A 72,089-nucleotide genomic window follows, 5' to 3' on the forward strand; every position below is an offset into this window, starting at 1 on the left:
TAGGCTTGGAGGGTCTATTGCTGTCCATGTATCCCAACTGGATTTTCTAGTGGATTGTTTACCGCTTGGAGGGCGGCGGAGAGGTTTTACGCCGAGGACTTCGGTTTCCTCTTCGATAGCACATCGCGTGTTGTCTTTGTGTTTGCATCTTCCTTCCTCTCTATCTTTGCCTTTTTATTATCTACTGTGGATTATATTTTGTTTTGGCTTAGATAGTTTTTACCAATTCCATATTATAGCATATGTTAAGTTTCCGCACACTAGTTGTTTGACATATTGCTTGAATTGGTTAAGTTGTATTTTGGGGGTCTAAACGTTCAAAGGTGTTTATACACGTTTTTGAACTTACAAGTAGCAAAGGAAATTGGTGAACTAGTCACAGTGGACATTCCTCGAAATGGTTTGGCATAGGACCTTTCCTTCGCATTCATGTGAATATGGATATAACAAAACCACTAATGCATGGAAAGATAATGTGGATCGAAGGATTGGAGGCTGGATGGATTTATTTCCAATATGAGAGGCTTCCAATATTCTGTTATAGGTGTGGTATTCTCGGTCACAATGATCGTGAGTGCCCCCAAAGATGAGTTACAATACGGTCATTGGTTGAGAGTGGTGGCTCTAGGAAAACAAAGTAAAGGCAATACTCAACACAACCATCAATCTCACTCATATGCACTGATTCCTGATGAACAAGCCCCTGAACCAGATGTGGATGACACTATCTACAATTTGGAACCTACTTCCCCTGCACCGGAGCTGAGTCTGTTGGAACCTAATGGGAATTCCTCTACAGCTGAACTCTTAATGGATTCCCAACGTTCGTAGAATAGGGGTGATAGTTGTGGACCAAGCAGAGAAACCGCTTTTTCAGTGGATAACACAATACTCAATTCAAATGTGGGGGAACCCAATTTGAACTCAAAATGAAAGCTCGAAATGTGTGAGAACACAAAAGCTTGTTTAGACCCCCAATTCAAATTACGGCTTGATTGATTTTACACTAACTTAATACTAAGTGCGAAATAGTGTAAACGCAAGCAAACAAGCAAGAGAGCTACTCTAATTCATATTTAAAGCAACACAGCAGTAAAATGAAATGAACAAGAGTAGGGAAGAGAGATGCAAAAACAGATAACACCGAGACGTGTTATTGAAGAGGAAACCGAAGAACTCGGCGAAAAACCTCTCCGCCACCCTCCAAGTGGTAATCGATCCACTAGACAATCAGTTGGGATACATGGGTAAGCAAGAAACCTTCCAAGCCTAATCTACCCTCTATACCTAAGCCCTGCAAGCTCCTACTCCAACAAGGCTTCTCGGAACCGTGTCTTGTCTAGCTCTCCGGATCCCGTAGCAAGCTCCATGTTGCATCTACCATCCTTGGCTTCTTCCAATGTTTCGCAGTAGCACCAAAACCTCACTGGACACTCTCAAATGGTGTAGTAAGTGTTTGGATTATTGACCTCTCAATGGTATGGAAATGGAGAGGTAGGAGATGAGGAAATTCCACAAACAAAATGTGTAGAGACCTGTTGGTATAACAATTTCTAACTCTCAAGTGTTTTTGCTAGGGTTTTCTCTCAGAAGCTCTCTATCACATTTGTGGGTAATATGGGTATATATAATGAGGGTACAGAAAGTATATATCAGACAGTACAGACTGGCAGAACAGAATGTCTCGCGGGTGTCTCGCGGGAAGGCCTTACCCGCGAGATACTCGCAAGACACAACTGTCTCCATCTGTACATACTCTTCGCATTCCAGTCATGTGCAGGGCAAATGCATCTTTTCGCGGGATGGTTAGTCGCGAGATACCCGCGAAAACCTTCCTTGCTTCAATAGTTCGAGTCTTCACACTCTCTCTCACTATCACACAACCCTTACAATAAATTCCCACAACAGATACAGGATACAAAAGATTGAATAAAATTACAATCAAATTTGGCACGGAATAAAAACCAACAAAATACATATTTGTAAATCACAACTTTACACAAAAAATGAAACAGCGCCAAAAGGATCTGTGAAGTTGAATTGGATACAAGAGAATAAGGATGAGGTTGTGCAACAACGTGATATGGGAAAGAAGCAGTTGGACGAAATTTTAAATTTGAATGATGATGGGGTTCGGGCTCTGACCAGTAACAAGATAAGTATTGGGATGGAAAAGGCTACTCTAGTTTCTTGTTAGTGTTGCACAAGAGAAAGAGAAGGCTATTGTTTGAATTGAGCAATGCCCCTTTTTTCTCTTCCCAATTCTATACCTTGATTATGAATAAAGTCTACTATCATTTCCTCTCAAAAAAAAAAAAAAAAAACAATCCACTACTACAATTATACACACTTTTTTCCCCTTTGTTCTTCATCCTACATGTCTCTCCATCTTTAATTACCATTTTCTCTTTCTTCTTCGAATTCTAAAAAAAAAAAAAAAAAATCCTACACATTTATTCCCATAATCCCACTAATTTCAAAAGAAGGCAATTACTCAAAACTCAACTAGGAAGGTATGAACATACCATTTGTTTATAATAAAATTCATTATATTGCTTTCTCTTTCTCTTTATCTCCCTTTCTCTAATTGTTCTACAAAAAGAGAGCCTGATTGCATGCGCAAAATGCATGTGATGTGGCTAGTGTGTACACACACACATATATATCTTTTCAAGTTACTCTACTAAATATATATTTTTATTGGGTGCGAGTTTTAATAAATTCACGGTTAAATTAGATTTTTTTTTCCTTATCCTTTACATGCTTAAAATATTTCAAAATAATTTGAAATCAATAATTATGTTATAGATCAAATGTCTAAATTTTAAGTTTTTTAAATTAAAATTCCGTTTAAAAGATGGATTTTTAAATCGAATAATAAATAATATTCGATTGACACAAAACTTAGCATGCAAATTAAGAACATGAAGAACATATAATCTAACAATGATAATTCTAAAATATTAATTTATTAAAAAATTATTAGATCATATAATTTTGCTTAAAGTTATACCAAATCGCGGAATGTAACAGCCCAACCAATATTTATGAATTCAATACTTAAATTTCAGCTTCTATTTGATACAATAAAAGGAAAAAAGAAAAAGAAAAAAAAATCAGTGTATAATTTCAACATTTATTGATTCATTTCAAGAACCAAAATTACACCTGGACTAAACTTTTCAGCCCAAAACATTGATGCAGGGGTTGATTGATACAAAATCGGGCTAGCTATTGTTTTGAGACCCACTCCAATTCAAACCGGGCCCATAACCCCGCCCTCGCCCCTTTTTTCCTTTCCAAACGAACTCGCTCAGAGCAGAATTCAAAAAGAGAGTAGTAGCAGCAGCAGCAGCAGCAAGCAGTAAGCAAGAACCGAAACGATGGCGTAGTAGCAAGAAAACACAGAAAACGACAATGTCGCATTTCTGGAAGCCCGGCACCGAGAAGCCTCGCATGGTCGACGACGAAGAAGGCGGAGTTCTGTTCTTGTCCACTGTTGCCTCTTCCTCCTCTTCTTCGGGATTCGGCTATGGAAGCATGGAAAAGCAGAGGCAGAGGCTTCCAGTGTATCAAGATTACAAAAAATTACAAGAATCCAAAAAATCTAGTAAACTAGAGAAGGGATGACCATTCTGTTAGAAATACAGAATAATTGTATTGTATTTCATGAGTAAAAGAATATACATCAGTGCCTTTATATAGGAGGCATATGTGTGCGGTACAAGTAAAGTGTACTATACAAGTAACCTAACTGGGCCTAAAGCCCATAACATAATATACATTAACTGCCTCCCTCAAACTCAAGGTGGATGTGAGACCAACTTGAGGTTGTGAACTAAATCACGAGTGCGTCTCTTAGGAAGTGACTTGGTGAAGATATCTGCAGGTTGATCTTTGGAGGAGACGGAGAAAAGCTTAAGAGCACCATGGACAAGATGATAACGGATAAAATGACAATCAATCTCAATGTGTTTAGTCTGTTCATGAAAGACATCATTGTGAGCAATATGAATGGCACTCTGGTTGTCACAATAAAGGGGAGTAGCAGAGGAGGTGGACACACCCAAATCCTTAAGAAGCCATCGTAGCCAAAGGAGCTCAGATGTGGTATCAGCAAGGGCACGATATTCTGCTTCAGTACCGGAGCGGGCCACAAAAGTTTGTTTCTTACTTCTCCAAGAAATCAATGAAGAACCAAGGAGGAAGCAATAACCTGTAGTGGACCTGCAATCAGTAGGATCTCCTGCCTAATCAGCATCAGAGAATGCACGGAGTACAAGAGGAGACTGAGCTGAGTAGAAAAGGCCATGAAAAAGGGTACCCTTCAGGTATCGAAGAATGCGCAGAACAGCAGCATAGTGAGTTGATCGTGGAGCAGACAAATACTGGCTCACCTGATGAACAGCATAGGAGATGTCTGGACAAGTAACTGTGAGATAAACTAAGCTGCCAACCAATTGTCTGTAAAGAGAAGGATTAGACAATGGTTTCCCCTCCGAGGGTGTCAGATGCGCATTAAGTTCAACTGAAGTGTCAACAGTCTTGCTGTCAGTGAGTCCAGCTTGAGACAACATGTCAGAAGCATACTTGGCTTGAGTAATATAAAGACCATCTGTGGAATGAGTAATTTCAAGACCCAAGAAATAGCTGAGATGTCCAAGATCTTTCATCTCAAACTGCTGATTGAGAAAATCCTTGAGTTCTTGAATGTCACTGAGGTCATCACCAGTTATGATCATATCATCCACATATAGAAGAAGCAAAATAGTGCCTTTATCAGTACGACGAAGAAATAACGCAGAATCATACGGACTGGCAGTGTAACCCAAGCGAAAAATAGTGGAGCTGAACTTGGCAAACCAAGCTCGTGGGGCTTGTTTAAGACCATAAAGTACACGTCGAAGATGACAAACCTTGTTTGATTCAACAGAGAGACCAGGAGGAGGTTGCATATAGACTTCTTCACTCAGATCCCCATTAAGGAATGCATTTTTAACATCCATCTGAAAAAGATCCCATTTACGAGCAGCAACAACAGCTAAGAGAGCACGAACAGATGAGATACGAGCAACTGGAGCAAAAGTCTCTTCATAATCAATCCCATACTCCTATGTAAAACCTTTGGCAACAAGACGAGCCTTGTAGCGCTCAACGGATCCATCAGAGCGAGTCTTGATCTTATAGATCCACTTACAACCAACCACAGACTGTCCAGGAGGGAGAATAACCAGATCCCAAGTATGGTTTTTGGTTAATGCATCAAGTTCCTCTTTCATTGCAATCGGCCATAAAGGGTCAGTAGAGGCCTCACGATAGGTTTGAGGCTCGTGAAGTGTAGCAAGGGCAGTGTAACAATGATAGTCAAGTAAGTGTGGAGGAATGGATCTTACCCAGGTTGAGTGGCGAGGTGGAATGTCTTGTGGAGGATCTTCAAGCAGAGCAGGAGCAGGGGACCCAGGCTCAAGGTGGGGTAGCTCGTCATCAATCTGTTCATCTGCAACCTGTCTAGGAGAAGCATCAAAAATATCTGGAGAGAAGTCCAAAGGAGGATCAAAAGTATTTGTAGAGGGAACAAGAGACTCATCTGGAAAGATTTCTAAAACAGAGGAGTTAGTCAAGGAAGAACGAAAGTGAGAGAGTTCAACAAACAATCGGTGTTCCCAAAAGACAACATTACGAGAAACATGAAGACGATGAGAGACAGGATCATAACACCTATACCCCTTTTGAGTTTCGCCATAACCAAGGAAACAACAAAGTCTAGATCGAGGCTCAAGTTTGTTGTGCTCATGAGGTTGAAGAAGAACGAAACAAGCAGATCCAAATGAGCGAAGGTGATGATAGTCAGGGGGTGACCCAAATAGACGCTTATATGGAGTCTGATTATGGATGACAGCACTTGGAATGCGGTCAATTGCATGAACAGCATGAAGAGCAGCTTCACCCCAAAATGGGGCAGGAACTTTGGCAGAAAGAAGAAGAGCACGAACAGTGTCAAGAATATGACGAAGTTTTCTTTCGGCTCGACCATTTTGCTGAGAGGTACCTGGACAAGTTAGATGATGTACAGTGCCATAGGAATGTAACAGAGCTTGAAACGCATATTGAGTATATTCAAGAGCATTATCAGATCGAAAGGTTTTGATACGTTTGGAGAATTGTGTTTCAACCATTTTTGCAAAATTGCTATATATTGGTAAAATTTCGGAACGAGATTTCATAGGAAAAATCCAACTATAACGAGAATAATCATCAATAAAAACAACAAAATATCGAGATCCACCAATACTAGCAACAGGAGAAGGTCCCCAAACATCAGAATGAATTAACTCAAAAATACTATTGGAAATGGATTCACTGTTATTAAAAGGCAAAGCTGGCTGTTTTCCTAACTCACATGAAGTACAATCAAAATTTTCTTTAGACACAGAACCCAACAGACCCCTAGACGCTAACTGTTGTACCCGAGAAGATGGTGCATGACCAAGACGAGAATGCCAAAGTGCAAGAGAAGGTAAGGAAGAAACTGCAGCGGCAGCAGCAGCAACAGAAACAGGAGCAACAGGTGGAAAATGAAGATTGTTCACGGGAAACATACGCCCAACTCTAGGACCGGTCCCAAGCTCCTGCCCCGTCCTCGGATCCTGCACAATACACCCAGAATAGTCAAAAATAAGGCGATAACCTAGTTCAGCTAATTGTCCCACAGAGCACAAATTATAGGATAGGTCAGGTACATGGAAGACTCCAGGAACAGAAAGATTAGAGGTTGAAACAAAACCTAGACTATTCCCATGCATGGTGGAACCATCAGCTATATGAATATTTAGAGGATGTGGTGCAGGGTCAAGTTTGGAGAACAGGGATGAGTGAGGTGTCATGTGATTGCAGCAGGCAGAATCAAAAAGCCAAGTTTGAGACTTACCAGGTAGAACAGATAAGGCAGTGGAAAGAGATGCATTACCAGCCATACGAACAGCCTGAGCTATGATCTCCTGTATTTCAGTGGGGGAGAGGTTGATAGTAGATCCAGAAGACTAGGACTCAGCAGAGGTGGAAGCCGTTGGCGGAGTAGGCTCAGTATTAGCAACAGCAGCAGTAGATTTGTTACGACGGTAACAAGTCTCAATAGTGTGGCCAGGACGCTTGCAATAGTTGCAGAACTTTTTGTTGGTCTGCTTGCGACGATTGCTAGAGCTAGAAGAATCACCTGATTGCTGAGGTTGCTCTATGAGTGGAGTAGATGGAGTAATAGCCAAAACATTGAGCTTATTCTGGGCTTGAAGGGTTGCAAGACGAGCTTCTTCTCTAACCAACTCATTCACAGCAGTATCAAGAGAGGGAGCAGGACTGCGATTTAGCAGCTGACCACGAATGGGCTCAAAGTCCTTGTGAAGTGAAATCAAGAATTCATAGAGGCGAAATTCATCTCTAATGGAAGCATATTGCTGAGCATCCTTTGAGCATGCCCAAGTTGGATTAGAAAGGTCAATTTGGTCCCAAATGAAGCGAAGCTGATCATAATAGTCATTGATGGATTGCCCTGGTTCTTGCCTGAGTTGATGCAATTCAACCACTAACTGATATTTCATGGATCCATGAGTAGTGGAGTACCTTTTGGCCAACATATCGCATGTAGATTTTGCATCATCAAAGCTGCCCAACAGATTGGAAATAGAGGAAATGGAAGTGTTCCGAATCCATGTGAGGATCATGTGGTTATGACTATCCCATTCAATCATGCGACTAAGAAAGGCAGCATCTTCTTCACTTGCTCCCTTGACAGGAATAGTCATTGTACCAGTACAATAATGCCAGAGCATGCGACCCTTAAGAAAACTGTGCATAGCTTGAGACCAAGATAAGTAATTTTTATTCCCTCCAATACAGTATTGATGGGGCGAGGAAGAAAAACATCCTTTTTATCCATTTAGAGACACAATATGCAAAACAGACTGCAAAAATGAAATCTACGCGAAAAGCTGGGTAAGGAGAACCTGGACAGAAAAAGTCAACCCTAGAGAAAGTCAATGGTCAACGAGTGACGTCACAGGATGACGTGGCGATGACGTCAGCATATCATAGGATGCTGACGCAGCTAGGGCTGACGTGGCAGAGGTGATGACGTCAGCAGACCAGGTTACGGCGCGTGAGAGCGCGTGGCAACGCGTGGACGCGCGTGCAAGGAAACTGCGGCGCGTGGTGGCGCGTGTGGCGCGTGATCAGCGTCTCAGTAGATTTGAGCGGCGCGTGGGGGCGCGTGCGGTCTCCGATGGCGGCGAGGCTTCCACGAATGTGTAGATCGGCGTAGGACGATCTCAGTGGTACCTTCAAAAATGAAATCGGAGCAATATTCGCAGCGGTGATGCAAAGAGCAGTGGTCTGTGCAGTGTGAAACTCCTTAACGACGGCGGCTACAGGTCTGGAACCCAAGGACGATGACTGGATGACGTCGGAGGTTCAACGGCGAGAGGCTGCGGCGGCAGTTGTGATGGCGGAAGCGTTAGTAAAAGAAAGGAAGTCACACTAATGAAGACAAGACTGCTAAGAAAAGGTCAGAGCAGTGGCTCTGATACCATGTTAGAAATATAGAATAATTGTATTGTATTTCATGAGTAAAAGAATATACATCAGTGCCTTTATATAGGAGGCATATGTGTTCGGTACAAGTAAAGTATACTATACAAGTAACCTAACTGGGCCTAAAACCCATAACATAATATACATTAAAGTGGAGAGGGGTCCTATTTAGTACTATAGATTTTTAGAGTACCTAGATAACTTTTGAGTTCTTGTTAACCTTTTTTTCTTTTTCTTTTTTTTTTTTCCCTGCTTGGGTTTTTCCTATATATACTTCCTGTTTACTAGGGTTGTGCCCCTTTTGCACTTTTTTTTAATGGATATTATTGCTTATAAAAAAAGTTCCTGTCAGCTATAAGATTCTTTTTATTGTATTTTATTGGCTCTTGGCTTGTACAAAAAGTTATTAAGTGAAAGTAAAAGTATGCTAGTTGTTACTGCCAAAGCATGCTTCCTATTGTTATTTTTCATATGCTTTCATTAATACAGGTTATCACCTTCATCATATTCTTGTATAGGTTCATATTTTTTTGTACCAAAATTATCTTGATTTTCCTTTTTTTGTTGCCTCAACTTAGGTTGACCAACAGTAATTGTTTTCCTTAGTATGTGGCCAACAAACATATTGTCTTTTTTGACTATCTGAATTGAAAAAAATTATTATTATTATTTTTCTGTAACTAGTAAAAGGCGTCGAGGATTAGAAGGTGAGGAGCTTGGACCAAAGATGGAACCTGCGATCCTATCAGTTGAGGTATACTGTATTGCCATTTTATCTCTCTTTCTTTGCCCACCCTCCTTCCTGGTTTTTCTAATTTGGAATGCCAATTCATTTAATCATTATTTTTGTTACAGAACTACAGTAGTTATCTTTAGGTAACATTATGATTTCTTATGGATATAAAATTGATATATCATTGTAATCTGCTTAACTTTTAGGGTAGAGGGTTTAATGTACAAATTCATTTTGCTGAGGTGCCCGTTTCGGACTATGTTCAGGCTGTTGTTTCAACAGTATTGTCAATTCATAATCAAGTACTCATAATTTTCTTAAGGTCTCTCTCTCTCTCTCTCTGTCTTGCTATCTTTATATTTTGGATTGGTAAGTCACACATGCACCCAGTGAGTCTTGAACCTACAATCTCACCTATACCTGTTTTTATTGGGAGGAAGTGCAAATTTTAGCTAGAGCTCATTAGCTTTAAGGATTTCTAGTACACTTGCTGCATACTAGGGTGTCCCTTTCAAAAAAAAAAAAAAAAGAAGAAAAAAAAAGCAGAAAAAGTACATGTTCCAATTTAGATGTCTAACCAGCTCTCTTTCCTTCTTAAAGATCCTTGATTCTTTGCATTTGCTAGTTTTTCCTCCTCTGGTGCCTTAGGTGCGCTCTTCGTGTAAGCTTCATGTCCTTTGGTGGTGCTGCCTTGGAATGATTGCTAATAAATTCCTAACTGAAATTGTATGGTGTAACCCCTTGCTACTTCATATATTAAGTTGTAGCATCGATTTGATCCACCATTACATCACATATGCAGCAGATCTACATTGAATCTGTGTTAGTGACGTATGCTCAGGGTGATGCTCCTACAGCAAGGAACTACATAAGAAAGGTCATAACTAAACTGTAAACGGGAGGAACCAAATTGTTTTCACCCCACAGTGCATTAATCTTTAATTTTACAAATGAACTGTACTGTGGATTGACTTCCTTACCAAGGATTCATAAGTCCTTTGAACTTTTTTATTTATTTATTATTATTTTTATTGAATGAATTGTAAATTGATGTACCATGTTATATTCCCTGAAAGCTTGTTTCTTCTTTATTGACCATAGTTATTTATCGGTGTCCATGTCCATGTGTTTCCCAGCTGCGACTATACATAGAACCTTGTAGGCAATGGTTTCATTTTTCTTAGTGGAAGTTACTAATAAAAAAATTATTGTGAAAGTTGATGAGACGCTGCCCTTTTTTTTCTTTTTTCTTTTTCTTTCATTTTTTTTTTTTTTTTTTTTTTTTTTTTTTAGGATTACCTTCTTAATATGTGTATATTGTTTCACGAATATTTATCGTCGTAATTATATTTGTTGCTTTTAGGAACCCATGGGTGATATTCTGGTATTTCTCACTGGTCAAGATGATATTGATACTGCTGTCAAGTTGCTTAATGAGGAAGCTCAAAGTAATGGAAAGAAATCTTCAGGTTCGAATGACAAAGAAGTTATGTCTAGACTTTGTAGTTTCTACATGTATACATCCTAAAGTAGTTGTAATTTGCTGAAATACACACACAAGCTATATTTATAATTTGTACATGTTTGTCTATATGCAATCATGCGGCCATGTGTATGTGTGCGTGTCTGTATGTTGTGATTTATTAGATTCTCCATGATTTGTAGGTGGTTCTGTATTTATTAAATACAATTGAGGTTTTGTGTCATAATATTGTAACTGATCCACATCCTCTGTTGGTATTGTCCATTTATTATTATTATTTTGCTTCCTCCCTCTTCCTTTGATCGGTATTCACATGATCATATTACAATACATGATACCGTGGTTCATGAACCACCGGAATTGACTTGTATTAACAAAGAACAGGGGAGCTTGCTCTCTACACTGCATCACTGTTTTAAGTTTGATTTCATTGAGTTGGCAGTATTACATGTTTATCTTATAGATTAGTATTTAAGATTATATTCTATTAGACGTAATCAAAATCATTATGAAAAGTTTTGTTGGACATAATCACGAGTCAATCTACATTTTCAGGATTAATTGTTTTGCCTCTGTACTCGGGACTCTCATGTGCGGAGCAGGTTAGTAATATATCAGTATGGTATCTGGGTGCAATAAACTGATTTCTATGGAGTCTTTGTCAAATTTCTGATTCACTGACTATCTTTTTGCTTTCTATAAGGAGTTGATTTTTACTCCAACTCCTAGAGGGAAAAGGAAAGTAGTGATATCAACAAATATAGCAGAGACATCGTTAACTTTGGAGGTAACATCTCTGCCCTCTAGAGGAACCACCTTCAATATTTCCCTCTTGACTTGCGTAGAATCAAGGATTATAGTGACAGTTCTCAAGTTCAAGGTTTCTAATCCTTTCCTCCAAAGTTCTTCTAGTGGAATCAGCCACTGCCATTCGACTCACCTAAAAGTCAACAAAGTCAAATGTTAGGTTCATTATCAAGAAAAGTTCAAGCAAAAGACACTCAAGAAGTATCATCACATACCTAGCACGCCTCATTGATCACATATCGAGAAGATTGAGTTTGTGCTACCAATTGCAAGCCTCCGATCATTTGCATACTTTTCTACACAAGATCAACATCAACCTAAAGCACAAATCTATCAGATCATGAGCCATTCAATAAGCCAAGAAGAAATAAGGACAAGGAACTAAAAAATTTCAAGAACACACCAGATCAGGCCAAAGGACGTTTGGGGTGTGCTCTGGCCTATCCAAAGGCATGGAACTATATGTTCCATCAGGATTCATCACTTTATATTACCATGCTGGAAAATGGGGATAAGTCTCCATGAAAGAACTAGAAGAGCTACTAGAATGGTGAGGAGAAGGAATCTCTTCTCCTTCTTCCTCTCCTTTAGAAGATGGAGCCTGAAAGTCCAACATGCAAATATTGTCACCAAGCAAAAATATGGAAAAAGAGAATACAAGATGAAATTTTGACTTCAGAAAGGGAGGGAAATACTGATATCACAAATGCTGGCCAAAAAACCTTGCCATTGAGTTTGAATAAATTCAGAATAAGTCCTTGGTATTCCTGAAACAACATGGCTAACACGAGCCCGAGCAATCTCTTCATTAGTCAAAAGATCAGCCAACCGGATGGAGGGACAAAGAGGCACCATAATTGTTGTAGAAGGGTACACATGTTGAACCTAAGGCAACACCCGATCACTAACATACCAGTACCTCCCATGCCCACATTCAAACAATATCTGACAACTATTCAGCTCCAAAGCTTGCTCACACTCATCATACTCCTCACATCCAACCCAAGGATTCAAAGACATCTGAAAAATCACAAAAAAAAAAACCCAGAATGAGAAAAAGACCAAACCATAATCAAACACCAAAAACCCCACACACACACACAAAAAAAAAAAAAAAAAAAAGACTCACATCATCAACAGTCAAATTGTCAATCACCATATGCCAAATTTCCAAAGAACGCTTGGAGAGTGTTGACAAACGGATTTGGGCAACCAATGGAGAAATCTAGGATAAATATCATCAACCTCCTCCTAAATTTGAGGACCAACTCCGAAGCACTCATACATCCAAACTTGGAAAAAAATTTAAAAAATTTCAAAACACCATTACAACATAGCCAAAATAAATTTTCAAAACCCACACATAATCAAAAATTCCAAACCTCACCTGCCAGACAAATGGAGCACCACCCAAGCTTGAGAGACTACACCTAGAAAGTTGAATCATGAAGTGTAAAAGGGTAGCACAACCCATACCGCCCTAGTCATAATTTTTTATTTGCTCAATATTTCTCATGCTCTCCAAATAGCACAAGTTCACTGTACTGCCTAAATATGGGCACAAGAAAGTCCCAATGAAGAGAAGCATGAACATGCATGTACCCATTGCCACAGTATCACATTTTGCAATGTTCGCATACAACCACATCAAAGGGTCATTTTTACTTCTCATTTTGGAAGGCACTACACCTAGAAGTTTCTTAATTTCCTTTGGAGTAAGGGAGTCATTGACCCAAATTCTTTCACCACCCAACCTCAAGCTAGTGATGACAAATAAGTCGTAAGGCATCGATATCACCTCACCAATACTCAGAAAATGGAAAGTACATGTGGTGTCCCAAAAGCGCTCTGACAAGGCAAGGAGTAATTGAAGGTCCTTGTACTCATGAGTCTCTTGATTCAATAAAGCCTCAAAGAAAGTACCTAAACCCACATCATTGATGATATTCCTAATATTTGGAGACAATGCTTCCCATATGCCCTTCAACATTTGGAGACTACCTCGACACTTGAGACTCTGCAACACAAAAATTTAGCCCATCATCAGGATGCCAAAAATTCTCATGCCAACAAAAATCTCATTCCGTACCAACAAAAATTTCCCATGACCAAAAATCATACATCTAAAAAATTCAATGTCCCACCAAAATTTTACCATGACCAACAACAACAAAAATTCCCATGTACAAAATAACCAAAAATTTTCCTACATGTCCATGACCACAACCAAAAAATTTCCTACATGTCGAGAATAACCATTAAAGATTTTCCTACATATCCATGACCACAACCAAAAATCCCTACATGTCCAAAATAATTGTCAAAGTTTTTCCTACATGTCCAAAATGCCCATCAAAAATTCCTACATGTCCAAAATCACAACAACAAAAAATCCCCACATGTCCAAAATCATAACCACAAAAAATTTTCCCATGATTTAACATCACATACCCAACAAAAATATTTCCATAGCCAAAATTTCTTGCCCACAAAATTCTTCCATATCCACCAAAAAATTTTCCGTACCCACAAATTCTCCATATTCATACCCACAAAATTTTGCCATGTTCATGAAATAAAATTTACACATACCAACAAAATTTCCCACACGCATCATGAATATATTCATACAAGCCTACAACACAAATTTTTTACAACGTCCATGCCCCCAAAATCCAAGCCAAAATTCACCCAACAATATCACAAATTACCAACATTACCAAAATTCAATGAGCTACCAACATTGTCCAAATTACACCATAACCAAATAAATACAACACTTCAAAAATGCTCCAAAGCCAAAATTACAACATGATCAATCATACAATGCCCTAATTCCAACTAGAGCACACAACAAAATGACAATATCTCACCATCAATCTTTCAATGAAGCATGGAAACAACATTTTTCCAAACAAAGAAACCAAAGAAAAACTCACCTTGAAGTCCATGTGGGAATGTGGAGTATGGGTCTTGGGGTCTTAAAGGAGCCCCTCCTAATCATTCCATTCAAATGATGGATGATATTTCTTTCCATGAAAAGTAAGAAAGAGGGTCCATTGGAAGATGATGACATTTTTGTGCAAAGAAAATAGGAGTTTGAAAATGGGTTTCACCAAAAAAGATATGTAGCAAAAGTGCTCAAGAACCCAAGGATCTGAAAAAAATAATATTGAGGGAGATGGGTGAAGGGGGCTGAAAAGCTTAGGAAAGTAATTTTTTAGAGAAGAAATGGTGGGACGGAGAAGAAAATGCAAGGTGAAGAAGATGGTGAATAGTGTTAATGGTGGAAAGAAGAAAAGGATGAAGGAGGAAGAAAAAAAGAATAAGAGAGAAAGCCAAAAAGTGGGGGGCCAAAATTCGTCCCCCACACTTAAAACTCAATTGAGTTGACTAATTCAACTCCTAAAAAAAAAGAAAAAAATCTTTTTCTTTTTCTTCTTTTCTTTTCTTTTCTTCTTCTGAAAAGAAATCATGAAAAGAGAAGGGTCATATTGATTTCCAAAAAAGAGAGAGAGAAAAGAAAATTCTTGGAGCAGATTAAGGATAAAAGATTCACTTTCAAATTCCAAATTTTCAAATCCCAAATCCCAAATTTTCAATTCAAATTTTTCATTCCCGAGCTTAAAATTCCACATTCTAAATTTCAAATTCAATCCCAAGTTTCAAGTTTCAAAATTTCAAATCTCAAGTTTTAAAATTTCAAGTTGCAAATTTTCAAATCTCAAATTCCATGTTCCAAATTTCAAGATCTCAAGTTTCAAGCTTCAAAATCTCAAGTTTCAAAATTCCAAAGTTTCAATTTTCAAAATTTCAAGTTTCAAGTTTCAAAGAAAAAAATTGTTTTCAGGAAACCACAAAAATCCGTCAAGGGTTTCGTGCTAATGAAAACATTCAAATAAAAAAGGAATAAATGGAAATCACACATCTCAAAAACAATGGGACCACAAAGCCCTCATCATTTAAAGTCTAATCCTAAATTTTGACTTTTTGCAAGCCATAGCTAAGATCAAGGTTGAAAAGCCCCTTGGTCGCCACAGCTAGGATCGAGGTTGAAAAGCCCCTTGGTCACCACAGCTCCAATTTCGAGGTTGAAAAGCCCCTTAGTTACATTTCATCAAGATCGAGGTTGAAAAGCCTCTTGGTCACCACAGCTCCAATTTCGAGGTTGAAAAGCCCTTTAGTTACCTTTCATCAAGATCGAGGTTGAAAAGCCCCTTGGTTGTCACGGCTCATATTGAGGTTGAAAAGCCCCTTGGTTGCCAAAGCTAAGATCGAAGTTGAAAAGCCCCTTGGTCACCACAGCTCCAATTCCGAGGTTGAAAAGCCCCTTGGTTACCTTTCATCAAGATCGAGGTTCAAAAGCCCCTTGGTCGCCACAACTCAGATTGATGTTGAAAAGCCCTTTGGTCGCCATAGCTCTAGTTCCAAGGTTGAAAAGCCCCTTGGTCGCCACAACTTCGATTCCAAGGTTAAAAAGCCCCTTGGTTCCTTTTCTTCAAGATTAAGGTTTAAAAGCCCCTTAGTTACCATAGCTCTGGTTCAAAGGTTGAAAAACCCCTTGGTTACCTTTTTTCAAGATCGAGGTTGAAAAGCCCCTTGATTGCCACATTTCCAATTCCGAGGTAGAAAAGCCCTTGGTTACCATCCACATCCAGTCTAAGATAGAAGAGCCTCTCGGTCACCTCAATTATCAAGAATCATTTCAAAATTCATCAACTACCAAGTAGGTCAAGTATTCACAATTTTGATTTATTGTCAAAAGGTAAAGCACTAGTTCTATGTTCTAAGATTTTAGGTTCAAGGGCTAGGTAATCTTTCAAAATTCAACCTCAATTAAGTCATGACAACTAAAATCAGTGTCTTTGTTTTACATTGACATTCGCTTTCCAAGATCTGTTAATGAGGGGCATTCTGTAGACACTCGATTTTGCACCCATAATTTAATCAAGAAAGTTGACTAGAATGACCACTCATGTACCCAAAATTCATGATTGCATTACATGCATTAATTTGTTCATTGCATATCATAAAAATAATCTTGAGGTTCTAACAGTCACGATGATATGTCCGGTTTCCAAATCAGACCGTCGGATCGAAAGATATCGCATGATCAAGTTTGCACAGTTAGCATGCATTGTGTCTAGGTAGACTCAACCACACGTGATTAATTTAAATTAATTCTAATTGGTTAAAAAATTAAAATTAATTAAATAATTTTGTGATTAGTTGATAGTTAGTGTCAAAAATAGGATTATTTTGCATGGGAATAAAGGGGATAATTTGATAACAATAAAATTGTGGATAATCTAGATTTTATCAAGATTTTTTTTAGAGTATTTATCTACAAGAGAATTGTTGCTGAAAAGAACTGAATTATCCAGAAAAGACCTGAATTATCCAGAAAAGAGTTTAATTCTTAGAATATGGATTAAAAATGCGTCTAAGTGCAAGTCCCAGCCCAAAAAAACCTAAAAAAAGGAGTCCAAAACGCACCCAAACTCGAAAGCGGGATTGGCACCATTTGGCACTTCTGGAGTGCCGATTGGCACTTTTGAAGTGCTGAATAGCACAAATTTGGGTTTCGGCCTAAGGGCATTGGGATTATGTTAAAACACATCCTTTTCAATTTTTTAGCGATAAGGACGCATCCCAATTCGTATTCTAATCATCTAAGCTATTTTTTCGAGCCTTCCGGCCTCTATAAATAGAGACTAGATCTCAAAATTGAGAACACTTTTTCCCGCTCTTTGATTTTTCTCTTTTCTGACTCCCCTTTCTGGTATTTTCTCTCTTACGTTAAAGAGGTTCTAGAGGCTTTAGTCTTAAGAATTTCTTTTTTGTAAGCAAGGATTTTTAGGTTTCAAAGATAATTGCATAAATTTCTTTGAACCCTAAAATATTCTCTCAAGAAAAAGAGTACGTCCATGCAAGAGGTAGTTTTTCAATATTTGTTTAGTTTTGATTTTTAAATACTCATATCATGTGTTGTCAATATTTTCTCTATTGGAATATGTTTTTGACGTTTTTATTATCAAGATCTATTTTTTTGTTTCAAAAATCTGCTTGTTATCAAATCTTTTTAAATCAAAAAACCTTATTTGCATCTTCATTAGATGTAGATCTGAATTTTTTTTTAATCAAAAAAATTGATTTGCATCTTTCATTAGATGCAAATCTAAATTTTTTCAATCAAAAACTGATTTGCATCTTCATTAGATGCAGATCTGAATTTTTTTAATCAAAAAGCTGATTTGTATCTTCCTTAGATACAAATCTAAATTTTTTTTAAATCCAAAAAAAAACTTATCTATATCATCTTTAGATATAGATCTGAATTTTTTTTAACATAGCAGATTTTGAAATTAAAAAAAAAAAAAAAGGTTATGAATAGTTTTGTTTGTTTTGTCTAATGCATGTAGCATAGGTTTATTTCATGAACATAGTTCTCTTCTAAAAAATCTTATTTTTTATTTTTATTTCACATAACAACACAGATTTGATTTTTTTCTAGCTCTCTACAAATCTATATTTTTTTGTTATAAAATATATCTGATTTTTTTTAATATTGTAAGGTAGAATTTAATCAACCATGTGTTGGCTTTATTTCGTGACATATTTGCTTGTAATACAGCACTTAGAAATCCTGTATTTAGGTGGTAATCATGTAAGGGTAGTGTGTGAGAGAGTGTGAAGAAATGCTCAAGACTGTGCAGTGAAGCAGGGACTCGCGGCTGGACTCGCGGGAGGCTCGCGGCTTGCAAGCCGCCAAAAGTTGCACACGCGCAGAGCATGCAGGGGAGCTGAACAGTCATGCCAGCTGGAGCACTACAGGACAAAAATCCAGACTGGCCATTCAGCTAGCTTGCGGCTTGAATTCGCGACTCAGTTAAGTCGCGAGGTCAAGTCGCCAGCCAACCCTGTTTTAGGAAAAATTGACTCTTCGCATTCCATGATCACACCAGTATAAATACCCCTCATTCCCACATAATATGTGTGGCCATTCAGAAAAAAAAAAAACCCTAAGAGAGGTTTCTTTAAAACACTCATCCAATTAGAGAGAGCTACTCATTCTTAGAGAGAAATCTTTGTAGTCTCTTCTCATTCCCTCTCTCATTGTCATATCTATTGAGAGGAGATTTCTATCCAAACACTACCCACACCCATTTAGAGTGTTGAGTGTTTTTGGAGTTTTGGGAAGCATTGGAAGATGCCAAGGATGGCGGATGCTATGGATTATAGCGGAATCTGGTAAGCTAGAAAAGAAAAAGGTTCGGCGCAACCTCGTTGGAGTAAGAAGCTTGGAGGGCTTAGGTACATCGGGTAGATTAGGCTTGGAGGGTCTATTGCTGTTCATGTATCCCAACTACATTTTCTAGTGGATTATTGACCGCTTGGAAGGCGGCGGAGAGGTTTTATACCGAGGGCTTCGGTTTCCTCTTCGATAACACATCGTGTGTTGTCCTTGTGTTTGCATCTCTCTTCCCTTTATCTTTGCCTTTTATTTTCTACTATGGATGTGATTTATAATTGGTTTAGATTGATTTCCAATTCTGTTTATAGCTTATGTTCATTTTCTGCACACTAGTTGTTTGTTATAAAGCTTGAATTGGTTATTTTGTATTTGGGGGTCTAAATGTTCAAGGGTGTTTTATACACATATTTGAACTTTCAATTGGTATCAGAGCGGGTACACTTATTGTGATTTAAATACCTAAGTGTGATCCTTGACCCCTTGTGTTTATTTGCCATGGATTGTGCTTTGTATGCCTCTTTGCATGATTTGGTTGGTGATGAATGTAACATGCCACGTGTTTGTGAAAATGCATCTATGAGTGTTAATCCTCATAAGTGTGATGACATGTTATTTGAATCTATGGGTGTTGTTGACAAACTCTTGAAGAAAAATGCTAAGAAGTTTCAAAAGAATTTAAGCAAGTTATTTTGTGAAAATGATGATTTGATTGCTAAGCTCAATGAATCCAACAAATTGGTTGAGAAATATAAAAAACTTGCTGAAGATTCTCTTGAAAAGCTAAAAGAGTTTGAATATTTGAATATGGACTTGGATGCTAAACTTGTTTTGTCTAATAAACTTGTTGATGAGTTAAAATGTGAAAATGAATCTCTTAAGATGCATGCCAAGTGTTTGATTGCTGAACCCATTGGTAAAAGGGATGATAATATTTGTTGCAATCATGTTGTGGTACCCGATCTTGTGCCTATTGTGTATTCTACCTCTAAGGACAAATCGATGTATGTTCCTCCACACAAAAGAAATCAAAATGTGGAGAGAAAGGCTGTTAAGTCAAAGCCTCTGTTTAGGTCTCAACCTAAGGCTTTGGATGGATCTAAGTTTGTTCCAAATTGCCACCATTGTGGTGTGATTGGTCATATAAGACCTCAATGTCATAAGTTGAAGAGGGAACAAAACCATGTTGCTAGATCCCTTTCCAAAAAGCCTAGTGGACCTAAACACATTGTTTGTCACCAATTGTGGTGCCTTTGGTCATCTAAGACCTCAATGCTCTAAGTTTCATGCTTTTAAAAGAATCAAAAGAAAAGAAAAACTTGAGCTTTTTGGAAGTTGTGCTAAAAAGAGTAAACCGGTTTTGAATGAAAATAGCATGTTGTTAAAGAAAATGTTTAATGCTCTTAACTCCTTGACTATGTGCATCTCCGGTTCTCATTCTTCCAACCCTTGTCTCACTTCTCTTGAGACACTCATTCCAAACAATCGTTCTGTTTGGATGAGGAAGGGTTCCTATGGTTGAGCTTTTGCTCTTTTAGTCCTTGATCTAATTCTTTCGATCTTTGTAAGACCCTTCATGCATTAAATGTCATATCTTCATGCATTTTGTGCATCTTGCATTCATTTATATGCATTGTTTTGTTTTTTATCTTACTTTTATATTTCAGTTTTGTGTGAGTAAAAAATCCAAAACCACATAAAAAGTGAAAAATTTAAAAAGTTTGATCGTATATGTTTGAGCACATATCACATGTGAGTTTGACCTTGTACCTTTGTACAAATGGCTTTGTGCATTTACGAGCTTAGCTTGTTATTTTTGCACTTATATCTTTGTGGGAAAAATCTTGACATCTTTGTGTGATTGTTGTAAATCGATCTTCAAGAGTGTCATGAATGGTTAGTCAATAGTCATGTTGGTTTTGATACATGCATAGACTTGTGCTTATATCTCTTCCCACTCTTTTATTTTTATTGCTTAAAGAGCTCTATAAATGTAAATCTCAAAATAAAAAGAGATAATGAGCTGCAAAAGCCGTCGCACATACTAGTATTCGACTAGGAAAAAGGGAAAGCGACTTATATGAAAATGTATGATGCCCAAAAAGCCAAAGGCTTGTTCATCAAATTGAAATATCACAAATTTTCTGGCATCAATCTCAAAAAAAAAATGAGATGTATTGCTCAAAATGAGTTGTATTGATTCAAAATGATCAAATGATATGAATTGTAAGAAGCCAAATGAAAAGCTTCAATCTTATGTAATCATTTTCTTGTGGGAGGTCATATATGTTCATTTCTATAATTGAGATAGACCACTTGACTTAGTACTAGTTATGTATGACTTGATTGAATTGATCATTGAAACTTCACTCTAGACTAATAACTATTCCACATTTGATACACACACACACAACACACTTGCCTAATGTTCAATGAATGTCTTATTCATTTGTTAGATTGTACTTGTCTAAATGTGATGTGTGTGTGCTCAATCTTATATGAATTAATCCAAAAAGATTTTTGACCATTTTATATGTTTTTGGAAGTGATTTTTATCACTCTTTGTGATCATGTTTAGTGTTTACTTTATTTTTCATTGTTTAAACATGTTATGTATTGAAAAATAGGTGTCAGAGTTTTTCGCGGCTCAGCTGACGACTCGCCAGTCGTGAAACCCCAGTCGCAAGTTCATCCAGAAGCTTTTGGCAACTCACTCGCGGCTTGCTCGCGACTCACTCGCGACTCGCGAAAATTTTCGCGACTGAACCTTGCGACTCGCGAAAATTTTCGCGACTGAACCTCGCGAAACGCCCAGAAATAGCTTTTTAAAGGGCTTTTTGTGGGAAACTTGTTTTAAACCTCTCCCATCCTCTCTAAAACCCCTCTTTCAATATTTTTACATCAAAACCCAACCAAATTTGAATGGTTTTTCATTCCATTAACATTTCTAAGGTAATTATAAATTCTTTTCATTATTTTTGATCCTTGGATTATGTTTTGGAGAGTTTTGTGCTCTTGGTTGGGATTTTTATCATAGGGGTTGGGAAAACTTAATTTTTGTCAAATTTCTTCATGGGATTGGTTTATTTTGTTGATTTGCATTGGATGTTGGCCCCTTGTGGCAATTAGAACTTGTATTAAGGGTGAATTTCATGATGTTCATGCATTGTTTCACATTATTATTCATAGTGTGCATGCTAGGTGTTTGATAAAATGCCTCTTAGACATTTTCTCGCTTGTTTGGACTCCGATGAGTACCAAATTTTGGAGTTTCTCATGTTTCCTCATTAGGAACATGTTTGATTCATTGGTTGTGTATTTAACACACCTTGCCCCACATGTGCATTTTTCATGCATTGGTCATGCATTGCACTTAGCCACCTTTTGCACACACCTTTGCTACCCTTGTCATGCATTGGTCTTTACCTTATTTCTTCATCCTAGCATGTCATGTTTACCTTATGCTTTGTAGCATGTTACTTTGTCTTAGGTTTGAACTTCATTTTCTCATTCATCTTGCACCCCTCATGCATCATTATCATTGTTCGTTCATTCATCTCTTGCCCTCTTTTCTCCTTGATCCTTTGTCTATTCCTGACAAAAAGGGGGAGAGTATACTCTAGAGAGTATACCGGAGTGTTTTGTCATTTCTATATGACTCTTGTTATGACTCTTGTGCACATCCTTAGGGGGAGAAATTCTATTTCTCGTGCACATTTGTAGAGGAGGAGATTTTCCATAGTGGAGATGCATATACCAAGAGGGAAAAGACATTGTGTTAACTAGAAAACTTTGTTCTGTTTGTTTTCTTGTTGGCTTTATGGTGCTTTGAGTTATGCTTTATTGTTCTCATCGCATCATGTTTGTTTTGGACATGCATACTTCCTTATGCTATTGTGCTTCATTGAATGCATGTTCGGATGATCAATTGCCTTGCTATGTGATCATTGTAATCATTTCTATATGACTGTTTTGGTGTTTGATCAAGGTTCTCATATGTTTCACAACATGTTTTCTTGATCGCTTTTTACTTGTTACATTATACTTGTCCTTGTATTACTTGCTTTATCTTGAGGGTCTAATGTGTTTTGAGTGTTTCAGGTTACAAGTATATATGTTCCAAGTGCATCACAGCTTCTCATCACTTTGAAGGGGAGAAACTTTAAGCACTTTTAGTTTATATTGTTTAAGTTTATATTCAGTATTTTGTGATTTGTACCCATGTTGCTTTTGTAAGCTTTTAGGGTTTATATCTGTAGGCTTTATGATTTGTACCATGTTTTATGCAGCCTTTTATACTTTGTCAAATCAGTACTGTTAACTAAATGTCATGCATTTTCTTGTTAAGTACTGTCACTCTTGTGCCCTTGTAGGATTGTTCCTAGATACATATACTTAGTGTATTATACATTGGTTGAGTGTTGGGCATGCAAGTGACTTGCATTGAGCTTGTTAGCTTGTATGTCCAAGTGTTCATTCCAAGTGTGAATGAGCATTGTGGTCACTACCTTGTAGTGATTGCTTGGTTGATCAAGCCATGGTTTGTTTCTTAACTCCATCTTTGCTTGATCACATATTGCCTGTTTCATATGCATTTCATGTTTTCTGTATACAATGAGCATGGTGTATTGTTATGTTTCATGAGTTTCATGCTCATATGATTCAAGTGCTTCACAGCTTCCAGATTTAGGTGTGAGTGAGTTTTGCCAATGTTCTCAAACCCACGTTTAAGTCTAGAGTCTGTTTTAGGATGTTTTGTCACGGAATAGCCAAAGGGGGAGATTGTAAGGTTGAATTTAATCAACCATGTGTTGGCTTTATTCCGTGACATATTTGCTTGTAATACAGCACTTAGAAATCCTGTATTTAGGTGGGAATCATGTAAGGGTAGTGTGTGAGAGAGTGTGAAGAAATGCTCAAGACTGTGCAGTGAAGCAGGGACTCGCGGCTGGACTCGCGGGAGGCTCGCGGCTTGCAAGCCGCCAAAAGTTGCACACGCACAGAGCATGCAGGGAAGCTGAATAGTCATGCCAGCTGGAGCACTACAGGACAAAAATCCAGACTAGCCATTTAGCTAGCTAGCGGCTTGAACTCGCGACTCAGTTAAGTCGCGAGGTCAAGTCGCCAGCCAACCCTGTTTTAGGAAAAATTGACTCTTCGCATTCCATGATCACACCAGTATAAATACCCCTCATTCCCACATAATATGTGTGGCCATTCATAAAGAAAAACCCTAAGAGAGGTTTCTTTAAAACACCCATCCAATTAGAGAGAGCTACTCATTCTTAGAGAGAAATCTTTGTAGTCTCTTCTCATTCCCTCTCTCATTGTCATATCTATTGAGAGGAGATTTCTATCCAAACACTACCCACACCCATTTAGAGTGTTGAGTGTTTTTGGAGCTTTGGGAAGCATTGGAAGATGCCAAGGATAGCGAATGCTATGGATTATAGCGGAATCCGGTAAGCTAGAAAAGAAAAAGGTTCGGCGCAACCTCGTTGGAGCAAGAAGCTTGGAGGGCTTAGGTACATCGGGTAGATTAGGCTTGGAGAGTCTATTGCTGTTCATATATCCCAACTACATTTTCTAGTGGATTATTGACCGCTTGGAGGGCGGCGGAGAGGTTTTACGCCGAGGGCTTCGGTTTCCTCTTCGATAACACATCGTGTGTTGTCCTTGTGTTTACATCTCTCTTCCCTTTATCTTTGCCTTTTATTTTCTGTTGTGGATGTGATTTATAATTGGCTTAGATTGATTTCCAATTCTATTTATAGCTTATGTTCATTTTCCGCACACTAGTTGTTTGTCATAAAGCTTGAATTGGTTATTTTGTATTTGGGGGTCTAAACGTACAAGGGTGTTTTATACACATATTTGAACTTTCAAATATAAACCAAAAACCAAATTTTCTAGTTCTTAAAAACAAATCTGATATTTTTTTAAATAAAAAAAAAAAAAAAAAACCAAAAGACTTTGTTTTATTTAATAAACACAAGTCTGACTTTTCTATGCCAAAAACTATTTTTTTTACATATACAAAAATAGATCTGATTTTTCTAAACCAAATCAAAATTTTTTTTTTTTTATCACAACACTAATTTGAATTTTTTTTTAAACAAAGAAGAGGATGCATTCATAAATAGAATTATGTGATTTAGTTTTTCATATGTGGAACATATCATTCATGTCATGCATAAAAGGGGTACATTGGTCATGAGAGTCTAGAAGACCAAACTCTGTTAGGGCGAAATGGATGCCTAACATCTTCCCATTCCATAACCTAGCCTTCGAATTTAGTGTCTTTGGATAGGTAGACCTAGGCTTTATTTTTATTTTTATTTTATTTTTTGGATAGATTGTAACTAGGACAAAAAGCCATGTATCTTTGGTAGTTTGTAACTAGGACCCCAATCCATGTAATACTCAATTTATCAAATATGTATTCTTTTTTATTCAATCAATGAGAAATGAATAATTAAGTCAGGTAATTTGTACTTAATTTTTTTCTTTCTTTTGTATACAAAATAAGTGGCGACTCCACACCACTTACCCAAAAAGAGAGGTGCCCTAAAAAAGTACCCAAATCTCTTTTTTGAGAGCTTTGTTGATCTCTTACACAATGGTTGGTGGCAACTCCTAAAAACAATAAGAAAAATGGACTCACATACACACACCCCACCCTAGACACACAAGCACACAAGAGTCACGTCACCAAGGACCCAATGTGTGACCAAACCCAAAAAATTTCAAAAATTTGGGGGGCGTCCACACCTCACACATGCTATGTAAATATATACTTCGCATGCTTTGGTTGTAAATAAATCCTTGAAATAAATATTCACATGATACATTATACATAAGTTAATACTCACATGTGCGTGTGTATAGTTTGTACAAAGTTTTTTCAAAAACAAAAATGCCAAGTGTATTATTTCATCACTAAAAAGATTATGCTAGAAATAAATTAAAATTGGGTACTATCCTTTGGATAGGCGGTGTCGGGTGCCTAACACCTTCTCCACACGTAACCGAACTTTTGAGTCCAAGATCTTTGGTTTGAGACTTTTGGTTTACTTTAATTAATAAACCCTTAAAATTGGTTTAGTTAATTAGGTAACTTAAAATAAATTAGACATATAAGTGACCAATCACACCTAATACAAAACCAATGGTTGATGGTGACTCCTAAAATAAAAATACGAAAAAGCAACTCACACACACACACACACACACCTCACCTTAGAAATGCATGCACACAAAGAATCACGTCACTAAGGACCCAATGTGCGATACCACACAAAAAAAATATTTTAAGAAAATCCTTTTTGGGGGTGTCCACACATAATTTTAAGGGTAAATTACAGTAAACCCACCTATGGTTAAGCCAATTTTTACTTTGCCTACATGTGGTTTAAAACTTGACACTTTACTAACTTGAGGTTGACTCCATTAACCTTATGTAACCCACCTCTCCATTTGTCATTAGAAAAAAAAAACATTTTTAGGCGAAAACAAATATAACAAGAATCAAAAAGTTAAGGTTTTTAATTGCTCATGAACTTCAATGAGATCAAAGTGGAGGAATGACACGCCAATCAAAGGGCTTAATGAAATTATTTTTAATCTATAATAATATCAACAATCTCACAGCAACTCTATCTATTACCTAAAAAAAAAAAACAAAACAAAAAAAAAAACAATCTCACGACAACTCAAAATTTTGAACCAAATTTTACAAGAAGATCAACATCTCAAAACAACCAGCAACATTATCAACAAAAGAAAGTGAGATAGAGATAAGCCAAAAAAGAGAGTGAGGTAGAGATAAGCCAACAACCGAAGAGTGAGGTAAAAAAAAATCCAGCAATGGGTTTGGATCATGGTTGATCAACCATGGGTTTGGTGTCACGGTGGTGGCTCCTAGGTGCTAGATTGGAAGGGGGTAAGATAGGGAGAGAAATCCAACAACACTTTTTGAGGGTGGGCTTGGTTTGTTCTACCATGGATTGATCTTGATCTTAGCTTGTCCCTCTCCTAATTTTCGGTCTTTTCTACACAACCAAACACCACCAAGGAAAGAAAGAAAGGAACCTTCAAACCTATTACCTGAATCTTAAAAAAATAAAAAGAAATAAAAAATCCCAAAGCATATTTGCCTTGAGAAGGCTATGTCCTCCTAGATTTCTTCCCCAACCCCTATCGTCCCTCAATGCCCTTCTCTCTAACGAAAATCACAACCAGCTGAGCTAATGCACAACCCTTCTTCTTCGTTACACATATTCACCCATCTGTATAGAAGGGCTGGAGGTTAAAGTCAGGTTTGGCACTTTACAAAGATATTGCATCCGAAAGTTGTTATTGTAATGTGTTTCTTTTGTCTTTTATTCATTGACTACATTTTTTATATGTTTATTTGATATATATATAAATATATATATATATATATATATATATATATATATATATTAAAAAAGAAAAAAGAAAAAAAGAATTAAGGAGAAATGAGAATAGAAGAATGAGAGATCGAATTTACTAGTATACTAAGACTATGATGGGGAAGGGACCAGGCTCAACTTGAAATTGTGTAAATTTGGTTGCCCAATTCATAATTTAAAAACCTAGCCTTTTGATTCTTGTTAAGTTTATTTTTGCCTAAAATTATGTTTATCTAACGGCAAATAGAAGGTAGGTTACGGAAGAGTAATTGAGTTAATCTTAGGTGGGCAAAATGTCAAGTTTTAAACTACAAGTAAGCAAAGTAAAAACAGGTCTAACTGCAGGTAGGTTTATTGTAATATACCATAATTTTAAATTACAAAAACTTGAAATTTAAACATTTAATTGATGTCATAGCTATTGATCTTTGATCTTCTAGAAATTTTGCAAACACGAAGGATATAAGAAGAAAATGTAATCCAATGGTAGATTTTTTTAAATTCTCCTCCAATAAATAGTTATTAAGTGAAGTTGTAGTTTTAGGCTATAATCAAGTTTGTTGCCAAATATTATCTTAATGAAATTTCGATATTATTTTTTAAAAAGTTTATATGAGATACAATTAATTTTAAAATATAAGGTTATGTTCGGTAACAATTTTTTTTTTTTTTCAAAAACTTGTTTTTGGGAATATAAAAAAGTTTAAAAAAAAAAAAAAAACAATTTTCTTGTCTTTTTGAAACCAAAAACATGTTTGGTTAGTTGAAATTAAAAAAATAGTTTTTTGAAGAAAAAAATAGCAAAAAATTAAAATATATTGTTATTAGGATTTGAATTCTAATATTAACTCATTAAATGAGATAGGTTCATTAAATTAAATGCATATTTTTATTGACTTTTGAAAATTAAAAACTGAAAACAGTCTTTCGCATGTTTTCAGTTTCCTTCACAAATTGAGTTTTGAGAACAGTTTTTGTTTCCTATCCATTTTAGGTTGCAAAAAAAGTTTTTTAGTTTCAAAAATAGAAAATTGTTTTTGGAAACTAAAAATAAGAGGAAAAAACAGTTATTAAACATACCCTAAAATTATTGTTCAAATTTTTGGCCTGTTTGGAAGTTTAGAGAGGGAGGAGAGTAGAGGAGAGTAAAGGGGAATGGTTATCCTTTACCTTATTTGGATGTTTTTAAAATTAGTAAGAGAGAAGGGAGTAATTAACCTTTCCTCTAGTTTGGATGTTTTAAAAATTAGAATGGAAATGAGAGGAAATGGTTTAAATAGACAAATTTACCCCTATTTGAAAATAGACTTAACAACATAGAGCCCATTGAGAATGCCTTGTCCATCTAATTAATAAAGCAAAATCTTTTTTTTTTTTTATCTGTTCTTTCGCTGTTTGGATGCCAAGAAAAAGAAAAAAGAAAACTAATTCAAATTTCACAGAGATCAAAACGAATTCACAAAGTCAACCAATGTCAAAACCAAGTCAAAGTCAAAACAGCTCCTCAAAAACTCAGAAATCCACAACACAATCAAGATCCACAAGTTCCAGTATACAGGGAGTGTCTGCTTGAATGGTGCCCATGAGATCAGTGTGCCAGAGATTCCAATAGTTCTAGCGAAGCTGCATCGTGTCCATGTACTCTTGAGAAGCCACCATGTTCGTACTCTCTCTCTCTCTCTCTCTCTCTCTCTCTCTCTCTCTCTCTCTCTCTCTCTGAGTCTGAGCTACAAGAAACGAAGCCCTAGATCTTGACGAAGAAGAAGAAGGAAGGTTTTAACAAGAGAGATTGAAGAGAGCGTTTATTTTGGTTTGTAATTTTGTTAATTTAGAAAGGGTAAATTGGGGAATTCATTTGGTCAATAATTTATCTACTCTACTCTCCCTCTAAATCTCTCCAATTTGGAGGAATTAAAAATGAGAAGTTAGAGGTAGTTGAAACCCCTTCAAATCCCTCCAAACCCCTCCCCCTCCTTCCTTAAAAAACTTTCAAACAAGGTAATTAAATTACTCTCCCTCCCTTTACTCTACTCCCCCTCATTTTTTAAACATCCAAATAGGCCATTAGTTCCTTTTTAAAATAGTTAAAAAAATAAATAAATAAATAAATTGTTCAGAAGAAGCACAACAAACCAAAGCCTTGGGATGAGGACCCCAAACATGGACCGCTAGAAGATCGAAAAGTTCAACCCTTCTTGGAATGAATCCGGAATTCTCCACTATCTTCCCTTAATACAGAGATAAAAATTTCAAAACCACCAATTATTTTTTTAAATTAATTTTTTTTTCTTTATGGTGTTTGACTGTTTGCTCTTGATTTTGGGTTTTTTATTTTATTTTTTATAATTGCTTTCTTCGGAAAAGTACTTGCAAGAGGTTTGACCAACTATTAAATCTACCTTGAAAGAGTATGGCATTTCATGTGAACTTAGTAAGTTTAGTTATCAGATTCATTTCATATTACTAAAAACTGCCTGAAGTTTCTATTTTTCATTGTTTTACATTTGAAAGATTAATTTCTTGATTCTCTCTTCTCTGTGTGTCAGAAATATAGGGACCTATGAAGCATGGGTGTGTTTCCGGATTCGGGTGTGGGACTTAGCAATTTTTGAAAAAGTAGGGTGCGGATGCGGCAGGATGCAGCAATTAAAAATATTTTTATTTATATTTTCTATATATTTTTATTATTAAAATATTCTTAAAAAACACATTACTATGCCTTGATTCACAAAACAACGAAAAGAAGGAAAAAAACACAAAACAAAAAAGAAAACACAAAAGAAGTAACAAATATTCAGAATAAAATTGAGGAATGATAGATTTAGGTTGTTTGGGCCTTATTCAAAGCCGATTTCAGTTGTTCTGGCATGATTTAAGGCTGATTTTAGCCTGTTTCAGTTGCTGGTCAATACAACCCGATTCGGCTTTATTTTGGCCAAATCTTCCTGGTTCGGCGCAAATCGACGAGAATGGAAGCCGAGTCGGCACAAATCAAGCCAAGTCAATGCGAAATCCGTTTAAAAAAAAAAAAAAAAAAAAAAAAAAAAAAACTCAGACTCAATACCGACGTGTGGGCAGCCGCATCGGACTCCGGTGCGGCACCCTCCCAACCGCGTTCGTGCTTCATAAATAGGGACCCATATATTATGATCAAGGCTAGGGAACTTATTAGGATTTTGTCAAGAAGTGTCCCAGTTTATCGGTACAATTTTTGGTCTTTCCTTTTACTCTTGTTTTCTTGTTTGTATTGTATGAATTTTCTGTAGCGTTAGAAAGGTGTGAAATTGCTATCAAGATGTTGGGTTTGTTCTTACATTATATCATTGCCAAGGGTTGCACAGAACAATATGTAAACTAATAACTTTGCTTGACTCTTTCCATCAAAACTATGTATCTGTTGAACTCTATTGTGACACAGCTGTACCATTTTGGCTGCTTTTCTTTAGTTTGTAATTTTGGTCATGTTGCAACTTTTTTATGGGAAAAAGAATATATTCAAGTAGAAAGATTTTACCCTGCAAACCTGGGAAAGTCCAGTTTCAATGTTTTAGTTCGGGCTTTAAGGCTTTCAAAGAGATGGTCAAATTGTTGTGCTAGCCCTTCCAAGGCCTGTTGTTGATAATCTTGTCATTACTTCATGCAAACCATAGATTAAATTAAGTAAGAAAATCAAGTTCCTTCAAACTTGATATGTATAATGAACAACTTGCAAACTTGGGCTCTTAGGGAAATTAATGAAACTTGACCAATTCGAGGTAATCACCTTCCAAGAAAAGAGAAATGTGTGAAAGAAATTGGTTGAAAGGAAAGGAAAAATCTGACTAATTAATTTCTTATTGATATTCAACACTATTGACATTTGATAAATATTTATACAGTTGATTCACATCGAGTTTTCTACTTAGTTGACTCTTTAACTCATGTAACTAATTGAGCAAGGCAACTTACTAACTCACCAGCCAACTATTTGTAACAAACTCTTAACAACCCTTTCTTTCATACAATGCCCCCTCCAACAATTAGTAGTAGACAATTAGAAGTAAATATTACAACATTTGGGCTCATTATAAAAATTCTTCATCTAAAACCTACCTATCCTACTCTGTGCATTCAACAAGGAGTTCTATGACACTTCAATTTCAGAAGGTGGGGTGGCCTGGTTAATATCATGGGGAATGTTGATAGTCCTCACGTCTTCCTATCTTAAAGAAGTCCAACTATGTAAGTTTAGCGTACAAGATGAACTTGAAGCCCTCCCTGGAGTAATGATCTCTCCATTATAGAAGTATTTTGCAAGTCCAACCACCTTGTTCCAAACTCTTATTGGGCTAGGAGTTGCATTGTCTTCGTTTGCCTCTTGAGGACGTTGATAATTCTTTAGCAATTGAATTAATGACAGTAGGAAACAAATTGTAGAAATGGCAGAAGATATAAGGTAGAGACCCCAGAAGCTCTGCATGCTCAAAGGATCTGTATCACTGGATGTTTGGTCTGTTGAACACCCACGTGAGGGAGTCAACCAATTATCTTCCAGATTTGTTAGTGTACCATCTTCTGATAGCCTTAGTATGGCTTTTGAAAAGTCCTTCACTATTGGCGAGCCTTTCTGGAATACCTGCATGGAGGGTAAATTAGAAGTGATTCCTACCATAAAAAAGATGATTCTCTCAATTACAATGAAATGGAGACAGTTTTTAATACTTAAAACTTTAAATGACATTGCACTAGATACACCTTTAACCTTATAATTTCTTAATCTAAAGCATGAAATTGATACAACTCAAATGGCAAGAATGGTAACACATTGGAATGGAATTACTAACACAAAAATAATAGCATGTATGGAAAATTTTATTTAATCAATATTTATTGAGGATTTAGGTGCTTAAAACCATTGTCTGAAAATAAATGAAGACTTCTTTATAATAATGAACTAGTTTTAGCCACCATAGAAAGCTTGCAGAAACTCTACAAAATTGCTTCTTTTCATATTTAAACTGTCTGGAATTCATATTTTCTGCAAAGAATTCTTTAAGACTCGAAATAATCTGAAAAAATAAATTCAGTGAATGCCAATGATAATATGTAACTTGCTTTTTCGCTTCTTTTTTGGAAATATTCAGTTTTAAACTTTGGAATGATCAACTTGAAATTATGTGGAAACTGAGAGCTACAAGGTGTAGTTATTACTTACAAAGCCAAATCCTCCAAATCTGTACGTCTGTGTGGAGGTGGTGAATCCCTTGTGATACTTGTCGATGAAAACTTTCTCATATGGAAGTTCAAAAAAGGCAGCAGCTATGATTTTGTTTCTAAAATGCTCTTCATAATCAGATTCAGTTTTAACTTTAACTAGTCGCAAACTCGCGCGTTGCGCGTGATAATTATTTTTATGGTGATTTTATTAAAAAAAAAATTTACAATTTAAACTAATCTAATAATGAGTAGTGTATTTCATAATTAAATTTTTATTTATTATAGGAACAATCATAAATGTAATATAGGAATAATCCAAAACACCAAAAAAATGTAAACTAAAAAAAATTAATAAAACTTAACAATGATTAATTGAACCAATATTAGAATAAAATTTTGTTTTTGATAATCTATTAAGGTTATTTTCTTTGTAGAAATTATAATTTCGGCCGCTCAAAACATATTATCAAATAAACAATTATTAGGAAAATCTAAGAATTAAATTTCTATACATGCATTGTTATAAAATAATAATAATAAAAATAAAATTGCAAAAGTTAAAATTTGTCACCTATCCGATTATTTTCATTTGGCTAACATTTGCTTTTCTTTAAATAAATGGCATTATAAAGTACTTTTAATATAACTATTAAGAGTACTTTGTCCACCACAAAGGATTAGAAAATAAACAAAAATTAGTAAAGTCTCATAGTTTAACATTTAAATTGAGTACTATAAAAAATCATGTTATGTAACAGAATAAATACCAAATTATCCAAATCATGCTATGTAATAGAATAATATTATATTTTTATATGCTATATTTAATTCTTTAGAACGCAATAGGATAACATTTAACAATCAAAGAGAATAAAAATAAAAAATAAAAACTACAACAATTTAAAAAACTAAACTAAATCACAATTTTAAAAAAATAAATTAAATTGCATTAACCCAAAATAGAGTTTTAAAGAATATAAAAAATTATCAACCTAAAGTAGAGATACAAGAAAAATTATAAAAAAAAAAATCCACCAAAAAATTTAGAGAGAGAGAGAGAGAGAGAGAGAGAGAGAGAGAGAGGGAACCTTTTTTGTGAGGGAAAACTATGCATAGAATAGAATAGATAATGACAAATTTATAGTAAGAGGGTGTGAATAAGAAGAGACAAAAATAAAGGAAGATGAAGGGAAATAGGAAGAATGATATTAATGTAGAAGGTAGTGGAAAGATGAAAAGGTAAGGGAGAGAGAAAGATTGAAGAAGTAGTGGGGAGATGAAATGGCAAGGGAGAGAGAAAGGTTGGAGAAGTGTAAATATTAAAAAAAAAATGTTAAAAACAATTATAAGAAAATTGGAAAAAAAAAAAAAAAAAAACCAAACAAACAAACAAAAAACAAAAGGTTAAAGCCTGAAACAAACAATAAACAAAAGGTTGAAGCCTTTCAAGCTTTAGGGTTTTTTTTTTTTTTTTTTCCTTTAAGTTGAAAAAGCTCACACAAAACCCTAAATCTGAATTGAAAAGTCTTTGGGTTGGGTTTAATAGTGGAACTAAATAAATAAGAGGTGAGCTGGATTAATTATACAGATTTATTATAGGGTGATAATGAAAGTAAATAAATAAGTAGTGGCTGGATTTATTATAGGGTGATAGTGGAAGTAAATAAATAAGTAGTGGGTTGCATTTATAGGGCTGAAAATTGTAAAAATCATTTTAAAATTGTAGGACATGTTATATTTTAAAAAAGAAAAGAAAAAAAAGAATGACGTGGCAGTTGATGTACGTAGCGCAACGTAATAGCAGCAACATTATATTTTTAATATTATGCTATGTAATAGAATAATATTATATTTTTATCTGCTATATTTAATTCTTTAGAACGCAATAGGATAACATTTAACAATCAAAGAGAATAAAAAATAAAAAATAAAAAAAAACAACAACAACAATTTAAAAAACAAAGCTAAATCACAATTTTTTTAAAAAAAATAAATCGCATTAATCCAAAATAGAGTTTTAAAGAATATAAAAAATTATCAACCTAAAGTAGAGACGCAAGAAAAATAAAAAATAAAAAATCCACCAAAAAATTTGGAGAGAGAGAGAGAGAGAGAGAGAGGGAACTTTTTTTTGTGAGGGAAAACTATGCATAGAATAGAAGAGATAGTGACAAATTTATAGTAAGAGGGTGTGAATAAGAAGAGACAAAAATAAAGGAAGATGAAGGGAAAGAGGAAGAATGATATTAAAGTAGAGGGTAGTAGGGAGATGAAAAGGTAAGGAAGAGAGAAAGATTAAAGAAGTAGTGGGGAGATGAAATAGCAAGGGAGAGAGAAAGGTTGGAGAAGTGTAAATATTAAAAAAATAAATGTTAAAAACAATAATAAGAAAATTGAAAAAAAAAAAAAAAAAAAAAAAAAACTGAAGCTTGAAAGGCTTCAACGTTTTGTTTTTTCTTCGTTTTTGTTGTTTTTCCCCCTTTAAACTGAAAAAGTTCACACAAAACCCTAAAGCTGAACTGAAAAGTCTTTGGGTTAGGCTTGATAGTGGAACTAAATAAATAAGAGGTGGGCTAGATTAATTATACAGATTTATTATAGGGTGATAGTGAAAGTAATAAGTAGTGGGCTAGATTTATTATATGGTGATAATGGAAGTAAATAAATAAGTAGTGGGCTGTATTTATAGGGCTGAAAATCGTAAAAATCATTTTAAAATTGTAGGATATATTATATTTTAAAAAAGAAAAGAAAAAAAAGAATGACGTGGCAGCTGATGTGGCACAACGTGAGAGCAGCAGCATTAAACGTTATGCTTCAGCTTTTAGTAATACTAGTCGCTAACCCATGCGCTGCACGGGAAAGATATTGAAAAATAGATTTAATCTTTCTTTTATTCTATTATATGTCATGTATATATAAGTGTGTTTAGGTCTATTGATAGAGAGCAATCATTGTGTAGCGTACTCCATAAATTAATATTATACTAAAATTAAAAAATTAAAAATTAAAAAGAAGAAAAGAGATAACACCCTCTTCTTGAATTATCAAATTATTAAAAAAAATTAACCCTCTTCTTCACTTTTTACTCAAACTTGTTTTCATTGCTCATATTTAAACAATCGCAGTAGAAAATTTTCTATTAATAGTAAAATTTGGGTATACACAAATTACAATTTCATTTAAAGTGTACATACACATGCTCTATACCTCTAAGGAAGGAAACATCACAAACCCTTTACATATGTGAGTTAGATTTAAAACAAACTACATATATTCCAAGTCTGATAAGCCAACTCAATGGTAGAAAAATGTTCTTTATAAAATTAGATAGTAACATATTTTACAAAAGGAGGCAATTCTTTGTAACTCTATCTTGCTGCTCATATTCTGCAATATACAACAAAGTGATTTATCTATCTAGGTGCAATGGGCAATAGCATTGGCTGTTCTTAAGCACAATTCAATACAGACAAATAAGATAGAAAAGGAAAGAAAAAAAGTAACATAACAAATGCAAAAAGTGCCACTGTTCCAGCCCTCCAAAACTCCATAAACAAAACCCTTTCCTAGCCCAAAAATACAAAAAGTTCCCTCCTTTCCCACAAATCCAAGAGGGCTGAGACCACCAACAACTCCCTACACCAGTCAGACAAACCTCTCAAAGAAACTTGAAGGAAGCATCACCAAAAACATATAAAGCTTCCTCCTTTTTCTTATTGAACCAAAAAACCCAGCAAAGGCAATTCCTTTTCCCATTCACTCTCAAAAACCAACAGAACAAAACAGCAAGAACATATACAACAAAGCAAGCAGCAAGGCATGGGAGAAAAAGTAAAAAAGGAGATATGAACAAAAAGCAAGGCAAAGAAAAGAAAAGAGAACGAAGCAGAGATGAATCAATAACATTTCCCCACTTCGTTCTTACTTTCTTTTGTTTCTTCTCTATATTCAACTGTTGATGATTTAGGAACTAATTTATGTGGGAAAACAAATCATGCCATATGAACACTATTTAGGAATTCTATCAAACTCTTGTGAGAAGCCAATAACAAATCCAGAAAAGACTTCCAGTTTGAATTCTTTCAAACTTAGGTTTATTTGCCTCCATCTAAAACAACATTTCTAACAAAAACTTAGCAGTCTCAATTTTCAAAAGAGAAACGAATACTTATCCCAATGAAGAAAAAATTGGAAACAACTGGAGCTTTTCATAGGAGTATATTGTTCTCAACAAAATATATTTTGCCAAAAAAAAAAAAATGGAATCCAAAATATTTTGGGGTTTATGTGATTTGTGACTGCTTGAAACCAAAATAATATGAGTCATACTATAGTATTTCCAACCACCATAGTGACTTGTTTTGTAGAAGGTACTTATTATTGCACCAAGCCCAACCTCTAAATCCTACCCTTATGTTCAATTATAAACTACATCTAATCCATATTGGTTTTTATGTTTAGAATTATATGCAAAACTAAATCAATTAGGCTCCAGAAATAAATATATAAATTCTAATAAAAAGTTAAAATTTTATAAAACAAACATGAATTCTAATATCAAACTCCAAATAAATTATATAACATGCAACAAAGAAACCCAAAAAAGAAAAAAAGAAAAGAAAAGAAACTATAGTAGCTAAATATACAAATAAAATAGTAATTAAAAGACATTGACATGCAGAAATTAATATCTAAAACTAAAGAAGCATACCTAGCTCAAAAACTTTTTTATTTCGATAAGATCAAACCTGGCTAAAAAAACTTTAAATTAAAAGAACACAATTTAAATAGATTAGTAAACCCAATGGCCTAATAAAGAAAACAAGTAAGAGGGAAAATCATAAAATTATATTAAAAACATCACTAACCATTTTAAAAACTCCAAGCGACGAAAAATGGCAACCCCCCAACTCAACAATATCTTTGCCAAAGAATGCGTACTATGACACATCTCCAAACCTACAATTTAAAAAAAAAAAAAAATAACCTCCATATATAAGAAAGACATTTAATGAAATTAATTATTCCCAATGAGAAAAATACACACACAGCCTTGCATGCTTATATACATACAGGGCAGGACAATAGCTAATCATAGCCTCACTCTCAAGCCATTTTTGAATTCAAACATGTTCCAATTTTCTATAACAAAATTAAAAATATTTTGCTAAAATCCACATCATAAAACACAAATAAATCATTTTATCCACTATAGTGACAATTCGTGAATGTAGTATTATACAAAATATGAATGGTTTTGATTCATGGGCAACTAAACAGGCCTAAGAGATGTGCCTAATGAGGGAAACATGCAAAGAAGAATCCATTATCAGGTCTAATGTTTTTTGCCTTAGTCAAATAGTTCAATAGTCAATAGATTCATAATTTCTCTACAACTAAAAGTAATGGCTTATAGGTATTTATCATGAACAACTCTAGAACATGACAGAGACTAATTTTACAACAAAAGGCTTGCATTTCTTCTCAGTGTCAAAACAAAGGTTATTGTTTCAAATTTGTTGTTAATTAATATAACACCATGGTATCATCCAAACTCACTCAAGCCCTTAATAGGTGGATTTCACACAAGTTAGGAGAAGTGTTCAGTTGGTGAATGGTTTATATGTAGGCTCTATAAAGTTAGAGGAAGCACTAAACATCATATACCTGTATTCATAATAAGCAAGGACTTCACATAGCGTGAAAATACCAAAATTGTTTTTTTCAAGAGAAATACCTGTTGGGGAATGAGTCCTAGGCAACTCATTCCCTTCATGGCCTAAACAAAACCAGAAAACTCTTGAATAACAATCAAAAATTAAGTTATAATCAAATCAAGTAATACAACTTTGACTAAAACAATCAAATTAGGGAGTAGTAAAATAAAAATCAGATAATGATTCATAGATATAAAACCTAAATCGCCCAGATTATAAACCAACCAATCAAATCTTCATTAATTTTGACCCCTTTTTTCAAGTAGAGAAACCCCCTGATAGGATTAAAATCAAAAGCACATTAAATTATCAAGTAGATTATAAAGTTAGCCTAAAAAAAACACAAAACCCCTTAGTAACAATCGGAAATTAAGCGAAAATTGAAATTAGTAAATATATCTTTGACTAAAAAAATCAAAACAGGACGGAGGAAAACAAAAATCAGATAATAAGTCATAGATTAAAACCCAAATTGCCCAACAAAAACAACAAAATTTCCCATTTTTTAATCAAATGAAAGCAAACCCAGATTATAAATCAATCAGGACTGCCCAAATCTTGATCGCACAAACACAATAAACCTAAAAACCCTAGAATATGAAACTAAGATCAAAAACCGAAAAATAAAAGGCAAATAATAGAAAGATTCAGAGAGAGAGAGTAGAAACATTGTGGATTTGAAATATATTTTCCCTTCGTGGCCTGTGTTTGCTCCACTACGTTCTTGTCTAATAACCCAGATATCAAGCCAAATAAATAAATTAAACAAAATAGAATAGAACAGAACATGAAACTGAAACTTACCAACAACTATGTGGAACCGGAAGATGGAGGGAGATCGGTCTAACAGTAGTGAAGAGGCCTCCCTCAGGTTTCTCTCTCCAACACTCTCTGCATCTTATCAGATTTCTATCTCTGTGTTTCACGGTCACAAATGCTCTCTATTCTTTTATTTCTCTCTCTCTCTCTCTAGTCGTTTTTTATTTAATACAGAGAAGCAGAGCACAGGCTTAGCGTTTAGGGTTTAGAAAAGGTTTTTATTATTATTATTTTTTAATATAGGGAAGTAGAGCATCAGGTTTAGGGTTTAGAAAGGTTTTATTATTATTATTATTATTATTATTATTATTATTATTATTATTATTATTATTATTATTAAATATTGTACTGACGAGGAAAATTGTAGGTGCTTCAAAATCTTCGGTTATATATATATATATATATATATATATATATATATATATATAGATATAGATATAGATTAGATGATGTTCTTTAAATTAAACTTGAGCACTTCCTGCAGGTAAGTCATTACAAATGAATCACCATCACAACCAATTTTTGCATTGCTGCTCTTCAGCCACTCGATATCTCTAACTTGTTGTAATCGTAGCACGGTGAGCATTGAAGACAGATTAGTAGTGTAGCTTGAGGTTAGGATCAACACAACAAAAACCCAAACTACCACCACCACTCGAGTTAGGTTGCTATTAACTTTCTCCCCTGCAAATGTAATGGATTACATTCATTAGAAATTTCATCTTGGCTGTGTTTAGTTTTTATCTCTGGAGCTCCTATTGACTAGAAAGCAATTTCATTATAAGATGAACTTAATTGATCCTACAAGGGTCAATCCATTTTGTAAAATTAGCATTAAGTTGTAAGAAAATTTTTGCATCAAAAGCAATTTTGTATTTCATACACAAGTATCTTTTCCAGTCATACATGACTTGCAACCTTTCAGATATTAGAACATTCTAAACCTTGAACATAAACGAACCTCACATTCTAAACCTTGAACATAAACGAACCTCTTTAACTCCCACTAAGAACAAAGTACTAGGTCTCTGAAAATTAGCTAATTACATGTACAGAAATAAGAGAAGGATTTGTGCCATGGTAAACCAATTATATTACTTTACATCCCAGACAGCCATAACTTATTAGGGGCGGGCACAATGAGGCAGCCTTGAAGCTGGTTAGACTTGATAAACAGTGGAAGACTTGATCATTAGCTTGTGCTAAGTGTCATAGAGTACTTATCATGATGAGACACATTGTTGCTCATAAAATAAATAAAAACAGTTTATAGACATTTGTACTTACTGTGAGCAAAGAATAGAGTGGAGAATGTGAACCAAATTGTGGTACCAATCTGATTCTTCAATGAGCCATTAAATTCTGGATTACACTGATGCTCCAAGAACCAAACAATAAGCATTGTGTAAATCAGGACAACCCCGGTTGTCAGCCACATTTTCCAGGTTAAAGGCTTCAAGAACATCCATGCTGATCCTTCAGGTTTTGCAGGAACTACCATGGACAACCCTGACTCGGCAAATGGCTGAGTGAATTCCACATGTTTTGTACGGTCTGCCAATATGGTCACATCTCCAACAACAGCATCGTAAGTCTTCCATTGTTTTTAGATCATAAAATGATACACGACAAGCATAGTCTTTATCAGAAACAAGTTTGTAACTAAGAAATCAAAGAAAACAATTAACAAATGAAAAAGTCGTAAGTTATATACAACGTTTTTTAGTCACAGATTCACTGCTCTTCCAAGGGCTTTCTGTCCCTTTCAAAACAAGCCACTCAAAGTTAGGCAAACTATCAGAAAGTCTAACTGGAATTGCTCTTGACTTGCAATTTAGATTAGAAATAAGAAATTTCAAAGTTTTGAGAAACCAATATCAGAAGACAATATAAAATTGATCTACTCAATACTCATTTTTCTTCCCACAGTAACTTCTCACTATAGGAACTTTGACTTGAAGGCTCTCTTCTGTGAAAGATGGAGACTGGAGAGAATTTACATTTATTGCTTAATTACTTGCTCTAAAAGAAACTGAATGTTGGTGTTGGTGGTCTATTGATTTAAATTTCGTTTATACTAAATATTAGCATATCCAAAGGACCTTTTTTCTGGGTGGGTATGAACAACGAGGCAAATTTTTTATGAGTTCAAACATATAAGCAAACATATAACAATTTGAGGAATTAATGTGAATGTTTATATTGTGTCATGCAACACATGAACGTTAAGCAGGGCCAGCCCTTCCACTAGGCCAAATAGGCCATTACCTAAGGCCCTCAAGTGGAAGGAGGCCTCAAAATTTTGAAAAGGAAGGGGTAGTAGGAAAAAAAAATTTAGTTTCAGATGAAACTCCAAAAAATCAGATACATCCTTGTGACCAATGAACAAAAAATTTGAAACATCCTTGTAAACATTGGTACCCCAAAAAATTCTTTGGTCTAAAAAAAAAAATCAACCTTAACCTCTAGACAAATCAAAAATCAACTGGATAAAATGCAAATCTGATCTAAAAAATGACCCACAAAACAATCTCAAATCAAAACAAATCAAAATTTTCAAATCCCTAAAATTTATTCATTCCTTTTCCCTCTCTCACTCTTGCTCTCCTCCTCTCTCTCTCTCAGCTAGATGATGATAGTTTGCAAAAATATTGTCTTAAACTTAAATCTTTTCTCAAACATGATGTTTATTATGATATTGATGGTTTATATTTATTTTTAGAGTTAAAAGTTTTAAAAGAAATTTTACAAACAAAAGAATATACTCCAATTGACATACTAAATTATATAAAAAATGTTAGATTCATTTCTAAATATATGCATTACTTATAAAATTTTATTAACAATACTGGTTATAGTTGCTTCTGCAAAAAAAGTTTTTCAAAATTAAAATTAATAAAATCATATGTAAGAGCGATGATGTCTCAAGAAAGAATAAGTAGATTAGCTATACTATCAATTGAAAATGAGATGTTAGAAGAACTTGAATACTAAAATTTAATTAGTCAATTTGCATCTCAAAAGGCAATAAAAATATATTTTAAATGAAGTATATAATAATATAAAATATTAAATAAATATTAATTTAATTAATACATAAATATAAAAAAATGCCCCATTTTAATTCTCGCTTAAGACTCTAAAATGTCTAAGGCTGGCCCTGACGTTAAGGAAGAGATTTAAGAAACTGAATGGTAAATCTAGAGTTGTTACCTTGTTGTAGACACCAAGAACCAGCTCTTCATAGCTGACATTCAATGCATTGAATTCATAGGGCAGAGAATAAGGCAAATTTTTAAGCACCTCTTTGAAAACATCAATGCACCAACCATCAAAGTTGGAATTATCTAGCTTCTTCCCACTGTAGTCAACCTTTACAAACGTTTGAAATGAAGTTCTACCAGGAACTGCAATTTTGAATGGATTTTGTTCAGTAGGCATTGCCCAACCCTTTGGAACTTCGTTAGTCGTATTAGCAACTTCATCTCCATGAGAGAGTGAGAGAAGAAAGGAGATTAGTGTGGCAAAAGAGAGGAAAAATTTTATTACTGTTTTACGGGTAATGAAAGGGAAAGCCATTCTAGGATTTGATATCGTTGTGTTCAACCAATAAGAGAAAGGCTGTCTTTATTTGATAAAGAATAAAAAGGTTGTCTTAAATCTTAATCACAGCAACTATTATATAGGTAAGGACATGGTTGGATACCATTCTATATACGTTAAACGTGTGTGAGTGAAAACGATCAGTGAAAACAAAGACTGGCTGGTTTTAGTAGAGCTTTGTTCTCAATTATCTTTAACTTGGTGCCTTTGACTTGACTGCTTCAATCTAAAAAAAAATCTCGATTTTGTTCAAGGAAAGGAGCTTTTGATATACGGTCAAATCCAAACAACATTTTACGAGGCATCATGGAAGACGTTATTTTTGACTTGTGATGTCGAAGACAGTACATTACAAAATAATTGCTCCTAACAGGACCAATGATATATATATAGCTGTGATGTCAACGTTTAGAGAGGATACGAAAATTCATGCCAATTGCAACCCTTGTTAGGTCATTCACACCAACTTATCTAAGACTCTAAAATTTTAGTTAAATTTTAGTTTATAGCTATTTTCTTTTTCTTTTTTTACCCCACTTTTTATATATAACTAAGTCAACTTCTCTTCTTCTATTTTTTTTTTTAAAAGTCAAATTTCCTCTTCTTCTTCTTTTCTTTTTCTTTTTTTTTTTTTTTTTTTTACTTGTTTTCCATTTAAGTAATCTTTTTATTATCTTTTATTATTTTTTCCTCTACAAAAATATTCCATTTCTTTTTTATCTCTTTCCATCCTCCAATATCCAATCTAAGCACCAACCTTTCACCAACAAATTACAAAATTTCACCAACAAAAATCCCCAATTTTCATTAACAATATAACAAAATTTTCATCAACAAATAACAAACTTGTTTGTAGCCCTAAACATGATCTTAATATTAGAATTTCATAAAACTAATTGTATCTCTAGATTCAATTCAAAAACTTGAGTAAGTAATACCCGGTTCTTAATGAGTAGAAGGCAATCGGTAGGGTTTGGATATTACTGAATGTTTCGGGTAGGGTTTGGATATTACCCATTTAACTAATTACTTCTAACCCAAACTCAAATCAACCCAATTATTATGAGAAAACCCTTACCCACACAATTGCCCAAACAATCAAAATTAGCAAATTGCCCCCTAAAACTTCAAAATGACGAAGGTACTCCTAAAATCCTCTAAAATTGCCGAAATACAACCCCCCCCCCCCCAAAAAAAAAACTAAAAAATTACCGAAATACCCCTAAAACCTAAACAATTACCAAAATACCCCTAAACCTTAAAAATGACCGAAATACCCCCAAAACCTAAAACATGAACAAAATACCTCCGAACCCAAAAAATTACCAAAATACGACCTTAACCTTAAAAATGATAGAAATACCCCCTGAAACCTAAAATTAGCAAAATACCCCCTAAACTTAAAATTTTCCAAAATACTCCAAAACCTAAAAAAGACCAAAATACCCCCCCCAACCTATAAAATGACCAAAATACTCCTTGAAACCTATATAATGACAAAAATGCCCCTAAAACCTACAAGATGATAAAAATACACCATAAACCTAAAAAATGACTGAAATACCCTCGAAACCTTAAAAATTTACCAAAAGACCCCAAAACAAAAAAAAATGACAAAAATACCCCCAAAACCTAAGAAAACACTCATGGATATTGAATTTTTGAAATACCCTTGAAACCTATGAAATGACCAAAATATCATTGAAACCTACAAAATGACAAAAATGCCCCTAAAACCTACAAGATGATAAAAATACCCTCGAAACCTTAAAAAATTACCAAAAGACCCCGAAACCTAAAAAATGACATAAATACCCTCAAAACCTAAGTAAGCACTTATGGATATTGACTTTTTGAAATACCCTTGAAACCTATAAAATGACCAAAATGCCCTAAAACCTATAAGATAATAAAAATACACCCTAAACCTAAAAAAATGACTAAAATACCCTCGAAACCTAAGAAAATGACCAAAAGACCCCGAAACCTAAAAAATGATAGAAATACCCCCAAAACCTATAAAAGCACTCATGGTTATTGACTTTTTATGAAAAAAGATGGAAGAGGCCATCAAGCTCTATTAAAATTTTTAGGACAAATTTGATTCAATGTTAGGAACATATGTCACTATTTTATGTAATTGGCTAATCCTTTGACAAAACGCACTTTGCTTGTAATTGGGTAGATCTAGGATATGTTCAATACTTCAAAGAACAAGTTTGAAGTTCAAGTGTTAAAGTCATGCAAATTTGTCCAAGAATCAAGTGAGAAAGTGCTGAATTTTAAAGCTCGACAACTCGCATCTATCGAGGTTTAAAAGCTGTTTTAGCCCGTGGCTCGACAGCTAGCTCGATAGATGGCTATCTATTGAGGTTTATGAAACTCAGTTTTTCAGAGCTGTTTTTCATCCAATCCATGAGTATATGTTTGGGCTTTCTTTTCTCACAACCCTAAACATAAATAAGGGTTATTTTTTAGGGCCGTCAAAAGTTACACAAGTTGCACAAGTGTGAAGCAAAGTCTGTTCATGCAAATTGTGAGTGGAGACAGAATTTGCCCAAGTTTATCTTTCTCTTGAAGAAGCTACAGTTCTTTATACACCGTAGGGTTTTATGACCAAGGACCTTCATGATCTTAACTTCATCGTGTGATGAACTGAAGAACTTTGCAACTAACATCTTTCTCAAGTTGATGACCAAGTTGCGTACTGGGATCCGCGCATCAATTAGTTAGTCACGTACTGGGAGCCGTGCATTAAAAATGAGAGATTGTCACTACAGAACAAGTCCAATTGGGTATTGGGGTAAGGGTTCAACTGTAGATTGGTATAAGGTACTGAGATTCCTTTACTTGTAACCGCTTATTTTGATAATAGTGGATTCTTAGAAGTGGTAACCTTAAAATCACCAGATGAGGTTTTTGCCATGTAGGTTTTCCTCATTCAAAAAGAAATCACCCATGTCAATTTAATTTTTGCTGCATTTAGTTTAATTGGTGATTTGTTTGTGCTGCCATGCATATTGTATGCTAATCTGATTAATTAATCAACTTGGCTAATTAATTGGTTAATCTATCACAATGGGTCAATACATTCTTGGCCTATCAAGTGGTATTAGAGCAAACACACTTTGATAAGGGTTAATCTTTGCTGTATGATCCATTGACCCTTGTTTGTCATGGATAGAGGATAGTCTCATATCACACCTCCTTTATTTGATGGTACTAACTATGCATACTGGAAAGTAGGCATGAGAGCTTTCTTGCAGTCTTTAAATGAGAAAGTGTGGCAAGCTATGGAGATAGACTAGATTAAGCCTATAGAAGCGTCGGCCAACTATGATGATGCTAAGATCAAGGCAGCAAACTTCAACAGTAGGGCATTGAATGCTTTATTCAGTGCAGTCACAGATGAGGAGTTCAAGAAAATATCCTCCACTGAAATTGCAAAGGAAGCATGGATCATCTTCTAGACAACCTATAAGGGAACCAAGGCTGTCAAGGATTCGAAGCTTTAAGATAGAGGAGGATAAGTCGTTCAATGAGTTCTATGCCAAGCTCAAGGACATAGTGAACTCAGCCTTTAATCTTGGGGAAACCATTCCTAAACCCAAGATTGTGAAAAAGGTGCTCAGATCTCTACCCGAGAGATTTCATGCCCAGATCACCGCGATTGAGGAATCAAAGGATATTGACAAAATTCCTTTAACAGAGTTGGTTGGCAATCTGTAGACCTATGAGTTAGGCTTAACAAGGATCGGGAAATCAAGCAAGAGTAAAAGCACGGTATTGAAGGCCAAGAGCAGTGACACTGATGATTCTTCAGATGTGAAGATATTAAAACTAAATCCTATATCACGAGGCAATTCAAGGAGTTTATGAAGAATGCCAACACGAAAGGATTTTGGATTTGACAAGGACCAAAAGTAATCAAATTCTTCGCAATTCAAGAGTCAAGACAAAGGGAAGAAGGATGCTAGGGATGGCGGTCAATACACTATTCCCTCAGGACCAAAATGCTTTGGGTGTCAAGGCTTCGGTCACACGAAACAAGAATGCCCTACGTATCTCAAGACCATTGGGAAGAGCAAGGCACTTGCTGCTACGTTGAGTGACACTAAGCCTGCGGATGATTCTGATAATGAGGATGATGGAACCCTAAATGTCTTCACTGCCATTGTAAATCCTACTGAAGGGATTGTTGAAGATGTGAATAAAGAAGAGGAATTGGTGGAGTCTAAGTTTGAAAAGATGGATGAGCAAAACGACATCCACACAGTCTATGCAAAGTTATACAAGGTCTTAGAAAAGCATGAGAAGTTGTATAGGTTGGCCACCAAGAAGCTTAGTGATATGGAGCTTGAGCGAGAAGAAATCTCTACAGAGTTTGATGAAGCAAATCAGACCATTGGAGCACTAAGATTTGAGAATAATTTCTTGGTTGAGAAGACCAAGAAGCTTGAGGCAGAATTGTTCCAAGTCAGAGCTCAGTTGGAAAGGATGTCAAGTGCTAAGCTCGATGAGATGCTCAGTCTTCAGAAATCTACTTCCGATTGAACAGGTTTAGGGTATGATTTCTCTTCTCCTAGTATTGCTTCTACAAGTGCTATTATTTTTGTTCCTCCTACTAATAATGTTGAAACTGAGAACAATGATGTTAAGAATGAATTAGCTAGTGAGAATGTAGACAATGGTAAATCTATCTTAGGAGCACCCCCTAAGCTTGATAAGAAAAAGATTAAGAACTCTAGGGCTAAGAAAGGAAATACTCAAAAGCCCAAACAAAAAAACCAGCATTTCTATCATCACTGTGGTGCAACTAGACATACTCGACCTAATTGCTATAAATGGTTAGCCACTCAACAGAGCAACAGCATGATCACGTCGGGAGACCAGAATTAGTTTTCATCCTCTTTTGCTCCTTTTGGAGATCTTCTCAAAGCCCTCATGTTCCTTTCGAACTTGAACGGTTTTAATTCTTCCTCCTCACCGCCGGATCAAGGGTTTGCTAAACGGAAAGGTTCTTCCAAGATACGGAAGGAAAAGGGCTCTAAGTGCTTCGTGTTTTTGTTTTTGCATTACTTGTGTGTTTTGCTTTCATGTTTTGAGTCAGTCTAGTTTTATGCATTGTTTTATTTAACATGTTTTTGTTTGTTTACTTTTCAGTTTTGTTTTGTTTTTTTTTTCATATAAAAACAAAAACAAAAATTTGAAAAATCAGAAAAATACAAAAATAGTGTGTGTTTGTGTACATTGGTACTTGTGTACCTTAGATGGATATTGAAACAAAGTTTTCTAAATTTTGTATTTTTTGTAACTTAAATGAGCATCTCTATGCACAATTAAGCAAGTGAGCTTTATGGCTCGTGTTTGTGATGAGTAAGATTAAGTAATCTCTTGTACTTAACACTAGTATCACTCTTTTTGACGAGAAGGACTAGAAAATCCTAAGAGAAAGGCATAAATAACCATCTCACCATTGTTGCCCGCCAATCTTGAAATGACATTTGTATGCTTCGACATAGCAAAAGTGTAATGTCAAATGCTTAACATCATTGGGAATTTCTTTTCTCTCTCCTTTATGCCCATGCATGATTTGCTTAAAAAATGAAAAAAATGCAAAGAAAAATAAAAAGCAAAACAAATCAAAATGCTCTACACATGATTGCAAGCATGTATTCTAGGAGATGTGGAAGTTATAGGATGTACCTCGAAGGTGATAGTCTCCATCAAATAGTTATGATTGTGTGTGAGTTAAAGTGATTTTCTCATATCTCAAATCGTCATAACATGTAGACACTTATACAATCTTGCGATATTACGATATTTTTCACACACAACACTCAATATTTTTTGCTACTTTTGATACATGTGCAGGTACAATGTGATTTGGCCATCACAAAGAATGCATGTGTTAATGTATGCTCACTAAACTGTCTTAACTTGTTTTTAAAATATAAATTTGATTAGACTTGTTTAGTGTGTGTGTGTGTGTTTTGGATCTAAATGCTTGACATTTTTCTTGTTGAGAGATGATTTTGAGAGCTTAAAATGTTATTTGGATCTTTGGTTGAGTAGCATGCTTGATTGCATTCATATCTGTGTTTTTCTCTTCTTTGAAAAACTATTTTTAAGCAATCTCGATCGCTTCTCGATAGCTCTCTACAGATAAGCTATCTATCGAGACCCTTCAGCTACTTTTTATCGCATTCTTGATAGCTCTCGATAGCTAGTTTGATCCATCGAGAAACTTTTTGTCTCCTCAATTGCTTCTCAATAGCTACCTCGATCCATCGAGCTTCATTGCTGAGGAAGCCTCTGGACAGCTCCTCGATAGCTAAAACACACCTTTTTAAATCTCGTTAGCCCTTGATCGATCGAGCTTTATGATTTTTCTATATAAAGGCACCTCGCGATTTCTCACTCATTTCCTTCGATCTCTCTCGATAGTTTCTCTCTTCTCTCACTCCCAAACTCCTCAAACTCAAACCCCTCACATTCCTCACTTGATCTACGGCCTAAATCAAATGTTCTTCATCTGGTATGATACTTTCTCACTTATTAATCATGCATTTCATTCTTTTCTGACCTAAGTTTTGGTTTTTGAAGAATTTTTGGGGGTTTTTCAAAATTGATGAGATTTTGTAAAAAATTTTGGGTTAGGTGTTGCTTCAATGAGTTTAAAACTTCATGCATTGCATCACATGTGCATTATAACAATGTTTCATACATTTTAGATGTGTTTTTACTTTGTTGCTATATTGTGTGTAGTTAGGATTGGATTGGGCTAAGCCCATGATGCATTTAAATTTTGCAAGTCACATGTTCATGCATTTTCATGCATACGTACCTTACTGTTTTTATCTTTTGATATTAAAACTGTTTGTTTCTTTTCTCTCTCTCTCTCTCTCTCTCTCTCTCTCTCTCTCTCTCTCTCGCTCTCTCTTGCATTAGTTGCATCATGGCAACTAAACATAAGTCCACTCCGTCCCAAAACCCTCTTCGTCCCAGGGCATCTTCTTCTTCTTCTCCATCTAACCCCACTCCATCTCACGTACAGTTCCATGATGAGAAGGCCAAATCGAACTTCTCGGAGAACTTTTCACGATGAGGCATTCATTCAGAACACCAAGTCGTTCTGTCAAATTTTTCTGACACTGACCTACCCACTGTCATCTACAGTAGGGGTTGGGAGTCACTATGTGGCGTCCCGGTCACGTGCCCTACCATGATCATATAGGAGTTCTACTCCAATATGCACGGATTTGATTATTCTATACCCCAGTTTGTCACTCGTGTTTGGGGTATACGCATGGTAGTTACTCTGGATATTGTATCCAAGGTACTACACGTTCCCAGGGTAGCGCATCCTAACTACCCTAGTTGTGATCGTTTTAAGACTATGTCTAAAAACAAATTCGCGTCTCTATTTTGTGAAACACTCTCTTTTTGGGGTGATCGTCAAAACACCCCTAGCTCGGCCTTTGCAAAAGGTCCGAGATTCCTTAATATGGTGATGACATTTATTCTTCATCCTTTATCACACTATAACACTATCACAGACCCTCGTGCTCGCTTTTTGTTATCCCCCATTGAGGATCTTTCTATTGACTTCCCCTCTCACTTCATACTCTCCCTTATAGATGTCTATAGGGATATGGCGACCCGTGATAAGCTCATTTTTCCTTGGCTATCACGCAGCTCCTTCGCCATTTTTCTCTATCCTATCCCGAGTCTCCCTACTTCACATTCATGTGTGCCATCAATGCAGCTACCGTTTGACAAAGCACAGCACATCTTCGACTGAGGCAGCCCTAGACAGAGACGGCAGCTCCTTCAGCTTCTATCGCTCCATCCACCTCCACTCCTTTGTCTTCAACAGGTGGAGTGACACTTGAGGCCATCATGGCATAGCTTGTGCGCATGAATGCTCGCCTTGACACTCTCAACGATAAGTTGTGTCAGGTGAACACCTGTGTTAGTCGTATTGCACAACGACAGGCTGTCATGGGTGGTTTCACTGTGGCTTCCTCTCCATCTCCATCGGCTTCTAAGGATGAGAGTGACGATGGCTCCAGCAATGATAACGCTAATAAGGATGATGATGTTGGCTCGCCTAGTGATGATGAGTTGTCTACTTCATGAACTTACCCCTTTGTCACTCGTGACAAAAAGGGGAAATAGTTTTGAGATGAGAGTAGTCATACTCATAGAGGGAGTGTTAGTATAGGAGATAGAGGGAGTGTGCATAAGGGATGTAGTGAGGATTTTGTATCTTTTCTTTTCTTTCTATTTTAGATACATTATTTCTCTTGCATATTGGTCTAGTGGCCATTTGACATACATTGTACTTATATTTGGTTTATATATATATATATATATATTGATGTATGTTATTTCATCTATCTCTCCATGTGTTGTTTTTTTTCTTTCTTTATACACATGTTTCTTATTTATTGTATGCAATTTATTATTTCTATTTCACACTAAGATACCATGATGAGTTTTGTTTAAAGTGTTTCAAAAATACAGGTTGCCAAAGTCTTTTTGTCATAAACTCTCTTCTTGCAAAATTTTTCAAGAGTTTGTGTTAGGATAGATTTTATTGTATTCAACAAATGAGTATGAGTTGAGTGATTTATGACTTCTCTCATATTTTCATTTGTTTGTTGTGGTTTTGTTACGGATTGTCAAAGGGGAAGATTGTTAGGACATATGTGATTCAATGTTAGAAACATATGTCACTATTTTATGTAATTGTCTAATCCTTTGACAAAATGCACTTTACTTATAATTGGGTAGATCTAGGGTGTGTTTAATACTTCAAGGAACAAGTTTCAAGTTCAAGTGTTAAAGCCATGCAAGTCTGTCCAAGAATCAAGTGAGAAAGTGCTGGATTTTAAAGCTCGACAGCTAGCATCTATCGAGGTTTAAAAGCTATTTCAGCCTGTGGCTTGACAACTAGCTCGATAGATGGCTATCTATTAAGGTTTATGAAACTCAGTTTTTCAAAATTGTTTTCCATCCAATCTGTGACTATATGTTTAGGCTTTCTTTGCTCACATCCCTAATCATATATAAGGATTATTTTTTAGGGCCGTCAAAGGTTACACAAGTTGCACAAGTGTGAAACAAAGTCTATTCATGCAAATTGTGACCGGAGACAGAATTTGCCCTAATTCATCTTTCTCTTAAAGAAGTTGCTGTGTTTTGTACACCGTAGGTTTTTGTGACCAAGGATCTTCATGATCTTCATCGTGTGATAAACTGAAGAACTTTACAGCTAACATCTTTCTCAAGTTGGTAATCAAGTCGCGTACTAGGATCCACGCATCTATTAGTTAGTCACGTACTGGGAACCGTGCATTAAAAATGAGAGATTGTTACTACAGAACAAGTCCAATTGGGTATTAGGGTAAGGGTTCAACTGTAGGTTGGTATAAAGTACTGGAATTTCTTTACTTGTAACCGCTTGTTTTGATAATAGTGGATTCTTAGGAGTGGTGACCTTAAAATCATCCGTGTCAATTTAATTTCTGTTGTATTTAGTTTAATTGGTGATTTGTTTGTGCTGTCACGCATATTGTATGTTAATCTGATAAGTTAATCAACTTGGCTAATTAATTGGTTAATCTATCACAAGGAGTCAATACATTTTTGACCTATCACAAATCACAGTTAATGGAGTAATGTTGTGAGTTAAACTAGAATTATGTTGTTTTAATTTGGTCTTTTTTGTTTATCATTCGGTAGAGTTTTTACCATGTAGGTTTTCCCCATTTGAAAACAAATCACCCGTGTCAATTTAATTTCTGTTGCATTTAGTTTAATTGGTGATTTGTTTGTGCTGCCATGCATATTGTATGTTAATCTGATAAGTTAATCAACTTGGCTAATTAATTGGTTAATCTATCACAAGGAGTCAATACATTTTTGGCCTATCACAAATCACAGTTAATGAAGAGTAATGTTGTGAGTTAAACTAGAATTATGTTGTTTTAATTTGGTCTTTTTTGTTTCATTGATGAGTAATGTAATATATTTTAATTATAGATGTAGGCTTATAATGTAATGAGATATTTCTTAGATGGTTAGACCTATTGTTATGTAATGAGATATTATAAATCTTCTTGATAAGTGATGTGATGATGATGTTAGGTCATAAGAAGTAAGGATGAGTTTAACCAAATTATTCAAGCTCGACGCCATGACACTCAAGTAGAGGTTGATGGTCGAATTCTTAACAATCTTTATGATGATGCTCACATTAAGGTAAGTTTTAATTTGAAGTGCTATGCTATTTATTGTATATTTTATTTTGATAGTCTAACTTGTGTTTTTGTTTGTTTGTTTGTTGTGTTTAGGCTGCTGAAGGAAAGCCTAGTTATATCTGCAAGATTGTGGAGATGTTTAAGGTTGTGGATGGAAGTTCTTATTTTACAACTCAATGTTATTATAGAGCCGAGGATATGGTAAGTATCATCTCAACACCATCTCTTAATTAATGTATGATTCCTTTGAATATATGATTTCAAGTTCTTATCGTATCAATTAAGAGATGGTGTTAAGATGATACTTACCGTATCTTCAGCTCTATAATACCTTTGAGTTGTAAAATAATAATTTTCATTCACAATCTCAAACATCTCCACAATCTTGTACATATAACTAGGCTTTCCTTCAGCATCCTAAACACAACAAACAAACAAAAACACAAGTTAGACTATCAAAAGAAAATATACAATAAATAGCATAGCACTTTTCAAATTAAAACTTACCTTAACGTGAGTATCCTCATAAAGATTATAATGAATTTGACTATCAACCTTTGCTTGAGTGTAATGGCGCCAAGCTTGAATAATTCAAAACCATCCTTACTTCTTATGATCTAACATCATCACCACATCACTTATCAACAAGATTTATAATATCTCATTACATAACAGTAGATCTAATCATCTAAGAAATATCTCATTACATTACAAGCTTACGTTTATAATTAAAATATATTACATTACTCATTAATGAAACAAAAAAGACCAAATTAAAATAACACAATTCTAGTTTAACTCACAACATTACTCTTCATTAACTATGATTTGAAATAGAGTTTGATGGCCATCTTCCATTTTTGTTCATAAAAAGTCAATATCCATGAGTGCTTTTTGAGGTTTTGGGGGAATTTCTGTCATTTTTTAGTTTTCAAGGTCTTTTGGTCTTTTTTTTTTTTTTGGTTTCGAGGGTATTTCAGTCATTTTTTAGGTTTATGGTGTATTTTTATCATCTTATAGGTTTTAGGAGCATTTTTGTCATTTTATAGATTTCAAGGGCATTTTGGTCATTTTATAGGTTTCAGGGGGTATTATCTTACTTGATTTCCCTACTATTTTCATGATCTCTTTCAACTTTTAAACATACATCAATGAATTTCTTGGAATATATAGTTCATGATCTTGTTGTATCTTGAATTACTATTGTCGATACCGTATTTTGTCTGCCCTCGATTTGCGTGCCGAAACCCAAAAAATCCAAATATATTATTTTCTCTCCATGGAGCTACAAGAACATCTAGAATAATATGGCACAACCCGTTCAGATATTGAAGCGTTCAAAGTGCCTTTTCAGCCAAAATGACCAAAATACCCCTGGTCAACCCTAAGTTGACCAAAGGTCAAACAAGGTCAAAATCCTCAAAAAACAACACTTTTCATAGTTTTACATCAAACTCGAGCTTCTCGGAGACTTTTGGCAACTTTGACCAAATTTGACCTGGAATTAACTCTCGGCGAGCCCCAAAAGCCCTAATTTTGATCCGGCCTTCAGAACGAGTTAAGACCAATTCCATTGTGAAGATAATAAAATTCTCATTCCAACGACTATTCATGGGTCGAAATCGAAGTTAAAACAGTTGAGATATTGAGAAAACTGTGAAAAGCGCATCAGCACACTTCCCGAGGTCATAACTTTTGATTCAACCGTTGGAATTTTAATTTCTTTAGCTTTCTAGACATCCAGATATTTCCAAGGATGCCAAGATCTCCTCAATCCGAGTCTGGGAAGACCTCCAAATGAACGTCTAAATTTGGAACTAAAAAGTGCAACAAGACGAATTTACCGATCTCATGATGACATCAGCCCAACATACCTTGTTGGGCCACCGGGTCAACCCAGCACACCTTGAAGGTGCACCGTGCCTCGAAAAGCATGCCAAGGGCTCTAAATAGCCCCTGGCACCCCAGATTGGACTAGAACCGAAAAACATGGGTTTTTGGGAGCTATTTAGGCCTTTTTTAGGCATTATTTCTCTCTTATCTCCCCATATTTCTCTCCCAAAAAATACAAAAACATATCAAAGTTTCTTGATTCTTCTCTCTTCTCCAAAAATACAAGGTAGTGTTCATACCTTCCATCTTTCTCTCCTTGGTTCCATACCTTGAATTTGAGATTTAAGGGGTATGTATGTAACTTTTTAGCTACTATCCATACCCCTTTTTCTTTAAAGCTTCATCTAGCTTTTATCTTGCTCTTTTTGCCTTAATAACAAGATTTATTGCTTTCTTTAGCATGTTTCTTGCTTTGTTTGTGCTTCTAGCTTAAATCTCCTTGTTTTTTATGCCTTATGCCATGTTTTATGCTTAGATCTACATCCTTACATGCTTATATGTTTAGATCTACATGTTTTCATGCTTAATGCCATGCTTTCTATGCTTAGATCTTCTCTTTCCTATGTTTTTTATGTTAGATCCACATGCTTCCATGTGTCATACCATGTGTTTATGCCTAGATCTATCTTTCCCATGTTTTGTTTGGCTAGATCCACATATTTCTATGCTTGTTTACATGTCTATTTGTCTTACCTACATGCTTTATGCTTTATGCCATGTTTTCCTATACTTTGTTCCTCTTTTTTCTCTATGATGATGTTAGGGTTACATGCTCACATACTTGTATGATGTTGTTAGCTATGCCTTACTTGGATCTATGTGTTCATGTATGTATTTCCATGCTATATGGTTAGATCCTGGTCTTCACATGCTTATATGCTTGGATTCATGTTCTTCCATGTTTATGTGCTAGGCTTGTACATGTTGATGTGTATGTTTCTATGCCTACATGTCTTGACCTATGTTTTCACATGCCTGTGTGCTTGGATCTATGTTTTCTACATGCTTTATACTATCTTCCATGTGCTTATGCGCTCCATACCATGTTTGTGTGCCTAGACCTAGGCTATGTTTGTCATGTCATGGGCTATTGTAGCCCTTTTGTCGCTTTTGTCTCTCTTTCTTGTGTTTTGGCCTAATGGTTAGGACCCAATCTAGACCCTATGGTCTTTGTCATCATCCATATACCAAGGCCCACATAAAAGGGTTTGGATCACCCCTATTTGCATGTCTAATGCTCGCTTGCTTCTATGTTTTATGCTTGTGTTAGCCTTTCTAGTTCTAGGCTTTGCCATGCTTGACGCCCTTAGCAGGTTTGTGGTTGTGTGGTTACATCCGACGCTCATGAGGCCTTGTTTGGATGTAACCACTTAGAATGCATCACCATGATACCGGTTGCTTCATGCATACCTTTCCCCTTTTTCGCTCCGTGCGATGATATGCTTGCCATGCTTGTTTATGCCAACCACTGGCTTTCTATGCATGAATCTTGCTTACTAGTGTGTCGTCCATGCTTCAACACAATGAAGTTATGGACATTTCATCCAAACCTACATTTGTCCCTCATGGACACCACCTTTGTTAGCCTTTTTGCTTGTTTGTCTTCTTTCTTGTTTGCTTGCTTTCTTGTTTCTTTGCTTGCCATGTCTATCACACTTATCTACTTTATGCCTCTTTCATATGCTCTTTGCATCTTTTTCCTTCCATTGCTTGTTTGCTGGTTTCTTGTCTTTGCCTTTGCATTTACACACATGGAGCGAGGACGCATGGAGTTAGGGCATGGTCTCCCAGGCGCAAGCAAAAAGGGCGAGGATGTGAGCATCTGGATATAAGCTAAGCGGCTATGTTCAGTAGATTTAGGGGTCTAGCTTCTCCCATTCGGTTATGTACTCTTTTAAACCCCCTTCCTCCTCCCTCATTTCTCTCTTAGATGGGTTGTATTAGGTATATCATGTCGTGTACCATTCGTCCTCATCTCTAGAGTATGGCGACCCATGTTTACTTTCCTGCACCTATATTTTGGGCCATACTCTAGGGATGTAGGCATTTACTTTCCTATTTTGTGTGCTTGCATTGTGCATGATGTATGTATATATATACCTGCTCGCCCCTCCTGGTGTGATTGTCACAGTCCATGTCACCTAAGGCAAAGCGATGCCTAATTTCTATCACAAAGGTAAGGTGACGTTTCACTGGATTTTCGTCATGGAAATCTGGTAATTTGCCCAAATGCCTTAGGAAAGCATAAATTGGGACCACACGTATTCAAAAGCAGAACCTCAAAGTCCCCATGCATGCAAAGCCCCGAAAGCCAATGCCAAAATCATGTTTTTTATTGTCAATCTCTGAAAATTAAGATTTTATCAAAACAAAGGATTGTCCTTGGATAGGTTGTGGGGTGCCTAACACCTTCCCCACACGTAACTAAACTTTCGGACTCAAGAATCAATATTTTTTGCCATCCACATTAGATTAGGAAAAATGCCATTTTCTTAGCCTAGAATTGGTAATAAAATCAACTAGAAACAGGTGACCAATCACACCTTAAAAAAACCCAATGATTGGTGGTGGCTTCACTTACCTTTAGTAATCGCCTAAAATTTGGCCAAGATTCCTGCCACACCTCCAAAGGTAGATCTACCTTCCTCCCCCAAGAGAGAGAGCACCTAAAGCTCTGCGCGAATAGCTGCACAATCATCGAGAGGGGCCTCCAACAAGCCCCGTGCGCGTGGGAGCATCGCCACGCCAGGTGGTCGAATAAAGGCCTACCACGACGACGGTTTTCCACTTCGATCGAGGCCGAGCGTTAACAACTATCTTAAGGGAGTACACCTTATAATCACTGTCAACAAGATGCTTGCTTTTATTGTTGCCTTTTTTGCCATATCAAAATGCTAAAGGAAAAATGCTCATACACCCCCCTGAACTTTTAACTAGCCAAAACACTCTATGAACTTTTTTATTACCCAATTTACTCCCTAAACTATACACAGTTATCAAATCAACACCTCTATTAGTTTGGTATTAAAAAACTAACGATTAACTCATGTGAGAGACATGTGAGATTTAAAATATGAACAAATTACTGTCTAGGTGAAGTAAAATAAAATGACAATTATGCAAAAGTTTATCTTTACCTCAAAATCTATAAAATGAACAATAATATATTATATATTATAATTTTTAAAGTTATAAGAGATATATAATATCTAGCAATTCATGTTCAGCCACATATTTCAATAGCTGTACAACACTAATATCCATTTCTCTCTCAAAAAAAAAAAAAAAAAAAAAAAAAAAAAGAAGAAGAAGAAGAAGCACTAATATCCATTCACGTTCAAAGTTACTATTTGCTAAGGTTGTCCAAGCAACCAGAGACCCGGCCAAACTAACCAAATCCAACACATCTGGTGGTTGGTGACGGGTCTTAACTTCTGAAACCTAACTCCGGCAAGTCGAGTGGCGGGTTTCGGTCTCTAAAACCCGAGCCAACCGATCCAACTGACAAATGCTAAAAAAAAAGGCCAAAATTACCTAGATCTGATGACGTTCTTGTGTTCCTCAGCTCCGATCCAGCCACCCTTAGTCTTCCTTGGCTCAGATGCGGTGGTATTTGCTCAGATTCACTCAAATCTGGCCAAGATCTACTCTCCTCCTTTGTCAGATTTGCTCAAATCCGACAATATTTGGTTAGATCTGACTTAGTTCTACTCAAATCCGACTATTCTTGGTTAGATTAGGCTCTGATCTACTCAAATTTGGCGATATTTTGTTAGATCCAATGCTTTCAACTCAAATCAATAAAGATAGATCTTCTCCTCCACCCGTCGTTGCTCATCATCAGACTCGACTGAACCGACTGTTCGCTCCCCTGAGCATGGCTGACTCGACCCGTGGTGGTCAGCAGTTAGTTGCGGGTCTATTCTTGTTCCACTCGACCTGAGCGGGTCAAGTCTAGGTTGAGGCCAAAACTGACCCGGACTAACTTGTGGACAGTCCTACTACTTGCTATCTTCCATAGTAGAAAGTAAGTTGCAATAAAAAAAATTTTAAAAAAAAAAAAAAAAGTAACAGCACAGCAAAGAATGGCAACAAAGAGAGATGGGAAGAGATAGATACAAGTTATAAGTCAATAGTGGAGCAAATGGCAAAGCAGTGAATTGGCTTGATAAGGTGGTGCTATAGGGTAGTGCAGGTTTTTTTGTTAAAAAATAATGGTGATTTATAATATTTTGAAGGAAAAAATTAGGGTTTCGTTAACATTTGGGAGAGCCATGGGTTGAGGAAATGGGCCAGATTAGGTTTTTTTATCATACCAAATTTATCATTTTTGGGTATTTTGTATCAAGTTTGCTAGATTGGGTTTGACTTTTATTAGATTAGTTAAAACTTTTGTGCAACCAATTCTAAAATCTAAAGGGGGTAGTGATAATATTATTGTTTAATTTGTGGTTTTTTTTACCAATGTTAAAAGGAAATTTCAAAAGGCTAGGGCCCCCCTTGGCTTCGCTAGAACCCAAACCCCAAATCTCAAAAACCTAGTCAAGCTTTACCTCCACATTGGTGGAAACACCCCAATGGACAAATAGGTCCTCTCCTATAAACTCACTTCTTACTCTTTCATCAAGTCCTCTTAGATTGAAGAACAAGGCAATGATGATGATGATGATGATGATGATGAGCAAGAAGGTGAAGATTCTTGGTGGGTTTTGAAAGCTGAGTCCAAGATTAGAGTCAGGGTTACTCTAGAGATTCAATTGAAGACATTTTGAACGAGATTGCTAATTTTTAAATCTCACATGTCTCTCACATTAACCATTAGTTTTTTAACACGAAACTAATAGAGATATTGATTTAGCAGTTGTGTATAGTTTAGGAACTAAATTGGCCAATTAAAAAGTTCAGATTGTCTTGGCCAGTAGTTGAAAGTTTAAGGAGTGTATGAACATTTTTCCCAAATGCTAAAAGTTATTATAGCAATTGATGCAAAAGGAATTGTGCAGAAGGATTAAATATAGTTTTTTAACCTTTTATCTTTATATAACATAAAAACTCTACTCTAACATAATCTAAATATATATGTGAAGTTCCCTCCTGGAGGCTTGAACCCTGACCCTTACCTCCCTCATACCCCCACAAACACTTATACTTGTGGAGTGACCATCACGCTAAAGGTGCGCAATAGTGGGTTAAATATAAATTTAGCTAGATGCAAACTTTTAAATTCAATCAGTCATTGAAGTCACACTGAAGTACTTTGAAATCCATAAAGAAAGAAAATAAGTAAATTGCATTCCTATTCGAAGGCTTTAAAAAACTTATTTTCCTAAAAATATTCTTAGATGGATTTTTTTTTGTTTTGTTTTTTGAGATAGAATTATACTATAACCTAATCTAAGTATACATGTGTGTAAAACTTTCCCTTAGAGATTTGAACCTCAGTCCTTACCCTCCACATCTCACAAGTACTTATCCTTGTGGAACAACCATCGTGTTTAGGGTGCGCGGTGGTAAATGGATTCTAATTAAAACAATACCATAAAAAGAACACTAAATTATTTTTTTGGAAAGCATAATCCTAAAATTCCAAAAATTACATAAATATTTGTAAAAATTAATAAACAAAAGACTTAAACCCTATATTCTATCCTACATCACTTCCATGGCTATGAGGAGAAAGTATCCTTCTATTTAAAAAGGGTTCTATTTCATGTGTCGGATTAAATTTTATAAAGCTTATTCAGGTATAACACATGACACTTTGTACAATATCAAATTAAAAAAATAAAATCTTAACTTTACAATGAACTCTCAGTGTGGAACATGGATTAGCTTTGTATCATAACCAGACTCAGTTCGCTTGAAGATTGAGCTCTACTTAGCCCCATCTCTTTATCATAAAAGTACATTGCTATTCTAGCTGCCTTATCCCAAACACTCCCACTCGGAGTTACACTACCTCGGTTTGCCTCTTCATAGCGTTGATAGTTCTTTATTAAATGAATCAAGGATAGCAAAAAACAAATGGTGGAAGTGGAGAAAGATATCAAGCAGAGACCCCAGAAACTTTTTAGGCCCAAGCTTCTGGTTTCATCGGAAGACACATTCATTGAACACTCATTCGGGGGAGTCAAATCATTTTCAAGTATCTTTAGATCTCCTTTCTCTGATAGTCTCAGAATTCCTTCCGAAAACCCTCTAGCAAACGGAGAGCCTTTTTGAAATGCCTGCTTGGAAAGCAAGAAATTTTAACAATAATTACTATTTATTAAGGAAAAATACAAAGAGTCAATAGTCTTGTATCTCAATTGGTTGATATTTCCTACTATTTCAAATAGAGACATCTAGGATTCAAATCCCCACTCCCCTAACTATCAAATTATCAAAAAAAAAAAAAAGTAAAATAAACTAACTTTCTAAATCAATATCATTGAATTTGATTATTTTATTGCTTGGAGTACATGATTTATTTATTAATACTTCACTTTTATTTAATTTAATTGAGTTGAAAGCCATTTCTATTTCTTTATTACCCACTTAATTAAATTTCCTTCTTTTCCATTCCTTTTAATTAAAATTTATATTCGCGTGAATTTAAAAGTTTATGTGTGCGTTTGGCATTGCTATAGAAAATATAATTTTATTGTAATTATCAAATTGTTAATTGCAGAGCTCCGGGGTGTGTCACCTAGTGCATTAACAGGTAACAAGTACTATATATACACACACAAATCTAGCAATTTTGTTAGTTTTAAAAGAGTCTTAAAGCTGATAACAACTTTTAAGGTTAAAGTTGAAATTTGGACGTTACAATTCAATATTCATAATTTATAAATTCAGAACTTTAGTGCACTATTATGTGGAATTTGTCAAATACCAAAAAACCTTTCGGTTAAAACTTCTCAATAGCAAAAACTGTACAATTAAGGGTAAAGGGTTTATTTGGTATTAATGTAGAAAGTAGAGCTTTAGCTCTAATGAAAACATTGAATGATAGAAATTAAGCACAATGGGAGTAATTTTATAAAGAGAAATGTCCCTTACAAACACCATTAATTTACACACATTTTTTTTATACTAAAACCGTGACTCAAGTCACAATTTTTGTGCAAAAGTGGTATATGTAACAAGCATGTGTATAATATATATTGGTCGAAGTTTATTACACACACAAGCAACGTCTATTACACACATCTTATAATGTTTTTTTTTCCTCTTCCAAAAACTCATATAAGCTAGAAGAGCTCTTTAGCATTGTTTGAAAATTGCAAGAGCTGGGTTTCTCTCTCTCTCTCTCTCTTTAAAGACAAAGTAGAAACTATCCCTAGGACCCTGGCATCATTGAAAGTGCAAGATCAGACAAAAAATAGAAACATCAAAGAGCTTTTGAATTCCATGGAAAAAATTGCATGAAACATAAAGTGATTATTGGTGCCCAAAATGCAAAATTCATTTGTATGTACTTTTTATTTTAATGAAAAAAATTTTACTAACTTTTTTAGAATGATCAAATGATGAAGTATGAAGGTTTTTGTATTTGTTAATGGTTACTCACAAACCCTACATATATAGGTGGCCGTGTATATGTGTATATATATATATAATATTAAGAAAAATGTTACTCACAAATCCAAAGCCTCCAAATCTGTAGGTGGCCGTATGACTGGTGTCAGTGATGTATCCCTTGCAGTGTTTATGGAGGAAGACTTTCGCATATGGGGCTTCAAGAAAGGCGGCTGCTATACCTTTGCTTTCAAATTCCTTTATATATTTCTCTTCGCTATCAATTTCCTTGATGTTGGTAGAGCTGAAATTAAGCACTTCCTCCAGGTATTTGCCTACAAAGGTACCCTTGTCATAACCAACGGTTAAGTTGTTCCTCTTAAGCAACTCCATAGATGTGACACTCGGTTCTATTTTCTGAATAGTGAGCATTGAAGAGAGATTGGCAGTGTAGCTTGCAGTTAACACAAACACTAGAAATAGCCACATTGCGATCACCACTCGTGTAAGGTGGTTGTAAATCCTCTCTCCTGAAAGATAAAACATGTGCTAATGAGTGTTTTAACTCCTAAATGAGGATTTGCCAAGATTGACATTACTAACTGCAGTATGCAATGGTTCTTGGGGTGTTTTCATTAAACACATAATTATGGATTTCTTAAAATTCAATGATTGTCCTGACTACTCTTTATATTTAGTCATACACTCATACGTTACTTGCAGTTTCAGGACAAGCCTAACAAAGAAAACTAGATCATCCACTAATTATTGAAGACTAAATTTAGAACATTCATCAGCTAAATTAAATACTCAGATACATGGGATATATAGTTGCTACTACAGTATAAAGTGGAATACTAAGAGTGGGACATAGGATTTATTCATTGTTTTTGCTACTCCCTTGCTAATTGTTAGACCTGTCTAATGTGTATTATTCTAGAACTGTGGCTGCCTAATGCAGATTAGTTTTATCATGATCATTGACATGATGAATTATATCTCTAACTAGAAACCCTGGGATGGGTTGCTTGTTAATGTGCCTAACATGATTATGTTATATTCATAAGCGGAGAAATGAAAGAGCATATGGAAACTGCAGGAACAATGAAACAATAATATATATATATATATATATATATATATATTTTTTTTTTTTTTTTTTTTTATTTGGTGGTAACAAAAAAAAAATGAAACAATAATATAACTACAGATTGGTTGTTCATGTGATCTGCCTAAGAGTGTGTGTAGGCTTATAATTATTGAGCTGACCAATGAACATAACTTTTGTTTTTCTTTTGAGAATCAATGAACATAATTAACATTCTGAGTCCTATAATTGAGCATTTATACTTACTGTGAGCAAAGAACAGAGAGCAGAAGGCAAACCACATGGCAGTCGCAATCTGATCCTTCAACGAGCCTTTAAATTCTGGATTGGATGGATGCTCCAAGAACCAAACTATGAACATGGTGTAAATCAAGATGAAAGCAACCACCAACCACACTCCCCAGGTAAAAGGCTTCATGAACATCCACGGTGACTCTTTAGACTTCGCTGGAACTACCATAGTCAACCCTGACTCTGTGTATGGCTGAGTAAATTCCACATCCTTTGACCTATTGGATAGTATGGTTATATCACCAACAACAGCATCACAAGTCTTCCTTATTTGGTCCAAATGAAGACCTTTGTCAGCATTTTGAAGCCATAAAATAATGATAATATTAATCAAAATTTGAAATTTTAAAATTGATCTTAAATTTCACATGTAATAGTTTAATACTAGTTATCCTATATTTGGACACATATTCTCTAATCTACCCACTTACCTCCCTGCCTCTCTCAAAAGGAAATATCAATTCAATTACCAAAATTAAAAAAAGTCCTGAAAAGAAGAGTACTTCTTATTCTTGAATTTTAGTATATACTGATTCTAGAATTTGTGCACTTACAAGAGTCTCAATGTAAATTTAGGGCAGGTTAGTATCAATTCTTGAAGTTAATGGTTGTTATGATGACCACAAATTATTTTATAATATTTTTACAAACTATTATTATGACAAATTCTTACTGGTTTTCATTTGGAGTCACCACTGATATCACTTTGTCACTTATCAATAATCACTCACCATATCAACAATTTGTAAAAAAATGTTGTAAAATAGTTTGTATCTCTAACAATTTCATAAAATAAATACACATTAGACAAAAAATTGATGAATTGACTAATATAGCTATATATTCAGAGATAAAAAGTTAGTTACTTAGTTTACCTTGTTATGGACAAGTTCAACCAAGTCATCATAGGATCCATCTTTGGACTCAAATATGTATTGCAGAGTATCTGTATAATTCATTTGTTCCATCACCTTATGGAAGATTTCAATGCTGAAACCACCAAATATTTCGCCATTTGAGTTGTTTCTGTTCTTGTCCTCCACAAATTCTTTGAACATGGCATGAGCTGGAACTACGATTCTCATTGGTTTTGCTTTTGAAGGCATTGCCCAGCCTTTGGGAACCTTATCTAGCCCTGGCCAAGCCTTTTCTTTTGTATTCTTATTCTTAACACCCCCATTATTATCTGGTGTCCAGATGTCTAATTCATTGCTTTTCTCCCCATCCACTTTCACAATCTTGAATTTGGGATTTTGTGAAAGCATTTTCCCTTCGAAACGTATTTCTCCACTTAAACCTGAGAAACTGTCTGATAATATATTTTTCGAAAGGCTACTAGAGACATCAGAACTACTCTTTATGGCCCGAGTAATGATTTTAATGCTATCATATGCACGTAGAGCATAAATTCCTGGCTTCGAGTTTTCTTCCTCTGAACGATTGGCTCTGAATCTTTTCTCAAACTTGACATATTCTTTATTGTGATTGGAGTATTGTGTTTTGATTCCTATAGTGCCATTCATAGAGGAAATAATGGATTTGTCAACAGAGTCCAGCATGTTTGTAATGCTGTCTGGGATTATCCAAGCTGACTCTGTCTCTCCTCCAACAAGTCTCAATTTTTTAGCTTCTCTGAATAAGTTAGTCACCATCGTTAATGATGACTGAAGAACAATAAAAACCCTACACAGCGTTTCATTCTCTAGCTTCACCAGCTCTTCTTGTACAAGTCCTTCAGCATTAGACACAGAGGAAAATGATGGAAGAACCAGACGATACTCAATCTCCACCCCAATGTTCTGAAGAGCTTCAGCTAAGAGAGCCGACATTCCTGAATCACCACCATATGCATCCTCTTCGTAAATAACAATCACTCTTCTCCAATTGCATGCACGGACAATATCTGCTATGCATTTTACTTGTGCAGAACCATCGTTAGCCATCCGAATCAACAAAGGCCAACGATGTTGAATCGTTGGTGAGGTTATGGCAGGTGATGCAAATGAAAGAACTGGAACTTGAGTCCTGTTTCCAACATCAGCAACTAAAGCTGTTTTCTGCCATGAGTGCATGCCAATGATAGCAATCAATTTCTTCTCTTTGATAAGATTTTCAGCTGCAATCAAAATGTAAAAAGTATTAACACAAACCATCACCATGTATTGTCTTCATCATCATATAATTAAAGTAGGTGCTGGGATTAAACCCCCTCTGGAGTGATGATTTTGGCTTGTCCAAGATTTTTTCCGCCACCACCTAGTACTATTGTGACCTAGTGTAAGACCATTGGTGCTTGAGAAGTAGTGGCTGCATGTTGTGCACCTTGCACCTATGCCAACCAAACAAAACAATGGGCAGAAGAGGGAGTCATGCCATATGCTATGCATGGTGGGTTGAGGTAGCAGGTCATGGTAATACATGACTACACAAATGGGCTTGAAGGCAATGTGTTGGTGGCCATATGCTTGTGAAGGACTCATGGTCACGGCTTGGCAAACTGCAAGCTATTGATATGCCATGGGCAGGAAGTGCAGTTGGGGTTAAATCGTGACAGCAAGCTAGGCGATGCGCAAGTAGGTTGAATATAGATGATAGATGGGATCTTTTTTTTAGGTTCAAGAGAGAAGGGCGCTCTTAGATTAACTTTAGGGTCTGTTTGGGATCCGTTTATTTTACTGAAACTAAAAACTTTTTACTGAAAGTACTGTAGATAAAGATAAAAGTTAGCTAAAATAGTACAGTAGAACCCATGAATAATACCAAAAAGTATAGTGGACCTATGAATAGTAGCAAAAATAAACTGAATAGTAAAATAAGTTGGCAAAAATAATTTTGCAAAACGGACACTTAAGCCCAATTTGGATACAACGTTTGCGCGTCTGCGTTTTGCCTTTTTTTATTTTTATTTTCTTGGTTAGCTATGTTTTTTGACTTTCGGTCAGTGTACAGTGCACACCAGTGTACTATTCAGCAACTTTTCAACAACTTTTTTAGCAACTTTTCAACAATTTTTTATTAAAAATGAGTCTCACCGCACTATTCACACATTTAAAATTTATTTTGCTACAGTGTTTTCAGTTTTCAGCAAAATAAGTTGTATCCAAAGGACCCTTAGTATGCTAACTTCCTTAATTGTCTTCAAAGTCGTGCCTCAAAGGGTATATATAGGTAGGCAAAAGATTAGGTTAAATCAATCTTCATGTAGAACTAGGAATTTAGGCAACGTTTCTACCTGGCTTTAATGATAGATCAAGCAAGTCCTAAATTTAAACTCAACCTAACCTTCCATTCTTCAATATTTTCAAGCAGTTCCCTACATTGGCTCTTGTCTAAGCTAATAACATTAAGTAAAACCCCATTGACACGTTATTTGTTATATGGAATTTCGATGTACTAATTCCTCACACATTTCATCCAAAAATCAAGTCTTTAAATTTTTAGTCGGTTTCACATGCATACAGCATATTCCAATCAAAATCTTGTTTTAAATTTGAAATTCTCACATTAATGTGGATGTAAACTATAACTTATTGTGATCTGCTTAAAATTGAACTTCTTTTTTTTTTTTTTGGGTTCATCTAAGATATCAAAATAGAACTACTGTTGACTGTAGTGGTTTGCCAAACACTCCATAACAGGGTATTTGCCTAATATTCTATTTTCGGATACTCAAAATACCTATCTAATTAAGAAGTCAATTAATTTAATGACTTTCCAATATACACCTAGCCATTATTTTATTATCAGTTTAAATTCTGGAAGTTAATAGGGACACTTTTGAAAAATTATATATCTATATTATTTTAAGCTAGATTATTTAATGCTTTTCAGCCTTATCTCTTTGGGGGGGGGGGGGGGGGAATTGAGATTCTTATCGTTTATATTGGGGAAATTTTGAGATTGGAAAAAAATAAAATCATCTCAATTCTTATCGTTTATATTTATTCTTTCTTTAAATTATCATTTTGTTCAATTATTAAAATTGTGTCTAAGCTTTTGTATATTATTTACATTTTATTTATCAACTTCCAATTTTCTTTTGTTAGTATTTTAGCTACATTATGATTTGTCTTGTTTTTTTAGATATGGAATCAAATACACTTAATTCTCAAGGTCCATTTAAATGAGAGTGGACTCTTGTTAAAGATTTGAAACTAGTGGAGGCTTTGATAGAATATCTATGTGAAAGGGAAGATAACCCTGAGAATAAGTTTAAGCTCGGATATTTGAAAGTCTTGGAAGAAAATATTTCTACCAAATTACCTAATGTTGGGTTAAGAGCAAAACCAAGTATTGAATCAAGATTAAGGACTTTGAAAAAATTGAGTAGTTTACCATTGTTCAAGTAAGATTGTAGTTTGTTGGTCAAATTTTACAACTGTGGGACACTTGATTGAAGACCCTCAAGAATTTTTAAGACCAATTGATTACTTATGTCACTACTTCTATACAATGAAACGAAAGCAATTTTATTTACAAAAAAGAAGAAGAGAGATTGGATTTGTTGGGGGTCATCCATTCAAGATTGGGTTGGTTAAACTAATCCTTATCAAGTGTATTTGTAATTTTATAATAAAGGTATTTTAGACAATTTAATTTAAAATTCTTTAATTCAATTATCCTCGTGGTTTTATCACCAAACAAATGAATAGTAATAAGTATTACATTACAATATCTTGTATTCTTTATAATACCTATTCCTATTCATATGTAATCACCATTACAATTTATCAAACATGCCCTAATAGATTATTGAAATTAATTATCATACAATATTGACACATGTACATGACTATCATACAAAATTAATAAACAAAATGGGCATTGCCTTTCCTCCAAAAAAAAAAAATAAATAAATAAATAAATAAATGAGCATTGCCCATAGACAGGGTTATGAGCTGAGATTTTCTCTTTCAACCCCACTTCAGAAACCATTTAACTACACCAATGAAAACTGCCCCTGAAACCTTAGCATTTCCGCTTATATGGTGCAGTAGCAGTTTGGGTTTCAGGGATCCCAACATTGTCAACTTGGTGCAAAAACTCCAAAACAAGCCGATCCAAATGATGAATGTAACACTCTTAGCCATTATAATTCTTGTTTGCATATAGTAGAATTTGACAAAGTCAAGTGATGCTAGCTCCGTCATAATAATATATAGTGTGGTTACATTTCTTTGGACTTAAAAAAAAATATTAAAAAAAAAAAATCAAATTTCAATGACTGGAATACGAATTCAGTTAAATTTTAAGAATTAATTGTGTATTTTTCACCTATTTTTTTATAAGTTACACACTACCAAATGATTAAGTTTCACTCATTTTTGTATGAAGTGGAAACGTGTACTCAATGGAACGAAACCACGTCAACATGTTATCCATCTCAAACAGCTTTATCATATCTCAAGCATACATAGACAAATCAATCAACAACAACCAAAAAGAAGAAGAAAAAAGTAGTAAAACAAATTAACTCACCAGCAGAAGCGACTTGTTGGGGGTCTCTGTCGGAGTCCAGAAAATGGAGAGACACACTTCGACCCTTTGGAGCTTCATTCTGAGCTGCGATTTCCATCGCTGTTTGCTCTTCCTTCCCTATGCGGGAATTCACATCAATGATGACACCGATATTTATTTCTTTGTTCTTATAGGAATTAGCTTGGGCTCCATGATGACCATGGGGGAGGAGAAAGAGAATGAAAAGAAAGTAAACGAGCACAGGACTGAACAAAGGTCTCGAAACAGTACAAACAGTAATGAAAGGAATAGACATTTGGGATCGATCAAACTTTCTAGTTAAGCAAACTTTAATTTTTCGTCAGTTTAGTACATATCACATTACACTCAATTATTATACATACATATATATATATATATATATATGTCATTTTGTTTTTCTCTAGAAACCGTATCATTTGCATGTTGGAAAATAAAAAGTGGACATAGTCGAAGTCATGAATTTGCATCTGACCGCGCGTGATTGCCAAAACGCGCAGTTGTGGGAGCTTTTGCATGGACTTCTAACATTCGTTGTTAGAATCTTTGAGTCTCCAGTATCTTTGATCAAAGAAAACTCGTCCAGTAGTGTGAGTTTTCAGTATTTTTGAATTTCTTACTCTTTTTTTCTTTTTGAATTTTGGATTTATCATGACTTTGTGTCCTTGAATTGGTCATAATTAAATATTTTAGTGATCATTATATATAATTATTACTACTTTTCTTGTATAATATCTTTGAATTTTCCGTACCTGCATCATTAACATCTCATAGACTCATTCAACTATCATTTAAGTTAGTTTATTTCTTTCTTTCTAAAAAATAATAATACTGTAATAAAAAGAAGAAGAGAAGGAAATTTACATTTTTTTTTTCACCTTAAATTATATCTCATTTTACATTACTCTCCTGAATAACAAGAAATGTATGATCAACCCCCCTGAACTAAAACTCATGTAACAATTTACTGTCTTTGGTCACTTTCTCAATTAAGTTTAACGAAATATAGGATTAAAAGATCAATTTACCCTCTCCTATCAATTTTAGAAAAAGAGGTACGTAAATTGGTCTTTTAATGCTAAATTTTATTAAACTTAATCCCAAATTGATGACAGATGATTAAGTGTTACAGAGTTATAATTTTGGAAGGTCAATCTTGCATTCCGACAGTTCATGGGTCAAAATGTAAAATGGGGTATAGCGAGGAAATATATTGTCTTCATCACATCATATGAGAATTTGGTGGAATATTGTTCTAGACCTGTTAGAGTTTGTTGGTTGTACAATAATGAGATGCCTTTAAGAAGGTGTGTTTGGTGGAGTTGAGCATTATTAGTCCTTCTGTTAATTATCGTTAGTCTCCATGCCTCTAATGATGTTATGGGTTGTGGCTCACACGGCCAAGTGGGTTTCTATTTGCATATGGGTGGTGATGCATTGTTGGTCTGCTTTGGTGTTGGTGTTATTGGAGCATATATGCTGGCCGGGTTTGGGAGGTGGCGCAGCATTGGCATGGGCTAAACCCTCCATCTCCATCAATTGGTTCATTGACAATCGAGTTGATGTTGCACAAGTTTCATGTGTAAGATAAAATTTAGAGTGCACTGGAAACAAAAGAAATAACAAACATAAACATACCTTCAATTATAGTTGCTTAAGTATTTTGAGAAAAACAAGACTCGATATATGATAATGTATACATAAAGGTGTCGTCTAGTCTATAGCATTTATCTCACATATTTCCTTTTGATAAAGACAAGCTATATATATAGGCTAGACTTGGGACCCTTTTAAATTAAGATTTGTTCCATAACCTCCTTCCATCAAGGAGTTTAAAACTTGTAACTTCAAGGTGTTTCTTAACTAAAAGGGTTATACCAATTGAGAGTTACTTAGAAATTGTTATTCACCATAATGTTTTTCATAGATAAAATCCTTAAGACATGAGTTTTCATTTATCATTTAAATGTAGGCCACATAAAGTTTTCTTAAAATCTTACATTCTCCCACTTGGCCCATTTGATATTTAAATTACTTGATAAATGATATTAACTTTAACACGACCATGATATTACTCATGTCAACTAATTGTGAAATGCTCACACTCAAACAAAGAATTCAATACATGAATCATGGTAGTAATACCTTAAATATAATGAGTACTTCCTTCCATATATTATAATGTATGGTAATCCTTATATGAGTACTTTATGAGCCATTAATTTTTTATGAATGGACTACCTATTAGCCATTTAGATCCTCTTTTATACATCCCCACATATATATCATTCTTATATACTCCACAGATATATCTAACTTAATATATATTCTTTATGTGCACAAAATAAAAATCTTATATTTTCTTCTCCAATACTAACCAAATATGTGTCCAAAACATAGAATAATAAGAGAGAAATTAAAAACCAAATGAGCTAACAAGTTCCATATGTCCAAAAGACATTTGTACTACTTTGCCGGCAAACCTTTAGTTATGAAATTAATATACATTAGCTCAATAATTTTAACTCAATGGGAACTTTTAGTTTCTTAAAATTCTCTCTTAAACTGAGTTACTTTATTTCGATATGTTTATTTCGGCTTTCACAGTTATTGTCCTTAGAGAAGAAAATTATAGCCAAGTTATCTTTGAAAAAAAAAATCTTTAAAGGTCTCATTATAAAATCGACAACCTTAAGACCTATCCATAATGCCTATCTTATAGCTTCATAGCATATAGGATATCTTACATGACAAAATTAAATCACTACTTCCAAGTAGTATGTCATTCATATTTAGGCGTAAAAACCCTCCCACTAATCTTAAGGTATATACATTGATTAACAATGTGCCAAATAAAACCAAATGGCATAACAAAGTTGGTGAACCTTTATATACCATT

The 72,089-nt window shown here is 35.2% G+C and overlaps 3 protein-coding genes across 3 annotated transcripts; 1 reads left to right on the forward strand and 2 right to left on the reverse strand.

Moving 5' to 3' along the window:
- The first annotated feature begins 9,210 nt into the window (after positions 1–9,210).
- LOC126726114 (probable pre-mRNA-splicing factor ATP-dependent RNA helicase DEAH9) lies at positions 9,211–11,843 on the forward strand. The gene is made up of 5 exons (XM_050431237.1): positions 9,211–9,337; positions 9,523–9,618; positions 10,680–10,785; positions 11,355–11,401; positions 11,503–11,843. Exons 1-5 carry the CDS (start codon positions 9,311–9,313, stop codon positions 11,764–11,766), a joined length of 540 nt encoding a protein of 179 aa, XP_050287194.1. The 5' UTR covers positions 9,211–9,310; the 3' UTR covers positions 11,767–11,843.
- A 28,077-nt stretch (positions 11,844–39,920) lies between these two features.
- LOC126726112 (glutamate receptor 2.7-like) lies at positions 39,921–42,675 on the reverse strand. The gene is made up of 2 exons (XM_050431236.1): positions 42,242–42,675; positions 39,921–40,622 (listed from the first exon to the last, which is right to left on the reverse strand). Exons 1-2 carry the CDS (start codon positions 42,605–42,607, stop codon positions 40,296–40,298), a joined length of 693 nt encoding a protein of 230 aa, XP_050287193.1. The 5' UTR covers positions 42,608–42,675; the 3' UTR covers positions 39,921–40,295.
- A 17,926-nt stretch (positions 42,676–60,601) lies between these two features.
- On the reverse strand, positions 60,602–69,482 carry LOC126726109 (glutamate receptor 2.7-like). The gene is made up of 5 exons (XM_050431233.1): positions 69,173–69,482; positions 64,570–65,810; positions 63,650–63,956; positions 62,419–62,825; positions 60,602–61,019 (listed from the first exon to the last, which is right to left on the reverse strand). Exons 1-5 carry the CDS (start codon positions 69,465–69,467, stop codon positions 60,621–60,623), a joined length of 2,649 nt encoding a protein of 882 aa, XP_050287190.1. The 5' UTR covers positions 69,468–69,482; the 3' UTR covers positions 60,602–60,620.
- Between the last annotated feature and the right edge of the window lie 2,607 nt (positions 69,483–72,089).

This window comes from Quercus robur, chromosome 5, assembly GCF_932294415.1.
Source record: "Quercus robur chromosome 5, dhQueRobu3.1, whole genome shotgun sequence".
Classification (NCBI taxonomy): Eukaryota; Viridiplantae; Streptophyta; class Magnoliopsida; order Fagales; family Fagaceae; genus Quercus; species Quercus robur.

Excerpts from the sequence above, each read along its gene's own strand:
- LOC126726114 (XM_050431237.1), top strand. The coding sequence starts at position 9,311 with ATGGAACCTGCGATCCTATCAGTTGAG. Across the intron at positions 9,338-9,522 it reads CTGCGATCCTATCAGTTGAG|GGTAGAGGGTTTAATGTACA; the intron begins GTATACTGTATT and ends CTTAACTTTTAG. Across the intron at positions 9,619-10,679 it reads TATTGTCAATTCATAATCAA|GAACCCATGGGTGATATTCT; the intron begins GTACTCATAATT and ends TGTTGCTTTTAG.
- LOC126726112 (XM_050431236.1), bottom strand. The coding sequence starts at position 42,607 with ATGGCTTTCCCTTTCATTACCCGTAAAACAGTAATAAAATTTTTCCTC. Across the intron at positions 40,623-42,241 it reads TTCTTGGTGTCTACAACAAG|ACTTACGATGCTGTTGTTGG; the intron begins GTAACAACTCTA and ends AAACAATGGAAG.
- LOC126726109 (XM_050431233.1), bottom strand. The coding sequence starts at position 69,467 with ATGTCTATTCCTTTCATTACTGTTTGTACTGTTTCGAGACCTTTGTTC. Across the intron at positions 62,826-63,649 it reads CTCTCTGTTCTTTGCTCACA|GAGAGAGGATTTACAACCAC; the intron begins GTAAGTATAAAT and ends TTTATCTTTCAG. Across the intron at positions 61,020-62,418 it reads GATTTGGAGGCTTTGGATTT|GCATTTCAAAAAGGCTCTCC; the intron begins GTGAGTAACATT and ends CTTTCCAAGCAG.